At 30.2% G+C, this 72,089-nt stretch overlaps 1 protein-coding gene across 1 annotated transcript; it reads right to left on the bottom strand.

The window, feature by feature from the left end:
• Positions 1 to 29,529: 29,529 nt before the first annotated feature.
• On the bottom strand, positions 29,530 to 69,980 carry B-H2 (homeobox protein BarH2). The gene is made up of 5 exons (XM_065507548.1): positions 69,142 to 69,980; positions 37,552 to 37,774; positions 29,936 to 30,701; positions 29,741 to 29,868; positions 29,530 to 29,664 (listed from the first exon to the last, which is right to left on the bottom strand). Exons 1-3 carry the CDS (start codon positions 69,890 to 69,892, stop codon positions 30,098 to 30,100), a joined length of 1,578 nt encoding a protein of 525 aa, XP_065363620.1. The 5' UTR covers positions 69,893 to 69,980; the 3' UTR covers positions 29,530 to 29,664; positions 29,741 to 29,868; positions 29,936 to 30,097.
• Positions 69,981 to 72,089: the final 2,109 nt, after the last annotated feature.

Below are 72,089 nucleotides of genomic sequence, written 5' to 3'. Positions count from 1 at the left end.
CCAGCCAACCAGCCAGCCAGACGGACGGACATCGTTTAATCCACTCAGAAAGTGATTCTAAGTCGATCGGCATACTTTAAGGTGGGTGTTAGACCAATATTTTTGGGCGTTACACACATCTGCACAAACGCATTATACCCTCCCCACTATGGTGGTGTAGGGTATAAAAACCATGACAACCTAGATTTTGACCTATTTTTGGTCTATATATGGATTACTAAGTTATTAATGTAGGCAATATGGATATCCAGTAATAGATATTTAAAGACATACCTACAAATGGTCAAAATCTGAAAAAATATTTTTAAACCCGTATAGTGCCATCCCTGTAAGAATATGTAATTACTCCTTTTGATATGTAAGCACGCCTGATAAGTATAAGATGAAAAGAAAGAAGTAAGATAATAAAGAATAATCATGCAGTTGTTGATTCTGTATGTGAACGGCAAAGATAAAACAAGTATAGTGTTTTAATTAAGTGTTTTATTTAAATGTGCTAGAAAGCACAATACCCGAATTTTTTTCACCAAAAAATTTAAAAATTTTTAATTTTTAAAGAATAATTTAGTGAAGGGTGTATAAGATTCGGTACAGCCGAATATAGTTCTGTTACTTCTTATGACTGTAAATGATTCCATAATTCTAATATGTTTAATGAAGCTATGCAAACTTAGGTTATCATAAGAAGCTCAACTCAAATTGGGCATAAATTACAGACGAAGGTATATACGGGACTAGAAAGGATTGAGGATTGCTCTATCCTGTCTGGATGGAAATTACTGAGGTATCCTTCAAATCGGCAATTAAATACTTTTATACAAGATTGTCTCCGGTTTGAAAAGGTTATAACATAATGGCAAAGCTAATTTGGATTATTTCGTTACAGTGAAATTTCCAAAGGCTTAAAACGCTTAAAATCGGACATGTGCTGGTATACCTTGCCTGTGTTCTTTAATTCTTTTTTACATGCCGAAGTTCTTACCTTATACGCCTTCAACCCTGCATTAGCTTTGGCTCGGCAAATAAACGAATCAGAGAAGGCTTTTCTGGAGAGAAAACAGATTCGTGATAGCAACCGAATTTGTTGCCAATCGAATGATTCGGTTGCACATATCGAATTTTTCAGTTCTATCAACATAAAGTCGGTTGATAAAGAAGAATTTCGGTTGAAGCAACCAAACTTTTATTACCCTTTCCAAAATTCTGTAGACACAACTATAAAATTCGATCACTAAGGTAGAATCATTCGATTGGCAACAAATTCGGTTGCCAATCGAATTTATTAATACATTTTTAATGTTATTAAGGTTTTATTTAACAAAATGTCCATACAAAATTTGTTTTTTAAACAGAGCTTTGAATTTATTAGTTGAATTTGAGCTTAATTCACTACATTAAAAAATGTCTGCATTCATTCCACAAAACCATTCCTAACATATAATACTTTAGCTTCATTCGAAGGCTTTTATATAAATAGAATTCATTCATCGCTGAACTAATTCATAATGAAATTATTTCATAACAGAATTCATTCAATATTTGAATGATTAAATTTTTGTTAATTCAAATCTAATACAAATTGAATTAAAATATTTTTTTCATCATTCAGTTTTGTTTTTGTTTTACTTTTAATCATTTACAAACTTAATTGAAGAAAAATTCCACCATTAATTTGTAAATCTATTTTGTAATGGATTTCAATTAAAAAATATTTTAATGATTCAATAAAGAACAAATTCTCAAACGTACGAATTTAATACATTTGAAATACTAATGAATTAAGCCTATGATTTAATTCGTAATAAACCATTTTTAATTTTCGAGTTTTATTTGCAAAAAAGCAAATTTGTCATACAACAAAATTCATAACATATTTCCATATCCTAATGAGAAATTAAAAATGTATTTATCATTAGCTAGTAATCAAATCTGACATAAAACGTTGACAATAAAATCACACCAGGGAATTAATTTTACAGAAATGTTTTACACTATGAATGTATTAAGGTTGTTCCATCATCAAAAACACAGCATTTGAATACTCAATAAGACTTAAATTATCAAATTTCCACTTGGTTTACCACCACAGCAACACCCAATGCTAATTGTTAGTAAATTAACGCATTACCAACGTCACAGCACCCATACTCTTCCTACCTAAATTCTATTTATGTAGCCATACGAAACTCAAACTCAAAGCCAAACCCATGCCAGACTTCCAACCATCCCATACAAATTGTACGAGTACTTAAAAAAAAACGTTAAGAATACAAAAGAATTACAGATCTTAACAACTGACAGATTCCAAATGTCAAAAAGGTATGACAGAAAAAAATAAAAAGAATTGACAAATTGACAAAAACTACAACTGGCTGTTGTAACTACATTAATTCAAATCATATTCAAATAATTCAACCCCCACCGTGTTAAAAATGTTTTGAACTACATGTTGAAATTCCAGTTTTAATAGAGTAAATAATAGAAAAGGACACTCTCCCTCACTCGCTCTCTTTTGGTACTACATATTTGGCTTTCTCAGATTTTTGTACAAATTGTTGTTAGAAGTGCATATTTTTCGTATTATTGTTGTATTTCATGATTGTTATTGTATTAAGGTTTTAAAATAACTCAATGTTAAACAGGATTATATTGGTAATTGGATATGGCAACTGTTTCATTTTATTTCATTTTTATACATAAATTCTTTTAGCTTATTGCTGTTGTTGTTATTGCCATTCTTTAGCAATTCCTTAATAATTTTCTGTTTTATTTGTTCTTTCTGTCTAATGGCAACATTTGTTTGATTAGAAATGTATGAATAACAACAACAGAAAACATAAACAGCATGATACTTTTATTGAATTAACAATGCAATGCTACATTTGTATATTCGTGCATAAGGAGAATGAATGACAGAAATGAATCACAGATTGTCAGAGCTGTAAAGGATGTTTTCATATGTTTAGAAAAATATTTTGTATTCGCAAACGAATAATAGCAAATAAATAAAGAAGTCCATTTTCAATTCAATTTCCGACATATTTATGTATGCTCCATTTTGATTACACTGGCCAATAAATAGTTTTCTAAAGGCTTGAGTAGCCTTTTTCTCCATATTCGAGAATATATCGAGCCCTTAACGCCAAATTATCGTAAGCGACAAAACACAAATTTTACAGGAGAAGGTTTTTTTTTGATTATTTTGAAATTTATACATAGAATTAAAAATGTTATGATGCGATATAACATAATTTCGTTCAAGCTATTTGTCTATTTTTCAAAAATATTTATAACTTTTGACAATTAAAAATTCATGGAATACTTTATAGAAAAATATTTCAAAAAATGTTTTTTATTGAATTTTTGCATAAATACAAATTTTTGGAATTGAAATTGAATTTTTATTTATAAATAGTTTTTAATGAAATTTCACAGTTATGTAGATTTTTCTATTTAAAATGCAAAAACAAAAACAAATTTTTAAATTTATTATCAGCAATCCCGCAATTTTCAAAAAAGTGTTGAAAAATTCCAAAAATGGCAATTTTTAGTTTTTTGACTATAATATCCATACCAGGGTTGGGGTTATCGGGACCCTTTACAAAATAATTAGAAACATATTGAGCCACCTATAATCGGTTACTATATTTTGATATCGGATACGCGATTTGAGAATTTTTGCCCTAAAGTTTTATTTTACATAAAAAATAGCGAAAAATCGTTTTTTTAAAGTTTTTAAATTGAAATGCATATAACTTTATACTTAGGCATTATTTGTAAACAGTTCTTTTTCCATTTGACAAATACATGTGTTTTTAGTCCAATAAAGGAAAACTGGAGAAAATCGGGAAATATTTGGATACACTGTTATCAAAAAACTGGAGTAGGGTGGATAAAAATGTTGAAAATTTAATTTTCAAATGCGAATATCTCCTAAGCTATAATAGATAATTGATAGCTACGGCGAGGTTTTTTGTAGTGCTCGATGAGAAGATTCTACATGTATAATGTTTTTGAAATCCGAACTCAAACCAAGAAATAATATCGTTTTAAAAATGTAACATACCCGAGGTGTCTTACGTTGAGGGCCCTTGGTCGCGCTCCTGATGGGCCCATTAGGTCCACGTTCTAAACTTAAACTCGACAATACTTCTACTTTGCGCATGTGAAATTTCATTCAAACCAATCTAACCGTTTAGAAGTTACAGATTTATTTCCCTTTTTTTATATACCACTGTGTGACGCGTACGATAAAATTTGTTTACTGTAAAATATAAACATTGACTTACGATAAAATCTTACCCCCTATATTTTTGATGTAATTAACAATTTTGATATTCTAAGAACGCTAAAACATCAGTCGGTCCATAAAAATTTAATTTTTGCAATAAAACAAAAATTTTAAAAATGTCGCTTACTATAATTCGGCGCTAAGGGGTCGATATAACATCGAGAATTCACATTTATTTATAAAATTTGTTATTTCATCTGAAAGTTCTACCAATTTCCTTCAAAATAAAAGCTTTACCTCTTTTATATTGGGTGTATGATTTAAAAATGTTTCGCTTTTGTTGTTCAAATATTTTCAAATTTATTCAACGCTATGACTTTTTCCCATCTTTCTGACAACATATGGATTCCGAGCCAAAAGAACTGCTCATCTTTCGAGCCAAGCCAATATCGGATACTCTGTTCCAAAGTAAAGCGCATCCCAGAGAGAGCGTTCTGCATTGATCGAAACAAATAGTTGTCTCACGGGGCACGGTCTGGAGTATAAAACGGGTGAGGCAAAACTTCCCAAGCACTTCATTCTAAAAACTTTTTTAACCGGCAACATGTGGCCGGTATTATCTTGATGGAATATTAATGTTTCATGTGTATCCGCATATTCTAGATTTTTTCGACCAATGCTCGCTTTAAACGAATTGGGTGCATTCGGTATAGGTTCCCTGTGATTTCAGCTGCTCACAATAGATAGGACACTTTTGCTCCCACCAAATACAAAGAATTACCTTAAATCCACGGATATTTGGCTTTGGTGTCGATTCGGCTGGTTTGCCGGGCTTCCTTTATAGCGTTTAAGCTTCATTTCGTACATGCAAAATCGTCTTTCAAGGTATCACGGCTTCAATTCGTATGGTACCCAATTTTCATGACTTTGGATGAATACTGCTGCCCGCCATCGTTTCAAAATTGCAGCTTGAGTGGGTCCCAATGATTTTGCAAGATCTTTTTGAGTTTGACAACAATCTTCAGGGAATAACTCCTCCAATTCTTGGTCTTCGAACTTTGGCTAGCCTGGGCGATCTTTGTCTTCCATGTCAAAATCACCACTTCTGAACCGAACAAAACATCTTACTGAACATTATAGTGTAAACAACCAAGTTTTTTTTACATCGAAAATATCAAATTTTGTACCAACGAATAGTAATATGCGTGAAGTTTTGCTTTACTTTTTTAATTTGAAAAAAGTTCCATTGAAGTACACCAATTGCTCACCAAAGCTTATGGTGAATGTGTTCCAGCGGTTTCAACATGCGGTGCGGTTCAGAAGTGGTGATTTTGATACGGAAGACAAATATCGCCCAGGCCAGCCAAAAAAGATTGAACACCAAGAATTGGAAGTATTAATCTATGAAGACTGTTGTAAAACTCAACAAGAGCTTACAAAATTATTGGGAGCTACTCAAGCTGAAATTTCAAAATGTTTGCGAGGAGCAAAATTCATCCAAAAGCAGGGAAATTGGGTACAATACGAATTGAAGCTAAGAGACCTTGAAAGATGATTTTGCATGTCCGAAATGATGTTTGAACACTATAAAGGAAAATCATTTTTGAACCGAATCATTATTTTCGATGAAAAATGGATACATTACAATAACACGAAGCGTAAGAGATCGTATATTAAGCCCGGCTAACCAGCCGTACCGATACCAAAGACAAATATCCATGGCGTTAAGGTTATGCTCTCTATTTGGTTGGACCAAAAGGGTCATATCTATTATAAGCTGCTGAAATCTGACCAGACCATCACAGGAAACCTGTACCGAACGCAACTAATTCGTTTGAGCATTGGCCGAAAAACTCACAAAATTTGCGGCCAGACATGAAATCGTAATATGCCTTCATGACAACGATCAGACCAAAAAATATTTAGAATAAATTTGTTGGGAAGTTTTGCTCCAATCGCCTTGTCGTCCAGAGCTTGCCCCGAATACTATTTCTTTCGATCGGTGCAGAAGGCTTTCTCTGGGATACGCTTCACTTTGGAACAGAGTATCCGATATTGGCTTGATTCGTTCTTGGCCTCAAAAGCTGAGAAGTTCTTTTGGCTCGAAATCTATATGTTGCCAGAAAGATGGCAAAAGGTTATCGCTAACAATGGCCAATACCTTGAATAAATGTGTATTGTACAAATGTTTCAAAATAAAAGTTAAAAATTTAAAAAAAAATCCCGCATTTTTAAGTCATACACCAAATAATATGAAATATGTGGACTCGAATTTATCAATTATAGCCTATGAAACGATTATTACGATAGAATATTATGTTGCGACCAGCGAAAAAGAATTTCTAGGTTGTGAACATCATCATGATCATACACTGTAGACCTCCTCGAATTTACGATGAAAAAACCCAAAACCGATTTTCAATCTCGAAAAGGACTCAGTGTTCATAATGGGTGAATTCCAAAATGTATGTATGCAATGCAATCATATCTTTATCAAGACAAAGCATACAAACGCGTAGTTAAAATTTAAAAAAAAACTTATCGTAGTGCCTGTTTTTACTTTTTCATACATTTTGCGATATGAAACATTATCAAAGTTTACACGGTTGCGTTAAGAATAGCTCGACTTTTTAAGGTTGCATTGCATACATACATTTTGGAATTCACCCAATCTTTTATCCAGATTGCGTACAGTAGTCCTTAGAAGGTTCATATGTTTCCCATTTGACCAAATAATAGGTTAGGTTTTAAGAGGACCAAACTAAGTCCTCAGAGAGATGTTGGCCGGTGTAGTAAGCCACTATTTAAGTGCTGATTCTTTATCTCCTAGACTGCTGCAGGTTCTGCAAGTATTCCAGCTTAAGATGCAACATATATTATTTAAACGCAATCAGCATCCTTAGGGATAATTTATTTAGTTTCAGAATAGTATCCATTTTACCTCTGATATAAGTTCAAAAGAACTAAAAATTCAAGCACTTGAAAGTATTGCCACAACTTGAACTAATATATGCAAATTTTAAACATTTTCAAACAATAAATATTTGAATTGAATTTAAATTTCCATTTTACTGGAGAATGCTATTAATATAAAGTATAATAAAACTATAATTCAATTGCTTGACACTCGACTCAAGGCCTGCTTTCAGCTTGAATTCCACCAAAAGTGCTTATTGATTACGCTTCTCTTTGAACTCTTGGAAGGATTAATTGTTAGGTTGACGTTATCTAGTGAAGAAAACATTTGAGACAATTATTCCATCTTCTGTAGCTTGAAACAAGTCCTAGTGTTTAATTTATTTATGAATTCAGTCCCTTAAAACTCTGTTCAAACAAACAACCAAAATTATGTATGAATTCAAACATTCTTTGTATGTAAGTATATTTTTGTTTGATTTGATTTCAACTTCAACGCCTTCATTAAAGTAATTTAATGTTGTTATTGCCTGGTATTAAAGTCCTCTAATTATTCCAGTAACTTCAATAAATGAACAAATGGTGAACGAAACTACATTTAATACTTAGAGCCCAAAAAAAAAAAAGAAAAGCCTCAAGCCAAACGAACGAAATTTAGTTCCACTTGAACTAATCGCTTTGTGTGGACATGAATTACGGTGAGAGCGAAATAAATATGTACTATGGAACATTGCCTGCCATCTATGTTTGACTAGTGTGGCCTCAGGCTGAAAATGCTTTTGATTTAGTCAATAGTACCCTGACTGCAATTTGTACAATCTATTGTTCTCCAACTCTAGCTACACACTTTTTCTAAACACGTGACTGTTTTTATGATCGTCTGTCTGTCTGTCCGTCCGTTTGTCTTTCTGTTTGTTTTGTTCTTAATCAAAACAAAAGTTACACATTTGTCAACATTGTACTCGTTACAATATTTGCCAGTGTTTTTATATAGATTTCAGCACTGTTGTTTGACATTGTGTGCGTGTGTTTGGCTTTGTTAGCTGCAAAGGACATTTTTTTTGTAGGGGTAATTGCAGACTCGTTTACAATTTAACATTGTTGCGCTTGTCATGTAAGACGGACTACTGGGCCACGTGTCTTAAAGTGTGTTTTGTTTGTTCACTTCATGTGATTCACTCAAGTATTTGTTTGCCTTTACAATTTGTTTTGGTAAATGAACACTTTTATGCTCAAAACATTGTAAATTAAGATTAAGAAAGAAAAAAAAACACACAAAACAAGTCAAGTTGTTTGTGTTTTTTTTGTTGTTGTGGGAAAGTTTTGAAAATTTTGTAGCTAATTTGAGGTTACCTTTTTAAATATTATCCCAATAAGCACCAAAAATGCAAGCACTTGAACATTTTGTTGGAATTTGACTTGAATGCAAATGTAAGTATGTTTTAAACTTGAGAAATATTTGAAAAAATTAAATATTTTTCTAACAAAAACCATATGGCTTGAATTTCCTTTCCTTTTTACTGGAGAATACTATTGAAATAAAGTGCTTGACTATAATTCAAGGCTTGAATTACACTTGCTTTCATCTTGTATTCCAGTAAAAATGCTTATTGGTACTAGTTTTGTTCTAAAACTTAAGCTTTGTGAATTTTAGAAATTAATTCAAAGCATCCATCAATTACTCTATTATACTGTTTTTTCAAAAAGAAACTTTCCATTATTCCAATTTGGGTATTTATCTATTGTTTAGGCCTTAAACCAATTTATTAAAATCATTAGTAATGCAAATAAAAGTTTAATCTTTAATGACATTTTCCATGATTAAAAAAAACCAAACTTAAAATCTATTATGGTTGTTTTCAAAACAATAAGAATACTACAAAATTATTCGTATCCATTTCAAATAAAACGTTAATGGCCTGAACTGATAAGGAAAATTAATAGTGATTGCATATTTGGGTTCATAGTTTATTACGATTTGATTTTATATCGAAAATTATCAAACAAAATGCAACAAATTAAACAAACAAAAAAGCAACAAAGTGATAAAGCAACACTCTACATACTTACAACAAATTCCTTAATTAACTCTCACAATAAAAAAAAATAATACAAAAAAAAGCTGCGTCTTAAAAGCGGCCAAAAACTAAAAGGACAGACATACACAATGGCTGTATGTTTGATCCGCCGTTTGGCTATAATTTCAAGTCAAGTCAATATAATACATGTATACTAACAAGATTTTTATGATGATCGGTGGACAATATACTTGTTTTTAATAATGGCCACAGCAACAACAAACTACGACAACAATAAAATACAACAAAATCGGAAAATAAACTGATTAAATCAAAATAAATTTAAAAGCCATTACATTAAACGACTGTAAAATAAAAACAGACAGACGGATGGACGGGCTTATGATTGAGCCGAGGGACAGTTAATAGGACGGACATTTGATTGTAAAGACAGCCGAACAAGGTGAGAAATTAAAACAAAAAGAGGTGTATGGTTAAACAAAAAACCTTTTAGTTTTTGTGTAACATTAACAACAAAAAAAAATACAAAATAATGAAATGGAAAAAAATTAATATAAATAAGAAAATTTTGAGAGATGTTAGTAGACCAATATGATGCCCTATATTCCCATTATGTTTTTTTTTTAAATATGGTGAAAGGCCTTCCAGGTTCCATTACTAACATTCGAACCGTCACACAGAGGGATTTTTGTTTCAAAAACCCTATTTTTCGACCACTCAATTTCAAAAATCAAATGATGCAGTTTTGTAGAGAAATGCTTAAAGATGAAATGTGCATTTACAGTTTTTAGAAAAATTGTATTTATTTTTAAAAAATTTAAGTAAAGTCCATGCAAGGGTGTTAAGCAAAAATTTACTTATATTTTCAGTCAGTGGTTTATTTATGTATAATTTTCCTGATAATACAATTTATCTTTAACATATTTGAAAAATATAGCATTTCTCCACAAATACAAACAAAAAATTATGGTGATATCATAAACCGCTAAGAAGATATGGCCATAACTATAAGCCTCTAAAAATTAGTTTATTTTTGATTTTCCATGGAAAAAAAAATAATGTAGCCCCACTTTCCCCCAAGCTGTTGTTTTAATAAAATAAAAGGTGGGAGTGTCTTGTTTCCATTAAAAAAAAATTATTTCTCGGAAGTTTTAGGAACAGGATGAAAACTTAAAATTTTTTGTCGAATAATAAACGAAATATCCAAAAAATTCTTATCTATGTATGGGTTTCGTGGGCGGTGGGCGTGACCGATTTTATTGACACAGCATGTGTTCTTTTTTGTTTCAAAAAATGTATGTACTAAATTTCTAGACTTTTGCTTGGATATCAACAATTGTATGTGAAAAAATCGATTTGGATTGTATGGACAGTGGGCGTGAACGATTTCGAAAAGTTTAATTTTTTTCTTAATTTAGTTCATATAACTCTCGGAGCCAAATTTCAATACTCTACGACCACTCCTTATAATTTTTGCACAAAAATGACGCGTCGCACAGTGGTATATTTTGAATTTGGACAGCATGGGCCCACCAATGGTGCGGCCAGGGATCCGCAAAGTAGGACACGTCGGGTATGTTAAATTTTTAAAACGATCCTTCTCCGTTCTCAAAAAATTACATATATAGAATCTCTTCATCGAGCAGTATAAAAAACTTCGCCTTAGCTATCAATTATATCTAATTTGAAAATTAAATTTTCAACATTTTTACCCACGCTACTCCAGTTTTTTTATAATAGTGGGTTCAAATATTTTCCTATTTTCTCCACTTTTCTTCTTTTTTTTTGGACTAACAACAAATGTATATGTCAAACAAAAAAAATAATTGTTTAAATATCGCTAAATTCATTTGAATTTAAAAATTAAAAATAGGCGATTTTTCGCTAGTTTTTTTATTTTTATGCTATCTAAAAATATCTAACTACATGTATTAAGAATTTATACTTTTTGAAAATATAATTTTACAAAAAATACTGTAAATAAAAATAAATTTGAAAATTGTTGATACCGAGGTAACAAAAAAAAACGCGTATTTGTTATGTAAAATTCAATTCGGCAAAAATTCTCAAATCGCATAGTCGATATCAAAATATAGTAAACCCTTATAGATGGCCAAATATGTTGTTAATTATTTAGTAAAGGGTTCCGATAACCCCGAACCTAGAATGGATATTATAGCCAAAAAAACTAAAAAATCCCATTTTTGGGATTATTCAAAAAATTTTAGGGAATTGCGGGATTCCTGATTATAAATTTGAAATTTTTTTTTTGATTTTTCCATTACCAATAGATAAATCTATATAACTGTAAAATTTTATTAAAAAATATTTATAAATAAAAATTTAATTTCAATTTGAAAAATGTGTATCTTTGCAAAAACTCAATAAAAATCATTTTTTGTCATATTTTTCAAAAAAGTATTCCATGAATTTTTTAGTTATCAAATGTTTTATATATTTTTTAAAAGTAGACAAAATGCACTATCCATTGATATATAACTATCCATAAATATATATGTCTACCTAATGTTTTTACGTGACAATTAAATAGGAAAACACGCAGAGAACTTACCCATTTAAAATCGGATCACAAACGAAGATCGTTTTAAAAGTTGAACATGACCGAGGTGTCCTACTTTAGGGACCCCTGGCAGCACAACTTAAACTCGACAACACTTCTTCTTTGCTGAAGGTTTAGAAGTTACTGATTTATTTCCCTCTTTTTTTGTCCACTGTGCGTCAGAGTATAAGTATGAGTGTTCGCATGCTCTTAACATGTTAACCTTTTGCAGCATTATCGATGTGATGTTGTCTCTCTATAGCCTTGTCTTCCAATAATTTTTTTTTGGATAAAAGCGATTCCTAACTTAAAAAGAGAATACTGTTAAATTTTAATCCTTGTTTTCAATTAAATTAAAGTCTTCGAGTGCACTGTGGTTCCAAATCAAAAATCGGTATCTTCAGAATTTGAAAAAACGAAGTTTTTTCGGAAGCTGACAATCTGCTCTCCTACAATACAAATAGGTTTTCCAACTGGGCATTTCGTTTTCTCGACAGAAGCGCCAGAAGTTCAAAAAATTTTGAATCATATTTTCGTTAACTAAATTATATATTCGCGTGACTAAATTATATATATCTCAATTAGGGTTTTTTCCCGGGAATTTTGCCAATTTTTCACTACCCGATTCCCGGGATTTTTAGTCGGGAAAACAAGTTAGAACTCTGTTTTTTTATATCTTTGCTTATATCTTGGCAATAATAGACCGCTTATTATTATTATTTATCTGGGGTTTTTCGTATGAAAATTTTTAAATGTGAATTCATTATTTATAGAATTTATTTCTTATTGAATCATTCCAATTTCTTTAAATTTCTTCTTCAAATCCATAACAAAATAGCTTCAAAAATTTATTAAATGATTAAATTTTTCTTCAATTAAAATCTAGTACAAAAAGGTTTAACAATTTTCTCAATTAATTTTGAAAATGATTTGATTTAACAAAAATTTAATCATTCAAAGTTTGAATAAATTCTGTTATTAATTAACTTTTAAATTAATTCAGTTTAAACAAAGGCTTTGGAATGAATCTAAAAAATTAAATATAAGGAAGGGATAAAAGGCTGACATTTTTTAATTACGGATTAAGATTTTAGTGAATTAAGCTCAAAATTTATTAATTAATTCTAAGATCTGATATTTAATAATTAAAACACTAAGTTTTTATATGAAATTTGACTATAATATTCCTAATTTACAGTATCATTATATATTTCGGGAATAGCCGGGTACCCGGGAATGTAGAAAAAAATTTCCCGATTCCCGGGAATCAAAAAAGGTCGAGAAATTAAAAACCCTAATCTCAATTGTTTTACCATATAGAAATTCACACTTCAAAATGTTGATATAGGCTTTCATTAAATGTATAAGTGTATATCTTATATTTATGGCCCTCTCCATTTTCCTGTTATAGTCCATTAAACTTGGGTCTCAAATATACTGATATTTTTTTTCTAAGAATATTATACATATATAGCATGCCAAAAAAAGACCAGTCCAATGACTATATACATCATTTAAAGAAACTTCTGGGGAATGTCATCGTAAAAAAATTGTAGCCGCCAGCCCCCGCCGAAATCCTTGTTTTTAATTTTTACGGAATGGAATTTTTAGAAATATTTTTTTTTTATTATTGACTTTTATATATCTAGACTCTTCTTTAAGTTGAAGTATAGTAAATACAGATCTTCTTAAAAATTTAGTTTCAGAAGAACATGATAACATATTTTTTTTAATTTTTTTATTAATGATTTTAATATATCTAGACCCTACTGTATTGATCATTTAAATTTTTTTTTTTTGGAATCGGAGACACCAATTCTGTATTAAAAGAGCGCCAAATAATTTTGTCCACCTAGATTTTGATTTGGAACCACAGTGGAGTGTTGAAAATACTTCAGAAACTGTGTTCAGCAAATGCTTAGGTTCTGAAGTATAATGTGAGTTTCTCACGATGTTAATATAAATGACAATGATCCACCAATATTAATCTAGTTTAATTTTTTTTACTTATTCTGAAACAAATTTTATCTCACCAACATCGTCACTACTAATTGATGGCAATTCTATATCCCCATAAAATGTAGGGTGTTAAAACTTATCTTTTTTCAAAATGTTAAGTCATAAACTAAAACAAAAGCAAACCGACCAAAAATTAAAACAAGATCAAAACACTTACACAAACACTCACATACATAGCAAACAGACAATTACAAACTTTCAGATACGAGCAGAGGAACAACACAGACATAACAACCAAAACACCCGTATAAAAGAGGATCACATTACACAAGAGTTTTGTGCCGATTAATGTAACCTTAAGGTATACGGTAAAAATAAGGTAACGATGCTACACTAAGGCAAAAAACAAAAAAAAACAAAACAAACCCTTTCACACTCCACTCTCTGCTTTGCCATAAAAGTACATACTTTGAAGGTGTTGATGTTTAAATTTTACAGATACGAGCACTAAACCAACTAAATAGTAAACGACTGAATACTCTGGGGTCGTACATATAAGAATATTTTCATTGCTGCGATCCAGTGTTTGTTTTTAGATGTTTTTCTTATCGGTTTTTTTTAAACAAAAATACAACATTTGGATAAAAAGATTTTTATTACTCTAAAAAAGAAATAGGGTAAAAACCAGACCAAAAAAATATAACTTTGTAAAATGCTGTATGTATCATTATATAGAGTTACCTTCGTCTTTATAAAGTTGTTAAAGAAAACAATTTTTGTGGTGAAAACCTTTAAAGACTAAAATAAAACATTAAAATAATAAAAGCATTTTTGATTGCAGCTAAATGGGAAAACTTTGTTCAGATTTGGGCCATAAAAAGACAGCATTTAAAAATTTCAAATAGAAGGTGTAGAAATTGTCATTAAAATTAGTTTTATTAAAATCAAATTGTCGTAAAAAAATTGTTGACCAATAAATGCTATAAAATTAATTGAATATTTATGAAATATAAAAAAATTGAATGAAAGGAAATTAGGAAAATAATGGAATTAAGCTTTATATTATTATGATATTAAAATCCCATTTTATTAAATACAATTAAAGTGATTTTTAAAAGCAAGACTTGTATACTTAAAGTCACTGTATGGTGCGCTATTTGTGTAGGAGGCATCATCGGGCCTTATTTTTTGGAGGACTCTGTAGGTGAAACGATTTCTATGACAATCAACCAGTTTTTATTTCTGCAAACTAATGAACTAGGTGTGGAGGCCAGATGATTTAAATAGTATGAAGCAAATTCTAACTCAGCGACATTGGAAATTTGGAGTATTCCTTTCCGGAATACTTGTTTTCATTATTTTCAATGTTGCCAAAATGTCATTGCTTTGCATTTTAGAAATCAGGTATCAAATTTTAGAAACCATATCAAATGATCATCAACAATGCGGGCAACCACTTGACCGATATCTCTTCATATACTAAGACATTGAATAGTCGAAAATTGTTATTGTATAAATTTGTTTAATTGTAATAAGCAGGGAAACCGGAAATATGATCTAAAAAAAGCGTTTTAAGCGCTTTAAATATGCAGTAAAAACTTTAAAATATGCTCTTAAAATTTTAAAAATATGCTCTTAAAAAACAAACTTTTACATAATTTTTAACCAAAAAAAATTTATACAATTTTAAAAAAATCAATACAATTAATTTCTAAAAAGGTAAATTAACATAAAATAAACAAAAATAATATGAACCAAAACAGGTATAACAAAAAATAAATACAACATAAAAACTATAGGAACTTAAGCTATGAAAAGGCCTCGAGAGGTATTTTTTGATGATATTTTATATAAATATAAAGTCACTTCTTCAATTAAGGTTATTATTGCAATAAATTACAAAATATTGACTTAAATTTTCAAATAAAAATCGTTGTCTATTGGATCTGAAAACATTTTTATACATAGAAAATGTTCTTTCGACTTCAACTGATGTTATAGGAGCAAATTAAAAAGACAATATTTCTTTAACTCTTATGGGTTAAGTTTTAATTAGAACTAAAATTTGATATTTAGATGGCGCTATTATTAAAATAGTGCTTATTTTATATTAAAAAGAAAGCCATCTATTTTTCAATTTTGAATTTTAAACAATGTAAGTAAAAACCTGTAACACAACAGCGAAAAATAAGTGAGACAAAATTTGTTTTTGATAAAGTCAAAATATGCTATTAAACAGTAAAATATGCTCTAAAACCCAAAAATATGAAATAAATATGCTCTTAAAACAAATATATGCAAAAATATGCATTTAAGGGTAAAATATGCAAAAATATGCACTAACAAATCGATGCCAAAATTCTTAAATAGTTCGGAAACGTGTAAATATCTTATCCATGTGCTCATTAGACTCACCAGAAAAAACATGCATTTGCATATTTTGGTTTCCCTGGTAATAAGACTGTTTAAGTCTGTTTTCAAAAAACTAAAAACTTACTGGCCAAGTTAGTAACGAATTTAGATATTTTGAGTTTTTATATAAATATCGATTTTTTGTTCAGAAATATGAGTGATCACAGGTCAAGCTCCTTTTCTTGATTAAACGCTTATTGGGCAAGTTATTAGCAAATTTAGATATTTTGAGTTTTTATATAAAAAAATCGATTTTTTGTCAGAAGTATGGATGATCACAGATCGAGCTCCTTTTCTTGATTAAACGCTTACTGGCCAAATTATTAGCGAATTGAGATATTTTGAGTTTTTATATAAAAAATCGATTTTTGGTCAGAAATATGAATGATCGAGCTCCTTTTCTTGATTAATCACTTTTGGTCAAGCTATTAGCGAATTTAGATATTTTGATTTTTGTCACAACTTGAAAGACATACTAAAACCATTTTCAAAGATTTTGAAATTGTTGAGTGTCTCTACTCAACATATCCTAAACCAGATCTATCTAACGGAATATTTTTGCCTGCATTACTCAGTAATGTTGCAAGTTCTACTCCAGTTGGCCTACATTGACATAAAAATTAAATGACACTCTTCTCGGCTCTCAGTAAAGACTGTATTAGGTCACTTTCCTAATGTAACAGCCAGCTAGAAAGTAATAAAATAAATTTGTATTTCAAGTTAAACTTTTTTGTGAACAGCTAAATCCAATAGTGCGAAACAAATAAGTACCCTTTGAAAATCCCATCTATTCCAATAACTACTTACCCCTATCGCTAAAGAAAACATCATCAGATTCCAGTAATTACCATAATTTAGCCACTAAATATTTATGAATACAACCTTTTTTGTTGCAAACATTCTCACATTACTACAGATGAACTTTTTTATGCTACATAAACAATTTGTCACAGGATATTAAGGACACGCGTTTGCATAAAAAATATAAAATCAAACAAAAATAAACGACGAATTATTTATTAGCAATTGTTAGATCTATAAACTCAATAAATGATGTTACGCTATTACTTTTTTAGCAAACAAATTATAATACAAACCATTTATTTGGAACAAAAGAACAACGTTCAACAAAAATTCACAGAAATTTATACAGAAATAGTTACAGCAAATGTGATTCATTCAGTTAAACTTAAAATGTCTTTTTTTCATATATCCGTTAACCATAAATACTTGTCGTATAAAAGAAAAAACTGCATACATTGACAAACAATGTTTCTAACTAATACAAATCTAAATACAATTGATTCAATCTATTGTCAAATTATGGATAATTTCTTTTAATGTTTTTTGCTGCCAAAAAAAAAACATTTTTTGTTGTTGTTGATTTTTATTGTAGTTAAACTCCCTCAACTAACAACATACATGTTTATTTTATTGTTGTTATTTGATCCTTTTTATCTAATGAGTGTGTGTAACAAACATGTTTACTTTTTTATGATCCTTAATAAAAAATTGTTTATTTGCCAACAACAACAAAAACGATAAAGGACAACCTATTCGATTTTTTGGGGTTAAAGGCAGAAAACAAGAGAAATGAAATCATTTTAAGCTTAGAGATTTTGTTGGATTTTTTTCTTTAGCAATTTAAGGGGGTCATGTTGTTGTTGTCATTGTGATATATTATGCTGTTACATGTTTTAGCCATTTTATTATTTTGTGTGTTAACATGTGTATGTAAGTTTTGCCTTTGTATTGGTTTCAGCTTCTTTTGTATGTGTGTAAAAAGGTTAAGGTTAAATCAATATCCTTAAAACATGTCTGTGTTTGTATGGTCCCATTTAACAACAGCTTAGTTTTACATTATAGGATTTGTGGAGAGATTTTAGCTTAAAAGGTCTCATTTTTTTCTTTTTTAAATATAGACATTATTAAAAGGATATAAAGCTGTAAAATTTATTTAGCAAAAATATTGGGGAGGTTCTTTAGCAAAATGAATGAGCTTGAGCTATTACTGGAACAAATTTTACATACGGGGATTTCATATCGTCGTACGTGACATTAGTACGCCTATATATTGGAATATATTTTGCAAAAATAGGAGTATCTGAAAAATAATTTGGTCTTTATGTTCCATGTTAAGAGGGTACTATATTTAAAAATAATAATAAGTAAATTCGAAACATTGTTGTCCAAAATATCGAGCGAAATAAGGGTATAGCGTACGTGACATAAAACGGAAGTGATTTTGAGGTACATGTAAAAATATGCGAAAATCTGAAGGCCTTTTGTTTTTCAGTCGTGGTTGACAGCAAAACACGAGGCACTAATTCCAAGGATATTCCTTCAATATCGGGATATAACATAATATGTTCATAATCCCTCTAAACATGTTGAGTTACATCTTTTTCGTAGCATTATATCACACATCATGAAATAAAATATTCCTCAAAAACCTGAAATAGTCTTGACCATTTTGTTACGGAATTATTCGTCATTGATTCAGGCGAAATTATATCTGGGGCATTGTTAATGCAAATAACATAACAGCTGCATTTTTGGTGATGGTGTCATCGGGTCATATTTTTCGCGAACACAGGTAATACGTTTACTGTGACTATTGAACGATAATCATCTATAGAACGGAGCAACTATAATAAAAGCAATCGCAACTGTGGAAACTTTGTATATGTCAAAATGCCACAGAAATTGAAAATGTGTTTAAAACAGACCAAATAGTCATCAACAATGGCGAAGTCCACAGAAACTAAAAGCTCTTAATGAGAATAATCGATATTGACAGAAGGGTTCCGCAGAACGATTGAAAATGTGTTTAAAACAGACCAAATAGTCATCAACAATGGTGGAGTCTAACTTACCAATATCATCAATATCACCAAGTATCATAAAAAGTAATGAAAGTGAACTTCTGTCGGTAAATACGGCTACAATTTTAACACCAATGGCTTCCAGCTTTTATTATTTACTAACATAAGAACGCTTCTTTGGGCATTACAAATATCTAGGATGTTCATCTGACTGCGAGCTCTTCTACGAAAACTCCTTTATAGAATATTGAGCATCCTGACATGCATAGCCATGATACATTAACCCATGATCACCGCTACTAAGCTAAGGCGTTATACATGCATGATGATTACAAAGATCATGATGGGCATGATCGGTTGGTTTTATTGAATATATCTAATTGTTAATCTCACATTCTATAAGCCGAGTTTTCTATACAGCAAGAACCGAAATAAATCTCAGACAATCCATTTCTTTTACAGTTTGAATGTAATAGGTCGAATTTATATCAGATATAAACCCGTAGATTATTGAGTTTGAAGTAAAAACACAAGGCCTTATTTGTTTATCCGGAATCATCACAAAGTACCAGCAACATTGCGAAAGGAAATGTCCTTGAATTACTGTGGTATTAAGCCGAGTTATTTACTTTGGCATAATATCAACTTGTATTGTGTGAATCATATGATAATGTGTCATAGATAACTATGATTCAAAGTGTGTCCATAATCAGCAGAGCAATAAGGATTATGATTTTCTTAAAATACATATAAATTCACCAGAAAAGTTCCGCCTCCATAAATTAGTTCTAGGTTCTGTAATCATGTTCTATCGAATTTTCTGCTGGTGGAAAGAAAATTATTGGCACTACCATTAGAGGAGTTAGTTCATTGAATAAATATTTCAATGTCATTCTCACATTTACAAGCTTTTACTATTAGACTTGAACACTATTTGTTGGTAAGCAGTTGAATTTTCATGTAATGACAGTAGCTTACTGTGACTTTCATCGTAACTGCTTGAGAGGACGACGAATCTCTCCAGTCTAAAGGCGAGAAGGTAGTCCTGAGGTGAGATGTGCTGAGATACGTTTTATAATTGCTTTCCATATTCTGATTCATTACACAGAAAAAATTATATTTCAATTCAAACATTTATCCCATATTGAACTGGTTTCAATTATTTCATAATTGAATCAGGTTTTCATTTGCAAAAAACAAAAAATTATTGAATAGATAATTTTCGTAATTGAAACACAAAAAATAACAAAAATGTGTTCAATTACGAAAATTATCTATTCAATAATTTTTGTATTTGAAATTCAACCAATAACGAAAATTGTATATTCAATTGTCAAAATAATCAAATTCAAATCTCAAAATTCAATAGAAAATATCAAGAAATTTTGTTTTTGAGCAAATGAATACTTGATTTAATTATGAAATAATTGAAACCAGTTCAATATGTGACAAATATTTGAATTGAAACGGTTTAAGAAATAGTTTTACTGTGTACTTGGACATTCCAATGTTGTATGGGCGTAAATTCATTCGATAAAAAAATACTACGAACCGACTCCTGTCTCTGGAGAGAAACAGCTAGCGACCAGAAACGAATCACCCAATTTCGGATAAGTGAAGCGTATCCCAGAGAAAGCGTTCTGCATCGATCGAAACAAATTGTAGTCGGACGGGGCAATGTCTGGACTATAAAGAGAGTGAGGCAGAACTTCCCAACCACTTCTTTCTAAATAGTTTTTAACAGGTATTGCAACATGTGGCCGAAAATTGTAAGGAAAATTCAAATGAATCAGTTGCGTTCGGAACAGGTTCCCTGTAATGGTCTGGTCAGATTTCAGCATCTCATAACATATATGACTCTTTGGCCAAATGCAGACCATTACCTTAGCGTCATAGATATTTGGCTTTGGTGTCGATTCCCATACGCTTCGGGTTATCGTAATGGATCCATTTTTCATAGGAAGTAAAAAATCTGGACAAAAATTATTTTTTCTAGTGTTAAAGCTGCATTTCGGACATGCAAAATCGTCTTTAAATGTCTCTTGGCTTCAATTCGTGTGGTACCCAATTTCCCTGCTTTTGGATAAAAATCTTGCTGCTCGCAAACATTTTTGAAATTGCTGCTTGTGTAGCTACCAATGATTTTGCAATCACTTGTTGAGTTTGACAACAGTCTTCATAGAGTAATTCTTGCTCTTTCATGTTAAAATCACCACTTCTTAATCAAACAAACCATCTCTCGGACATTGAAACCGATGGAAGACAATTCAAAAGCATCGGTGAGCAATCGGTGTTATTAAGTGGCACTTTTTTCCAAATTAATTAAAGCAAAACTTTCCTCATATTACGCTTTGTTTTACACCAATTTTACGTTCCAGTGTGATGGAGTTGCTTGATATTGCAACTGATCATCTTGCTGATAAATGTTCCTTTTGTTTATTTAAGTGAAATTCTATGAATACCCCTAATAAACCCAAAAACATATAACAAATTCAATAAAACCTCTTAATTTGCAAAAATTTCATGATTTGCTTCATAGCATTGGCATAATTTCTGTTCTATATGAATTTATTTATTTAGTTTCGCAAAACAACTGAAAGAAAGAATGAAATAAAAAACCATAAATGTATGTAAATAACCATAAATCAATTTTTTTTTAAATAAACAAACAACAACATGTATAGAAAATTTACACATTTCACAAACATGCCGTAACCCATAATTTTCGCTTAATAGACTTTTAAGTGGCCATCAAATCAACAGCGTCATCATCATCTTCATCAGCTACATCATCACCACTCGTAGTTGTGTAGAACAACAAAAAAAGAACAACATCATGTGAGTTTATATTTTTAGCTCTTGCGTAACTCATATGAAATCCTTTCTTCACACATCAGTTTAACAACCACCCTTCAAAAGAACCTTTTTCTGTTTTTTTTGCGAAAATTTTAATAGTCCTTAAAATCAACCCTGTAAAAGTGTGTGATTTTTTTTTACTCCTCTATTGTGCCAAGAAAACTTTACTTTTAAGTACTTTGGCTTTATGATATTTTCTTTGTTGAATAATGACAGGAGCATATCCTTTTTTAGGTTAAATGTGTAACTTTGAGGGATTTTTTTTATGAAATCATAGTGAGAAATAGAAATTTTCGGACATTATTATTAAAAAATCTTTACATTTGCAGATTTTTTTTCTGCTATCAATAAGAAATATTCAAAATCTTTAAAATTGTAACAAAATAATTTCTATACTAAAGTGTACGTTTACTTTTTCTCTCGACTGCTTGTAACCCTTCAATATTATAGTTGTTAATTTGTAACTTATAATCACAAATAAAGTACTCGTAATAATATTATATGAGTACTTGTGTAATAAAATGTTAATACTGAAAAAATCGTCATACTTTTCTTCATATTTTCGTGTATTGAATTTTAAAATTATTGAAATATATTTTAGGTTTTATAAAAAAAACATTATTTCCTCAACTTCTTGAAATATGTTCGCTATAGTTGGAAGAACATTTAGGTTGAAACCTCAAAATTATTATATTGACAAACAATATAAAAGTATTTAAATACAGTATAGACTTATTCGGACGACTGTTGAGGACAAAGTAACAGTTTTTCTTCGCTATGGGGATATTTGGGCGATTATTAAATTCGTTTGAATATTTTATCATAACATACATTTTTGCTGATTTTTGCTTATTAATAATCAAATTTCAAAAATCATTTTAACATATAATAAAATTTACTACTATCAACACACAATATTAAATTGTGGGTGAATATAACTGTATCTACTTTAAAATTTTTAATTTTTTCTCCAAAAAATTAATTAAAATTTCAAACAAAAAAACCAACACAATCTAAAAATCCACACAATATAAATTATCTTTTAATTTAATTTTATATTTTATGATACTTTTTAAAGTATTACTTTTGTTATTTCTGTTTTTCAACAACCCGCATTTAACGGGTTATTTGCATATGAATTGATAAATCTTATACTCTAAATCATTTAATGTCAAACTGTCTTTACACAACTTAAAAGCATTTTAGAAATTATTAACATTTTATTGAATTTATTTTAATTTCCTATTTTTTTCACGTTAGTTTTCAAACAAAATATAAAACAATCATTAATTTATTTTCTTAACACTATGAATTTTATTTAAACAAAAAACTAAAACAAGTAAGAAATAGGCCTTTTAAGAAAAGAAAGAGAAAAAATTTAAATAAATCTGAAATAAGAAATTTAAATAAAGCCATTAATGAAACATCAAAATAAACAATATCCAATACAAAATACCAAAAAGGTTTGAAATGTCAAAAACTCTCCACTACAACGCACATACGTTAACAAACAGCCTCAAGACAATAATAAATGTTTTCACGCTTTAAATGTGTTAAGAAAAGCATTTAAACGCGTTTTATCTTTGTTTTTTTGTTTTTTTTTTTCGTTTCGATACTTAATGAAATATTTATTTAGTTTTTGAATTTTTGAGTTTCGATCATTTTGCCAAAGCAACTTTTGTTACAAGAAACTATCAAAAAAAATATATATACAAAAAACCCCGAAAAAGTCATAAAATCCAAGATTTCACTTAAGATGCGTTTGTTGACTGGAGACAGATTGTAGAAACTGTTTAAATACTCAAATTGCTGTGTTGTTGCTCAAAAACAAAAGATGAACCAGAATAACAAAAAAAAAACATAATTTCGGGAACTTTTGTTTTATTTTTAAGTGGAAATTGAAAGAACTAGAACTGAACTAGAACTGAACTAGAACTGAACTAGAACTGAACTAGAACTGAACTAGAACTGAACTAGAACTGAACTAGAACTGAACTAGAACTGAACTAGAACTGAACTAGAACTGAACTAGAACTGAACTAGAACTGAACTAGAACTGAACTAGAACTGAACTAGAACTGAACTAGAACTGAACTAGAACTGAACTAGAACTGAACTAGAACTGAACTAGAACTGAACTAGAACTGAACTAGAACTGAACTAGAACTGAACTAGAACTGAACTAGAACTGAACTAGAACTGAACTAGAACTGAACTAGAACTGAACTAGAACTGAACTAGAACTGAACTAGAACTGAACTAGAACTGAACTAGAACTGAACTAGAACTGAACTAGAACTGAACTAGAACTGAACTAGAACTGAACTAGAACTGAACTAGAACTGAACTAGAACTGAACTAGAACTGAACTAGAACTGAACTAGAACTGAACTAGAACTGAACTAGAACTGAACTAGAACTGAACTAGAACTGAACTAGAACTGAACTAGAACTGAACTAGAACTGAACTAGAACTGAACTAGAACTGAACTAGAACTGAACTAGAACTGAACTAGAACTGAACTAGAACTGAACTAGAACTGAACTAGAACTGAACTAGAACTGAACTAGAACTGAACTAGAACTGAACTAGAACTGAACTAGAACTGAACTAGAACTGAACTAGAACTGAACTAGAACTGAACTAGAACTGAACTAGAACTGAACTAGAACTGAACTAGAACTGAACTAGAACTGAACTAGAACTGAACTAGAACTGAACTAGAACTGAACTAGAACTGAACTAGAACTGAACTAGAACTGAACTAGAACTGAACTAGAACTGAACTAGAACTGAACTAGAACTGAACTAGAACTGAACTAGAACTGAACTAGAACTGAACTAGAACGATTCAGAATTGAGCTAGATTTTAGCTCTAAGAACATCATTAAAGATTCAACTATTTTAATGAACTCATTTTAAGCATATAATCAAACGATTCGGCCAGCCTGTTGGGGATAAGCTATACAAACCAACAACTACAAAAAACGTTTAAAATCAATTTTAAAGTCATTTATAAAATTAAGAAAATTTCAATACAACAACTACAAAAGAAACATAATAAAAATTCCAAAAATGATCTTTACGATTAGTAGAACAAATTAAAGCAAACAGCAACAACAACAACAATATAAGAACAGCATCAAAAACATTGTATTGATATATGAAGACACGTGTCTTAAAAGGTCTCCTAAATACAAACGACTACAAGTGACTGCGATTAAAATTTAACGTTAATACATTTACACTGATATTAATACACACACATATACGTGTTAACACATACAAACAGTGGGTAAATTAAGAAAACAGTTTGATATTTAAGATGACCCAAGACCGAAATTTAACAGAAAACAATAACAAAATACAAAAAAAAAAACGTTTAAAGATGCTTAAGTGGTTTTAACACTTTTTACACTTTATTCGTTTTTATTTTCTTTGTTAATTTTAATGGCGTTAAAACATTTTAAATAGTTTGACTGTTTTTTTTCCAGACATACACACATCTCAACATACAAGTGTGTAAAAATGAATATAGTTCAGCATATACATAGGTAAGTTTATTTGTATCTGATTTATACAATTTTTATTCGACACACTCTCGTTTTAATTTAAATTGCTTTTTAATAAGATACCATTTTATAGTTTCTGTATACTCTACTTTCTGAGTTTATGGCAATTCCCATTTTATCTTTAAATTAAAAAAAAAGTAATAATGAAATTTATACTGTCATTTTTATGATTATTCTTCGGAGAAGACTAATTTGTATATTATAAGGTTAGATTATCAAGGTGCAAAGTCTCTTATAGTTTGGAAAAAGCACATTTTTGAAGTTTTAAGAAGCATTAAAATTGGCTGGTTCTTTTACAAGACCAACTTTAACTACTATCTTGGTTGTTTTACAAGACCAACTTTTCCATTAATCGTGGTTCTTTTACAAGACTAACTTTTCAATTAAACGTGGTTCTTTTACAAGAGCAACTTTAACGACTATCTTGGTTCTTTTACAAGACCAACTTTTCCATTAATCGTGGTTCTTTTACAAGACCAACTTTTACCACTCTCGTGGTTCTTTAATCAGACCAACATTTACCACTATCTTGGTTCCTTAACCAGACCAACGTTTACCTATATCATGGTTCTTAAACAGGTCCAACCTTTACAATAGTCTTGCTAACTTAAGAAAGGTGTTTCAAATTCGTTTAAACCCCACAAAACTTCCCTACACATAAATGTTTTTTTGATTAATATTGTGTTAAAAAAGTAATTTTGAAATTAATTTTAAACATTTTATTGTTTTTTCCCCCCTTAATGAAACAAAAAGACAAATATTTTGTTAAGTCTGAGTCTTATATTCTGTTATTTTATTTTAAAACAAGCTCATAAAATACATGATATTTTTGGAACATATTCAAAAACACTTTGGTGGACCATAAAAAAAAACACCAAAAATAATGTCACCCAAAACAATTAACTAATTAAGGGTACAATGTATGAAATTGATTGAAATGATATTTTAATCACACCAAAAACAAAAATTAATTATAAAAACCGCGTCATGTTAACTTTTCAATTCATTTAAACAATTAAATTAACAATTTTATTGCTCACATCCAAGTAATCAAAGTAATATTAAGTTATTAATTATGGTAGACGTTTTATTAAATATTCAATTATTAAATCAAATATTTTAGATGGCACTGCAGCTCATCAATATAAATTATTTATATTGATGATATAATGTCGAATATATTAAATATTTAAATGATTTTATTTGTATTTTGAGCATTAACAGTAGACATTTTGGTAAATTTATTATCGCGATTTTTGGTGCAATAAATTTTCATTATTATTTGAAATTGATTATTATCGTAAGTCTTTATTATATTTTAATTAATTAAACAAGTTGAGTAAAAAATATTGAATGACGACTGCAGTTGAATTATTAGAATCGGTGATAATATCCTCATATTTTTTTTTTAAATTTATTCCCAAAAAAATTAAAAAAAAAAAATCAATAATGGGAATTTCAAAATTTGAGGTTATTAAAATTATGTTTGGTCCTAGACTGTTTAAAGGCTAACATGGCATATTCAAAACATTTCAGAGTATATAAATATATATAATAGAGGTGCCTATTAAAAGCTTGAATACAATTTTAATGTCGGAATAATCTCTGTTATTACATAATTAAAAAAACAAATTTTCTACACTTGAAAACAATTTCTATTGTTGTAGGGCCTAAGGTTTGCAAGTGGGGTTTTGACTTAAATTCGTTAAAAAAAAATTCAACTTTAAAGTCAACTTTTTTTAGATTTTTTTTCTTTTGTTTGAGAAGCCCATTTTCTAAAAAAACTTAAAATTTAGACATACAATGTGAAATTGATTTCTACATGAAAAATCTAAAATCTGTCATAGATCCTTAATCAGAGGTTCTAGACGCAAAAGGACAATAATCAGTGATCACTCATATTTCCCACCAAATATCGATTTTTATATGAAAAATCTAAAATCTGTCATTGATCCTTAATAAGAGCTTCTAGACCGAAAAGGTCAATAATCTTTGATCACTCATATTTCCCACTGAATATCAATTTTTATATGAAAAATCTAAAATCTGTAATAGAACCTTATTAAGAGGTCCTATAAGCAACAGGACAATAATCAGTGATCACTCATATTTTCCACCAAATACCGATTTTTATATGAAAAATAGAATATCTGTCATAGATCCTTAATAAGAGGTCCTAGACGCAAAAGGACAAGAATCTGTGATCACTCATATATCCCACAAAATATTGATTTTTATATGAAAAATCTAAAATCTGTCATAGATCCTTAATAAGAGGTCATATAAGCAACAGGACAATAATCAGTGATCACTCATATTTTCCACCAAATATCGATTTCTAGATGAAACATCTAAAATCTGCCATAGATCCTTAATATGAGGACCTAGACGCAAAAGGACAATAATCTGTGATCACTCATATTTCCCACCAAATATCAATTTTTATATGAAAAATCTAAAATCTGTCATAGATCCTTAATAAGGGGTCCTATAAGCAACAGGACAATATTCAGTGATCATTCATATTTCTCACCAAACATCGATTTTTATATGAAAAATCTAAAATCTGTCATAGATCACTAAAAAGAGGTCCTAGAAGCAAAAGGATAATAATCTGTGATCACTCATATTTTCCACCAAATATCCATTTTTATATGAAAAATCTAAAATCTGCCATAGATCCTTAATATGAGGTCCTAGACGCAAAAGGACAAGAATCTGTGATCACTCATATTTCCCACTAAATATCGATTTTTATATGAAAAATCTAAAATCTGTCATAGATCCTTAATAAGAGGTCCTAGAAGCAACAGGACAATAATCAGTGATCACTCATATTTCCCATCAAATATCGATTTTAATATGAAAAATCTAAAATCTGTCATAGATCCTTAATAAGAGGTCCTAGACGCAAAAGGACAAGAATCTGTGATCACTCATATTTCCCACTAAATATCGATTTCTAGATGAAAAATTTAAAATCTACATAGATGCTTAATATGAGGTCCTAGACGCAAAAGGACAATAATCTGTGATCACTCATATTTCCCACCAAATATCGATTAAAAATCTAAAATATGTCATAGATCCTTAATAAGAGGTCCTAGAGCAACAGGACAATAATCAGTGACCACTCATATTTCCCACCAAATATCGATTTCTATATGAAAAATCTAATATCTGTCATAGAACCCTAATAAGAGGTCCTAGACGCAAAAGGACAATAATCTGTGATCACTCGTATTTCCCACTAAATATCGATTTTTATATGAAAAATGTAAAATCTGCCATAGATCCTTAATAAGAGGTCCTAGAAGCAAAAGGACAATAATCTGTGATCACTCATATTTCCCACCAAATATCGATTTCTATATGAAAAATCTATCATAGACGCTAAAGGACAATATTTGTCGCAAAAGTACAATAATCTTGTTCGTTAACATATCTCGTAAATGTCAGTGAATAAAAAAAATAATTTTTATATTCCCAAAAATAGCTTTTGATGATATCTCAATGAAATTTGTTACGTATATGCACTTTTTAGATATAAAAAATATTTTATTTTGGAACATCAAACTCCACAATTCTCAAAAACATAAATATTCAATAAAGGGTATGTTCGTTAACATCGCTTTTTCTAGATTGTATGTTATTTTTATAATCAATACTCATGGGTGGGATACAACTAATATGTAGTGCAAAATAAAGTTATGAGAAGTAGTTAAGAAGGAGTAGTATTTGTTAATATTTTACTTGAACTGATAAATATTTGGTCAATTCACAAGGTATCTTATCAGTCATATTGTCATAATGTCCTAATATATCACGACTTGGCGGCTCGGCTTAACCGACTCTTAGACAATCGGCGCAGGTCTCTGATGGCTGGTGACGATACCACAATAAACATAGCATACATTTTTTGCTTGAAAAGCAATAAAAACCATTGTGAAATATTAGGGCATTATGACAATATGACATGATAAGAGACCTTGTGAATTGAGCAATTATATTCCGCCGAGAAAACGTTTCCTTATAATATGTCGTGATGCCAATACTCAAATTTACAGCAAATGGCTGCGATATACGTGATAGTCGTGTGTTCCAAATGAAAATTTACCTTGTTTCACTTAACAAATAAACCAATAATTAAATAAAACATTCTTCTATTCCATTATTTACTTCTTTTTTTTAATTTTTATTTAAAATTAACACTGATTTCAATATATTTACAAATTTTATATTAAGTATTTAAAACAATAATGAGATCCATAGCCACTGGAACAAAACCAAAATCTGTAAATTGAAAGAAAAAGCAACAGAAATTAGCCACATACAATTAATTAAACTAAAAAAAATAAAGAATAATTACCTTTAAAACAATTTTGGTATCTTTGGTTAAAACTTTGAAGTTTGCCCTTTTTCTACACAACAACTCTGCCAATTTTACACACAACAAGGCACTGAGAGCAATCATTAACAGCTTAAAAGCTGTTGGTTCTAAAAGAAACAGAAACAATATTATAAATATAAAAAATCTATAAGTATTTTTGTATTAATATCTTACCTTAACTAAGGCAATTGCCCGAGACCGTTTATCATCATAAAAATATTTTATGGCACTCGGCTTCTTCAATAAATTGTGTTCTTTAAATGCTGGTTCATCTTCTTCGTCATCTTTATCATCATCGTCGTGTGGGTATTTTTCGGTATTTTTGTCAGGCTCATCTCAAACTTCTATAGCATCATCTTCATCATCGGCCTCGTTGTCGCTGTGCTCTATTGCTGTTACCCCTGCTGTGGCAGTTTTACTCTCTAAACGTTCTGGCGGACTTCCGGGATTTAATTGTGGACTAGATGAACGATCTATAATTTCAACACTTTTACGATTCTCCTCAATATCATTGTCCTCACTACGCGTGGGACTTTTATTGTGTAGACTAGAGTTGGTGGAGGGTGAATTGGTGGAACCGAACGATTGTGTGGCCGTTTGATAATAGTTTGATAGCGAAGACAACGAATTGGAAGCTGTTAGATGTGACATGGGCGTGGGTGCTACTGGCATGCCGGATAATCCAGTGGCTGCCATGGGCGGTATGGAGGGATACATGCGGTAGGACAGAGGTTTTTGTAGTACAGCCGCAGCGGCTGCTTGTCGGTAGTAGAGGTCTATGGGTGAACTGGGCGATATGTGTGGTGAGGCCTGGGGGTGACCATAGGGCCAGGAGGTTAGATAGGGAGAACCTCCACCATATAAACGTTGGAAGGCAGCATAATTGCCAGCTTCGGCCAGGAGTTCTAAGCCCACCGCTGTCTGGCGTTTCCATTTAGTTCTGAAAGAGAAAAAAGTGATAATTTATGTTAAATTAGCGGTCTAAAACAAGTAAATTTTAAAAGTTTTCTATATAAATTAATGATGGTTTTTAATGGTTAATGGTTTTTTTAAATTTTTATGAATACAATCTCGATTTAATTTAAATTGTTTTTTAATAAGATTCCATGTTATAGTTTCTGTATACTCTATTTTCCCAATTTATAGCAATTCCCATTTTATCTCTAAATTGAAAAAAGTTACTATTAAAATTTGTGTTGTAATTTTTATGAATATTCTTCTTAGGAGACTCAATATGTTTGGATTATGAAGACGTAAAGTCCCTTATAGTTTGGAAAAAGCACAGTTGTTGAGTTAAAATAGCTTGAATATTTAAAATAAGCCCAGCCTGTGACACTTACACTAATCCCTGTTCTTTAACAAGTCCAACTTTTCCATTAATCTTGGTTCTTTTAAAAGACCAATTTTTCCATTATTCGTGGATCTTTTACAATACAAACATTTCCTTAAATCATGGATCTTTTACAAGAACAGCTTTTCCTTAAATCGTGGTTATTTTACAAGACCAACATTTCCTTAAATCGTGGTTCTTTTACAAAAACAACTTTTTCTTAAATCGTGGTTCTTTTACAAGACCAACTTTTCCTTAAATGGTGGTTCTTTTACAAGACAAACCTTTCCTTAAATCGTGGTTCTTTTACAAGTCCAACTTTTCCTTAAATCGTGGTTATTTTACAAGACCAAGTTTTCCTGAGATCGTGGTTCTTTTACAAGACCCACTTTTCCTTAGATCGTGGTTCTTTTACAAGACCAACTTTTCCTTAAATCGTGGTTCTTTTAAAATACCAACTTTTCCTTAAATCGTGGTTCTTTTACAAGACCAACTTTCCTTAAATCGTGGTTCTTTTACAATACCTGCTTTTCCTTAAATCGTGGTTCTTTTACAAGACCTACTTTTCCTTAAATCGTGGTTCTTTTACAAGACCTACCTTTCCTTAAATCGTGGTTCTTTTACAAGACCACATTCGCCTTAAATCGTGGTTCTTTTACAAGACCACATTCGCCTTAAATCGTGGTTCTTTTACAAGACCAACTTTTCCTTAAACCGTGGTTCTTTTAAAAGACCAACTTTTCCATTAATCATGGTTATTTTACAAGAAGAACTTTTCCTTAAATCGTGGTTCTTTTACAAGAACAACTTTTCCTTAAATCGTGGTTCTTTTACAAGACCTACTTTTCCTTAAATCGTGGTTATTTTACAAGAAGAACTATTCCTTAAATCGTGGTTCTTTTACAAGAACAACTTTTCCTTAAATCGTGGTACTTTTACAAGACCAACTATTCCTTAAATCGTGGTGCTTTTACAAGACCAACTATTCCTTAAATCGTGGTTCTTTTACAAGACCAACTATTCCTTAAATCGTGGTGCTTTTACAAGACCAACTATTCCTTAAATCGTGGTGCTTTTACAAGACCAACTATTCCTTAAATCGTGGTACTTTTACAAGACCAACTATTCCTTAAATCGTGGTTCTTTTACAAGACGCGACAACTTATTTTTGGTCCATAGAAGCAACTTTTATTTTAATAAATTTACTAAAGTTAAAAATTTACATATTTTTATTACATAAACACACTTTGGTCACTTTAAATAGCCCAACACCCACTCATTTAATTGAATATTAAACATATCTGTTTTCAAAAGTCTTAAAACGTTTCAATTTCTTAAACCAGACAAGATTTATTACGTCTTTATTTGTTCAACATAAAAAAATTAAACAAGTTTTTTGTTTCTAAAGATAGAAATTTGTTTTTGTTTTAATTTAAATTGATTTTGTTTATTTTTGATTAATTAAAAATCCATTTTAACAACATAACACATGATGTTAAAGAATAAAGAAATTTTAATTATTTTTATTTAAAATATTGAAACATTTCCAAACAAATGTAATTAAAACACTTAGACTGGTTAAAGCAAAAATCTTTTTGTTTAGACAAACAAAAAAACCAAACAGTCGCCTGGTTAATGAAATCTAGGCGCCTTTAAATTCCAAGTAAATTAACTAAAATCAGCAAGAGTTAGAAATTTGCTTATAACAAATTTTGGAGATTATCATTAACCCTAAACTAAGACTAAAATTGGTTTATTATTTTACACAAATACTGTGTTTGTTTTTCTTTCTTGTTTTTGCCAACAAGTTAATAGGATTAACTAGAGACTTGCAAATTGGATTAAAAATTTGTGTTCCTCAAGAAAGTAACAAAAAAAAGCAAAACAATTATGTTGTAAAAACCATAAGAAAGAAGCTGTAAAATTGAAGACCGAAAAATAAACTCACAAAGTAGCAGCAGGACATTTGTTGAACATACAAATAACAGCAACTACAGGCACAGCCACAGTGTGGCAGCAGTGTGTAGCAACAGTGAACAGCAATAAACAATGCAACAGCATTTAGAGACAATAAAATGCCAGTAGGCGTTTAACAAAACAATTAACTGAGAAATAAAATAAAAACACTCTGCCAATACATACTTCCCTAAAACTAAAACCTCATTTTCAATGAATGACTTTACAAGTTTTATTTATAATAAAATTTACCTGGATCAGCAAAATTGAAGCAAACGACTATGTTTTTAAAAAAATATATGCGGCGGGTTTCTCTTTTTAATGATTAATGATTAAAGAATTACTGCATTGACATGTGCATTAGCTTGAATTCAAATAAATGCTGAAATGATGCTTTAACAGCCAAAAAACACAATTCCGTTTTTGTATTTGCCACAGTGGCCAAAACTGTTTAAGCAGCCCCTGTCTCTCTTCTATTTAATGATGTAAATTATATTGTTTTTAAAAAAAAATTCTTTTGAATATAAAAAAATCCCATAACGAATTTCTTTATATGAAATTATAACTAAAAAACGTTACATTCAAACCAAAACGAATTTGAAAGTGTGCATGAGTGCTTAAGTTTATTAAACTGATACCGCGTTCTCTGGTAATTGTCACTATTTTGAATGGTGGTAGCCATGGTGGTAGTTCTCAATGACTGTGCATCTTTATACAAATTTAATTTGCCACATTTATTCATAATCAATTTGAATAAGTTTTTGAATTCAACTACAATGTGGTGTAACAAATTTGTGTAGAAATTTATTTGTGAGTAATAAATACTACTGCTTTTTTGTTTAGAAATTAGGGAGAAGTTTTTAAAAAGAAACTTGAAGGTGGGAAAATTTTCAAAAAAAAGAACTTAATTTAAATATTCTCATTTAGTTAAATTTAAATTATGAATGATAGGTACATTAGACCGAATAATAGAAAAAAGTGATTTTTACCGCGCTCAAAATAAACCTTGGTTTGTTTTACGATATTTTCCAAAATATCTTGGGCCTAGTGATAACCGTTTTAAAAATGATTTTTTAGTTTTTTTTTAATCTTTGTGTTTTTATCCAACACATCACCATACTATATGAGTTTAAAAGTTCTTTTCGAGACAAATCTCGAAATTCAATATTGTGAAATTCCAACTTTTCCTTAAATCGTGGTTCTTTTACAAGACCAACTTTTCCTTAAATCGTGGTTCTTTTACAAGACCAACTTTTCCTTAAATCGTTGTTTTTATACAAGACCAACCTTTCCTTAAATCGTGGTTCTTTTGCAAGACCAACTTTTCCTTAAATCGTGGTTTTTTACAAGACCAAATTTTCTTAAATCGTGGTTCTTTTACGACCAACTTTTACTTAAATCGTGATTCTGTTACAAGACCAACTTTTCCATTAATCGTGGTTCTTTTACAAGACCAACTTTTTAATTAAATCGTAGTTCTTTTACAAGACCAACTGTCCATTAATATTGGTTCTTTTACAAGACCAACTTTTCCTTAAATCGTAGTTCTTTTACAAGACCAACTGTCCATTAATATTGGTTCTTTTACAAGACCAACTTTTCCTTAAATCGTGGTACTTTTACAAGAGCATTTTTACTCTTTAAAGGCTCTGAAGATTGTCTGGATACAATTGTGGACTACATAAACGATTTATGATTCCAACGCTTTTACGGTTTTTCCTTAAATCGTGGTTCATTTACAAGACCAACTATTCCTTAAATCGTGGTTCTTTTACAAGACCAACTTTTCCTTAAATCGTTTTTTTATACAAGACCAACTTTTCCTTAAATCGTGGTTCATTTGCTAGACCAACTTTTCCTTAAATCGTGGTTTTTTACAAGACCAAATTTTCTTAAATCGTGGTTCTGTTACAAGACCAACTTTTCCATTAATCGTGGTTCTTTTACAAGACCAACTTCTCCATTAATCTTATTTCTTTCACAACACCAACTTTTCCATTAATCTTGGTTTTACATTACATTAATCTTGGTTTTTCCTTAAATCGTGGTTCATTTACAAGACCAACTTTTCCTTAAATCGTGGTTCTTTTACAAGACCAACTTTTCCATTAATCTTGGTTTTTCCTTAAATCGTGGTTCTTTTGCAAGACCAACTTTTCCTTAAATCGTGCTTCTTTTACAAGACCAACTTTTCCTTAAATCATGGTTCTTTTACAAGACCAACTTTTCCTTAAATCGTGGTTCTTTTACAAGACCAACTTTTCCATTAATCTTGGTTCTTTTACAAGACCAACTTTTCCTTAAATCGTGGTTCATTTACAAGACCAACTTTTCCATTAATCGTGGTTCTTTTACAAAGCCAACTTTTCCTTAAATCTTGGTTCTTTTACAAAGCCAACTTTTCCTTAAATCTTGGTTCTTTTACAAGACCAACTTTTCCTTAAATCGTGGTTCTTTTACAAAGCCAACTTTTCCTTAAATCTTGGTTCTTTTACAAGACCAACTTTTCCTTAAATCGTTGTTCTTTTACAAGACCAACTTTTCCTTAAATCATGGTTCTTTTACAAGACTAAATTTTCCTTAAATCATGTTTTTTTTGCAATACCAACATTTCCTTAAATCGGGGTTATTTTACAAGACCTACTTTTCCTTAAATCATGGTTCTTTTACAAGACCAACTTTTCCTTAAATCGAGGTTCTTTTACAAGACCAACTTTTCCTTAAATCGTGGTTCTTTTACAAGACCAACTTTTCCTTAAATCGTGGTTCTATTGCAAGACCAACTTTTCCTTAAATCGTGGTTTTTTACAAGACCAACTTTTCCTTAAATCGTGGTTCTTTTACAAGACCAACTTTTCCATTAATCTTGGCTCTTTTACAAGACCAACTTTTCCATTAATCTTGGCTCTTTTACAAGACCAACTTTTCCTTAAATCGTGGTTCTTTTACAGACCAACTTTTGCTTAAATCGTGGTTCTTTTGCAAGACCAACTTTTCCTTAAATAGTGGTTCTTTTAAAAGACCAACTTTTTAATTAAATCGTATTTCTTTTACAGGACCAACTGTCCATTAATCTTGGTTCTTTTACAAGACCAACTTTTCCATAAATCGTGGTACTTTTACAAGAGCATTTTTACTCTTTAAAGGTTCTGGAGATTGTCTGGATACAATTGTGGACTACATAAACGATTTATGATTCCAACGCTTTTACGATTCTCCCCAATATCGTTGTCCTCACTATGTGTGTGACTTTTATTTTTTATATTAAAGTTGGTGGAGGGAGAAATGGCGCAAACAAACGATTCTGTTGAAGTTTAATAATAAAGGCAAAGAATTGAAAACACTTAGATGGTATGTATATTTTGGTCCACTCGACTTTATCAACGTCTTTATAAGGAATAGCAATTGGCTACTCAGACACGGAAATCTTTGGGTGACCTAATATCCTACAAATGACTAACGTAAACTAATCTCCTTATTTTTCCTCATCTGACCTCTTGCTCTATATTTTTCCACACCTTTAAGCTATTTTTATTTCACTATTTTCAGGAAATACAAAGGGACATTATTTAGAATCTTACTACTTTGAAGCAAACTGCACCTTTTTGTTTATCGAAATGAAAAACATCTCCTCTGTCATAATTATTTCAACTCAAATATCTCCTGTAAATTTAGCCACTACCATTTCAAAGTGTATTATAATTTAAATTTTTATTTCCATATAATGTTTAATACATTTACTTTCACTAGCTGTGACATTTATGACAACTAGAACAATTAAAATGCTATAATTTTTCCTAAATGTTAATGTGCATTTAAAGATTCAGTAATAAAAAATTAGAAAAAGTTGCTACATAAAATTTGAACCAGTTTAAAATAAATATTTATAGATTTGTTTCGTCTCAATATTTAAAACAAAAAAAGGCAATTTTTATAAACATTTAAAAACTGGATCATAATGCAAATTAAATAACTTAATTAGCTTTTTGAATATTTTCAAAGAAACAAAAAGAGTTTAATGGGAAAAATTTAATGGGCAACATTTTTATGGCTACAAAAATTAATAAATTTTTATGAGTTTGAATACAAAAGATTTGAGACACAAACTTTTAAAGGAAAAATCTAATAAATATGAAGCATTTTTTTGAATTTATGTTAAAAATATGTGATAAAAATATATGACTCTTGCGAAGCCCATAATCATAATTTTAAAAATATGCTTAAATGTATGTTCTATTAAAATTTTAATTGAATTAAATAATTTATTTTTAATAAGTTTTCCAGTTTCTTACATTGTTGTTATATTTTAAGGAATGTAGTTTCTTATGGCAAATAAAATAAACAATTCAAGACCATGCTTAATGTTTCCATATTCTCTTTTAATCTTTATTGCCTTTCAACTAATTAAAACTGAAATGTTGTTACATTTCAACACTTCTTGTATGTTGTATGATTCTTAAGCCCCGTCTCCCCTTAACCACTTCTTAATGCTCTTCTTACATACCTTCGATTTTGATACCAAGTCTTGACTTGACAATCACTCAATTCCAATTTGTTGGCCAATTCCATGCGATCCTGTACACTCAAATATTTCTGACGTTCAAATGATTTTTCCAATGTCTGCAATTGATGATCGGTGAAGGCAGTGCGTGCCTTGCGTTGTTTCTTCGATAAACCCATTAGATTGTCACTACTCTTAATGCTGTGACCATCATCATCTTTGGCACCTGCAAATTTAACATGAAAAGAAAGACCAAATATAAATATATTGCTGTTAAAATAACACTTTTTTTAAGCGGATATTTTGTTGTGTGTTTGTTTAAAGGAAGAAACTAAAAAATTGCTTTTTTTTCTTTTCCATTGCTATTGGAGATTTCTGTCATGATCATTTATGGTTTGTTTGTGGTTTCATTATTCGCTTTTTTTCAATATTTTTCTTGTTGTTTCGCCTGGTATTATTAATTTTAAATCTTTAAATGTTTGCAAAGTTTTTCAAAGTAGACTTTGCTACAATCAACTACAAACAATTCACTAAAATTAACAACTGGCTTGTCCACATTTTAAAATTTTTTGTCTTGAGCATTTTTGTTTGTATTTTTTGTTCAGCGTAAAGTGAAATGATGCGTAAATTTTGTGTGTCATATTTATGTGCAATTAATTAAAATTATTTTGCATGCATATTCATGTTATTTTTAATACTCTTATATTGAATTAATAATTTAGAGATTTGCGTAAAAATTAGCAGAAATAAATTTATATTCGTGCAAGCCAGGTCGACTTTAAGGGGAACTAAATACATTTAAAATAATATGCTTAAATTTAACAAGGAAACATATACTCCAATTCATTGATTCAAGTGATCCTTAGGCCGAGATCTTTGAAAGATTAAGAGAAATAGAAAAACAAATCATTTATAAAAGAAAAGCTCTCGAAGGCTTAAACTGACACCTCTCCAATACAAAATTATCCTGTTTCTTAGAAAAAATCTAAAACTCTGGAAAACCTAAACTGAATCCACTTTTGTTCATATCATAATTTTTTATTTCAATTTACTTTCTTTAAAGTTTTATCCAAGAATTTTTAACTTCATTATTTTCTCATTTATTTCTCTTTTCAAATTTTCTAAAAATCTTCCTTAGCTGTAGTGCTAGATTTTTCTCATAGATTATAAATAATTTCCATTTGTATATAATAATGCTTGCGTAATTATCATTTAATAAAACATAAGCATTTAAAACAACCATAAAATTATTATATTACTTGTTTTATATTGGATTATCCATGACATTTTAATTCCAATTAACGAATTTATTAATTTAATTATGAAATTAAAAGCTTTAATAAGTAATAAATTGAAGTTATTAACTAGTTTATATGTAATAAAGCTAAAACAAGGAACTAATTGCTGTTTATGATTCCTCTTTGCTGGCTTTAAAAGCTAGTCAAATAAAAGAACTTAAATTATATATAATTTTCAATCCAAGTGAAATTATTTAGAAATAAAAGTTATTTATACAAAGTTATGAATACAAAATTTATTTTTAATAAGTTTTTAAGAAATTTAAACGATTTTAAATGATTTAACACGATCGTATATCGATCATTCTTTTAATTATTCATATCATGAAAAGTATACAGGCATGATCTTTAATAGCTTCTGGCACTTCCTTAATTTTGACAAGAGTAATCGTCATAAAAAAAATTATAATTTATTCTGGATTTCAATCACTTTGAAAAATTGATTTGTTTAGTACTGGTTTTCTAGCACATATTCACAATTTTTCTTGAAATTTTCCTTGAACATTTTGCATAAATGATGATAAAATATGAAGCTTTGAATTTCATATTTCAATGCATGAGTGGTTGTGGGCTTGTTACCATAGATCTTTGACTTGAAATAACCCCATAAAAAGAAATTAAACACGATCAAGGTGCCAATTCTGATCAACGAAACGAGCGAGTAGACGATCAGGAAATATCTCATGCTATAATTGAATTGGTTCACCAACTTCACATCACATATAACATATCTTTCACATCAATATCATCCAACATCGGCAAAAAGAACTGTGTTATCATGCCTCGACATCGATCATCAGTAAAAGTTACTGTTTGATCAGCCACATTTTAGGAGAACTATGGTAAAATCATACCTCAAGCCTGAAATCCGCACAAAACAGTGACACGTTGGGGATGAATTTAACCCTAAATTAGGGAATTTTTAGGATAGCAAAGTCATCAAAGTGAAAATTTTCTGCAATAGGATGTGATTTTAGTCATCACCAAAAACCAATCCTAAAGAGAGGGAGAATTTCGTGTCTACTGGACTTTTAAGCCTACTAATCCTAGAAAAATGGCTGATTCAATAATTAAAAATATAAAATGAATTTCGATCATATCATACGATATATCTTTTGATCATTCCCTTGCAATGTTTAATTACACTGAATATCGATTTATGTACGACTAGCAAACATTTTTAAAAGAAAAGTTAAAGTAGCATTATTTAAAATTAATCTTCAGCTCGTTCCATGACTTTACAGATTTAGTAGATGCGACATCTAGCTGTAGCCGCTAAGTATGGCTAGGGCAGCCTCTTCTTTGGCTACATTGAGAGTTCCAGTTGGGAGAGAGTTTGATCTACCAGATTTGAATTATATATTATGGGCGTTATAAATTAGGCGCTTGTCTTTGAATTGACCGTAGTAAGAAAGTTTGTAGAGTGAACAGAATTTGCCAACCACTTTAATATTAATATATCAAATTCGACTGCTACAAATTGGTACACTCATTTTCTTTTCGGAACTCGTAGTTTAAGTTCCGATGAATATATTGCACCAGCGACGTCGGTCGAATGTTGAAGGGACTTCGGTCGTCTGTTCAATACAGAGGCTTTGGCCAGCTGTTCAATACAGATATTTCGATAGTCTGCTCAGTACTGGGGCTACGGCTGACTGTTCAAGACAGAGGCTTCGACCAGCTGTTCAATACAGATACTTCGGTATAGGGGCTTCGGGTGACTGTTCAAGACAGAGGCCTCGGGCAAATATTCAAGACTGGGGCTTCGGCCAACTGTTCAATAAAGAGACTTTGGTCATCTGTTAAAGACAGAGACTTCGGTCGTCTGTTCTGCACCGACGCTTCGTCCTTTTGTGGATCCAAAAGTCTACCATGGACTGGACTCAGCCGACGACAAAACCACGTTACAAGTTCTGGAGAGTTGTTGTTTAATCATGGACAATGAATGGAATGAAATTGTAAAATAAGTTTTAAGTTATTTTGAATGTGGATACAATAAATCATCCCACACCATATGAAGGAAGTAGGTGAAGGTTGTATAAATTCAGTTCATATTGTAATATTTGAAGACAGTGATGTATTGATGCCTAATCGTTAAACTTCAAAAATATATTTTTTTCATTTCGTCCAGCATTTTTAAAATTTAAAAAATGTTTGTGTAGAATTGAAACATTCCTGTGATTTTGATGACGTGTATAGGACAAGAAAAACTTCTAATCTTAAATTAATAAAGGAGCAGATCCAACATTTTTCAACATTTTTCTTTTTTTTCGTTTTTTACATTTAAAATTTTCGGTTTTGGGGGGAATTTTTTTTATTTCAACCCCTGGATCCTCACTTATCGTTATATTGTTCTTTTCAGAAGATCAAAATTAACAAAAAGTTAGTCTTTATATTAAATTTTCCTATTAGAATACAATTTCGGCTCTAGTTCCCTTTTAGAAAGAATTTATCAAGGTTTGCCAAAAATCTTGAAATTTTGAACTTGTTAAAACATTTTTTTATTATAAAATTATAATATTCTAAAACAAATCTAATTAAACACAATTAAACAAAAAAAAATTCAATTAATTTTCAAAAACCCCATATAAAAACAAAAGATTTAAGCAACAAACATTTTATTTATATGATCATTTCACATTTAACAAAAAAAAATAAGAAAATTTTATAATTATTAAAACAATTAGTAACTAACAAATGACTGTAAACTAATACAAAACTAACTTACTTAATGCAACAAAAACAACAACACCAACACAGACAGTATTTTAATTTATAGTTTAGTTCAGTTAAATGTAAAACACTTAATAAGGAAATTGAAGATTTGATTTATTTTCCGCTAAACAACAACGCCACACATTACTAAACTATAAACATTCAGACATACTCATAGAAATAAATAAGTATGTATAAGGAGTGTGTTAGTTAGTTAACTTAGCCCAGAAACTTAAAATAAATGTTTAATGAAAATTAAAACGATATTTAAAATGAGAGAGTAGCAAAAAAGAAAAAAAAAACTAAACTGTAAAACATTTCCGCAAAATGTGGTTAAATGTTTTCTTTAAGACATTAAACCGGCACGCTAAGAAAACAAAATTAAGTAAATAGATACATTCATACAAGTTAAACTATACAATATATAGTGGTGGAGTAGAGTGAAATATAAAACAACAAACTCATTGAATAAATGAATGAATCAACGAACAAATAAACTGACTGACTGACTAACTGACTAACTGACTAAATGAATGAATGAATGAGTGAGTTAAGGATGGTTGGTTGTTGGTTTGTGTGTTTGCTTGAGGTTCGTTTGGTGTTTAGAAAATCTACCACAAAAACTTTTTAAACTTTAAAAGAAAATGTAATCAAAGTGTAAATGATTTAGTTCATATTAAATGCTTTGGTAATCATGAAGTATGCCAATTCTTTTGTGATGTAGAAGAAAATATTCTTTTCGGAGGCACAGTGGTTTTAAAGGCAGTAAAAGGAATTTAAAAACCAGGTTATTATCATAACGATCTTTATGTATTAGTTTCCAGAAGAACATATTTCCAAAATTCATTATATAGCTAACTACTAGCACAATTAAACTCTGCCTAACATTAAAACGCTTAGAATTTTGTTTCATTGCTAAACTCTCACAAAATTATCTCAAACAAAGCAAAATGTAGATCATAATATAGATTTTCAATAGAAACAATTAGTTTTTTCTCTAAAAATATTGATCACCAGAAATTTTGTTCTCATTTCTTCATTTATAAAAGGTTGAGGTTCTCAACATTTTGTCAACATTTTAAAAAAAGATCTTAGAAACTTGTTCACTCTTGTTTTCTACAATTTTCACACCCTGAAGCTCATCTTGTATTCCATAAACTGTTGTTGTCAGAGTGCAAACTAACATACTCAAACCTATTGCTCCATTGTGATTCCAAGCATAATTCTCTCTACTAAACCAATCTAAACATAAAGTTCATAATACACTCCTATTCAATGATGTTAGATCAAATACTTCATCGAAGACAACATATCCTATTAAGATCAATCTTTTCCTCAACATCATGTCTTAGTAGCTAAATAGTTATTTAAAAATTATTATATCAACCATCTAATTGCCGAAAATCCAGGAGATCCCATGAAGATCAATCCTTTCCTCAATTACACGTACTAGTGGCAAAGGAAGTGTTTCAAAATCATTGCATCAAAAATCCAGTTGCTGAAAATTTCACCCACTGAGACTGTTTTCAGCTGTACAAAGCAGAAGCACATTCAATTTGTTTATATCCAAATGTGGGCCACAGTTTTCTATCTTGCGATCATTTCTGATATCATATCTCATATTAGACATAAAGTAGTATCCTCTTGAATCCCTGAACTCAAATAATTCCAAACTGCTCTGAAATTTAGCTAAGAGATCAACGGCAGTCAAGTGCTGTGTTCAATCTCTGGAATGAGGATTCAAGGTCGAAGCAATAACGGCATTTGGGAGACGGTACTGTTCATAAATTCTTTATTGTTGAGACGATGTTATGGCAATCAGTTCCTTGGAGTCTATTTCGGAACTCTAACGATAGAGCAACTTGAAGTCTGCAGTATAAAAGTTAACAGTCTTCTTCTAACTGAAATGTCATTTCGCTAAGCATTGAATTTATGCATAATTTCAACGGAGATAGCGAAGTGATACTCTGTAACGAAGTGAAATGTAGATGACTTTCCGAATTCAGCTCTTTCTTCATTGTCTAAAATAGACGTTAAGCAGTTGTACAGACGACATTATAAGTATACCTTCCACAACTCGCTTAATTAAAAGAATCTCAGTCTGTAAATCGCTACAGTGACCCAGCAAACTTTCTGATATGCGACTGTGATCCCTGAAATATTTCGCCAACCAATGCTGGACAGTATCATCTTACTATGATCGCAAATATTCCCACACTATTTTCGAAATGTAACATAGAGGAATAGCCGAGTCCATCACCATCTCTTTCCTTCCAAGTGGCAGTAGATTTAGGAGTATATCCAGCACATTCAAGGATGTAGTGCGAAGAGAAGACCACTAAATAGTAGTCCTATATTTAAGAGATGTTTCCAATCTGCAACGAAGTACAACGTAGTCGACTTTCCGAGTTAATCGCTACCTTAACGGCAGATGTCCAGACAACATTATATACAAGTCAATTTGCAACATTCTCAATCGGAGTATCTCTGTCTGAAAAACACTACTGCAATCTATCAGACTTTCTGGTATGGCACAGAAATTCACGCAGATATCCCATCACTCACACGATTATGAAACTTGGAGCCATCAGGTAATAGCTATGCCTACTTCTACAAGGAGGCATATCCTTCGCCAAGCATTGAAGGCCATTATGCTCGTTATCTAGATAATTGGATGTATCTTTACAGAGGAGATATGATTGACTATCCATTTCAAATCTTCAGTAACCATAATCTTGATATGATAACATAGATAAATATCCGAGTGCATCGCCATTTCCTTCCCTACCAAATCAAGTGGCAGTACATTTATCAGTATATCTAGAAAATCCGATGATGTAGTCTGAAGAGCACTATTAATACATATTGGGAGTATTCTCTGTATATTTAGCAACTTTTCCACATAATTACCAATATGAAACGATGAGTTAAAAGTCATATATCTTCTAGTTTCAGTCAGAGCTAACGACATGTAAAGCAGTCTCCCTCAGTCTCTCTGATGGAATGAAATCCAATACAGATCTACTCCTTTACAGAGTTTGCAGAAGAAAATGTGTTAGACTTATTGGATTAATATCCGTCCGCTATTCTCCGTTTTCGGAAGCAATTATACCAAAATATTAGTAAGATTGATATCGATAATGAGTGAGAAGTCCCATTAAAGAAAACGAGTGAAGATCACATCACATTTTTTTTATATTGTACTTCCCCTTTAAAGCGAACTAGCAAAGAGCACATACTCATGCTTAGCAGTCTCTTTTAATCCCTTTCTCTCTGTCTGCCTATGGGTGCTGATGGAATGATAAGAGATATGCATCAATAGTTTATCGTGTCGAAAGCATGAAATCCTTAGAGGCAAATAAGCAATGAGATTTGAAGTGATCTGGATTCAGCTGACAGTAAGAGTAAACGCTTAATAGTCAAGGAGCTATGAGATCCAATGTTATCTATAATTTTGATGGTATAAATTCATCAGATGCCAAAGTCTACTGCATCAGCAACATATCAGACTCTGATCAGACCACAAAGTTACTTTGTCCGAAATACCCGGAAATAGACTGAATACAATATTAATTTTCATATATTTAACTAGAACTTTCTTATTAAAATTAATTATTTTTGCACTCAACCCCACTGTGAACCCCTTAACAACATGAATTTCCTCTAAACTTTATAACCCAACTGACTCACTGGCTTCTCTGACTCCGCTGGCTGTACATGTAACTAACAATAAATTATGTAAAATCATATTAGTAGTAAATGTTAAAGGAAAAACGAAGAAAACACTAAAGTTTAATAAAAGAAAAATACATAAAGATAAGATAAAATGAATTTATAACTACTTTATAAAATAAGTTTTTCAAACACAAACCAGCTCTTCAATGAAATGTTATGATTTCAGTATTTTTTTTCCCCCAACTAATGTGAAAATTAATGTTAATCTCAAGAATTCTTTTGTTTTGTTCCCTTAAAACAAAAACTGTCTAACTGACGGTCGGGTTGGACTGACTGAAACACCTTACAGGGGGGGGAATTTAGAGATAAAAGTGTTGGTTTGTTTTTTTTTGTAAGAAATTGTAACATCCTCTGTAGTTCATTGTTTGTTGTTTTGCATTAATGTATAATTAAGTGTTTTGTGGCTAAATTGCATTAAACATGGTTAAATGCGCAACTGTAAATTGTTGTAGCTTCTTTTTTTTCCTGATGTTTGATGATCTTTTTGTTGTTGTTTTGTAGTTTTTTTTATTTAGTTTAAAGTAAATTTACTGCTCTACTACACTTTTTCATTCCTTTTAACAATAAAACATTAAAAATGAAAATGAAGAAACCCCAGTCAGCCAGCCTGCTCGTAGAGGTTTTTTATTACATAAATGTGGTTTATATGCATTTTTTTTATTTATCTTTTTGCATTTCAATTAAGTTTGTGCTGCATTTTTTTCTCTCTCTGTATAGTTTAGCTAAGGAATTTTGCTTTATTTACACTATAAAATATTAGAGCTATTTCCTAGAGTTTAGAGCAAAATTGAGCTACATTAGGTTTGAGGGAATTGAGATCAAAGATATTTCAAATAATGGTAGTTAGAATTAATGAAAAATGTTAACAAACTTTCTCTATAATAATCATAGCAATCACTTATTTAAACAACAAACATAAAACATATCTTTACTTCTGAAATACTATAAAGAATTGTCGACCATTTTCAGCGATAAACTATCGATCATCCATATCACATAACAGAGAGAGATCAACCAAGAGTATGTGCTCTTTACTCCTTCCATCGTGATCAATCTTACTCACAGGGCCAAATATCTTGGTATAATTCTGGATATTAAATCGAGTTTCAAACTAAATATTGTGGAGGGGAATAAGAAGATGACAGTCAATATTAGATCGCGCAAAAGTGAAATAGGAAATAGTTGAGAATGTTTCTTGAATATCAATGAGAAATTTTCTCAATTTTTCAAAGATCATTAGTTAAAGATCAGTAGAGACAAATTTAAACTTCATTTGTTCCTAATTAACACTTTAAAAACTAAATTAATTCCCAACAATTAAATTTGTTTAATAAATCAGTATGATCTGCTTAAAAAATTATAAAATTTCTTCTATTTTAAATACTTTACTTAAGCCTTAATACTTGAAACTTAGCTGTAGAGTATTTTTCAAATCACTTACGATCACTGCTTAACTTCCTCTACTTGTTTTCTTCGTCTGAACAAAGAAAAACAATTTTGCGGTTTTATGGAAAATGTAGTCATGTATGTTGTTAAACGATTATCGTTATTTAATCTAAAACTTTTAAAAATGTTGCTGTTTTGCTCTGCACAAAAAAAAACAACTTTTCTAGATCATGTATTGCCACGATCGTAAAAGAACAACAAACTGATGGAAAAAAGGGTTATTATAACAGTAAAATTCTATTTGTTTAAAGCCAAGCCAAACAAAATCTAAAATCAACACAAAAATTAACATAAGTTTGCGTGCATTTGATCATAAAACAAAAACACACTAAATTAATCAAAAAATATGAAGAAAGAAAAAAAAACAGCAGCAGATAAACTGTAAGCAAACGAAAGACTTAAGCAACAAACTTGTATAAGTAATTTCAAAACAGTTTTATTTTAAAATCCAGAATAATTTATTAATAATTACAAAAATCTTCCAAGAAGAAAAAAAAAACATTTAATTATTATAATTACCAATGTGTTAATCATAAAATAAAATTAACTTTTAAATGCCAGCCAAGAACAAAAACTCAACAAATTAATTTTAAATTAAAAATTTTTGAAATGTGGCGAAAAAAAAACTGCTGTTGAAAAATTCCAGAAATATTTTTTCAACAACTCGTGTCACTTGAGACGCGTGCGATTATCATGTGATTACGTTTTTAATACTTTGAGAGAGAGACATTTTATTTAGTTTTTGACAGGAAAAATTTGGTATTAAAAACAAAGAAACCCACACAGAAATTGTTAAAAAAAAAACTGATTTTATTCATGTTAAATGTTTCAAACAAGTGATTGATACTTTGAAGTCGGTCATAATATTTGAAATTGATACTTAAATCACAAAAAAAGTAAAATGTTAAATAAGGAGAACAGAGACAAAAACACATATTTTTTTAATAACAAAGTAGAGTCAATGAATAACAATAAACATTCTAATATAAAAATACACTGAGAAAAAAAAATTTGATAGAAAATTCTTCAGTTTTAAAGAAAACGGTTCCAAATTTTTTTCCAGCTAATAACAGCTTCAAAATAATTGAAAATAAGGTGAAATAGTTGCAGTTCAAAATAGCTTCAGTAGCAATGAATTCATCAAAGGCACAGTTTCGAAAGGAAAGGTTAATCCTATTACGAATGTTGTCTTATACAAATTTATAATCATTGATGTTTCTTTTCCATTTGGACCCTTTAGTAAACTAAAGGGTCCAAATGGAAAAGACTCTAACAAAAATTAAGATGAAATAATCCAGTATATTTAGAGAGAAGAGATTTTACACCACGCCGAAGGATATTAATCCAATAAGTCCCCTTTCACACTAGGCAATTTAGTTGCGCAAGTCTCTTGTGTTTGTAGATGGCAGAGGTAATGTCGGGTTAAGGAGAAGAAAATTTTACATGCTGTTTTGTTGTTGGGCAATAGACTTGCGCAACTAAATTGCCTAGTGTGAAAGGGGTCTAACACAATCATATTTTCTTCTGAAAACACAATAAAGTATTATCAGCATTAATTTATTGATCATCCCATATAACAGAGAGAGAGGTAAACTGAGACTACTCTACATGAGTATGTGCTTTCACTCCTTCACTTTAAGGGGATCTACAAAATAATCGTTTTAAACTTCGTCGAGATAAATCTTGCCCACAACCCCAAAAATCTTGTTTTAATTAGGGATATTAAAATAGTTCAATTCTTAATGTCATGATTCGGCAAAAGTTCCATAGGAACTGCTTGTCCGATTCTTGTATATGGGGTTACAGCTTGATGATCTGCTCTGAAGATACAGGAGCTATCTGGGAATGTGTGAAATGTGCTCTTCATCCTCGGATGTGTTAGATATCTTCCGAAATCTTCGGCGACTATGTGTGGTGGGAAACGAGATGGCAATAAACTCGTTCATTTATCTGAGTTATATCTCGCTATGTTGTGAAAATACTTGGGATCATAGAAAGATTCTGAAAAATACTGAAAGCTCGCCATACCAGAAAGGCTGCTGCATCACTGTAGTGTTACTAAAGGCTCAAAAAGTATGTTGTACTTCGCTGCAGAGTAGAAAAATCTGCGACATCTATGATCAAATGAAGAAGAAGACAGTCGATATTACCTCCTGCAAAAGAGCCGTTATAAAGAATTAAAGCTGCTCGTTCGATTCTTGAATATGGAGTTACTGTTTGATGGCCTATTCTTTGCACTGTATCCACGAATGTGCTAGGAATATTCTTGAATCTTCTGCCACTTCATTTGGTAGGAAAAGAAATGGCGATGCCCATGGATATTCGTCTATGCTATATTTTGAAATGGTGGTCATGGGATATACTTCAGAAATCTCATTCCCATAATAAAAATGCTGCTGCATCACTGAAGTGTTTTCCATACAGAGATTCTAGCAAAATACTTATTGGCTGAATGTCTCCTCCACAACTGCCATAAAAATCTATTCTAATAGTTGAATTGCAATTTCAGTTTAAGACTAGGAAACAAGGTAATGATTAACTTGGGAAGTCTTCTAAGCTGTACTTCGCTACAGTGTAGAAACATCTGCAGCTATTGTAAGATTATGGCTACTCATACCACCTTTGGAGTGATCCATTAACGGTAGATATTTCTGGTAGAAGAAGGTACGTAAACTCTTATACTGATGGCTCCTAGTTTTTATCGTGTATTTCCCTTCCTCATTTTTATTGGTTTGTAATATCGCATCTATCTCAGTGTTTCTACTTCCCAGTATTACTCTACCTTAATGAAGTTAGACTCATTTCTGTGTCTTCCCCATAATTCTCTCAGTGCTAATTTATATTTTTTTTAATTTTAGCCCATAAATGTATTTTTTTTTCATCTTTTCAATCACAAATTGACCAGAATATTCATATTTATAGAACGTTTGTTCGCTAACTCGTTTAGTCTTATATTTTTTTTTTGTATGTCATACATTTTCAGCTAATAAATGACTGAATGAGAGAGTGAACGAGTGAGTGAATGACTAACTGGCTGGGTGACTGACTGCCTAAACTTGGGCTGTGGAAACATTTATGATGTTTTTTTTTTTTAGTGCTGCTCTATACTGAATGATGTTTGGACGAGAATACATACAGCAAACAAGTGATGAAGTGAAGTGTAAAGTGATCAAATTGTATGATCAAACTTGACGTACGATCACACTCTAATTTCAGCTTGATTAAACATTTAGAGAAGTAAAAAAAAAAACAAACAAATAATAAGAGAGTTTCTTTTAAATGGTATGCAGAGTGAAATTGATCTGTGGGATCTATAAGGAATTTAATAAATATAATTTTAAGGAATTTAAAAGGTTTCTTTTATAAAAGACTTTTACTTTAAATGAAATTTTTTAACAATGACATCATTGATCGTCATAATTATATAGCAATATAAGAAAACCAATGATGAGTAAAGGAAACCATTAAAATCACATAAAATATATAATTATTTAAATAAAAAAACAATTATTAATTTATTGAAAAGCAAAATATTTCTTTAAACTGACCCCTAAACTAAAATCATTAGTTTCCATAATTATTTATTTAAAACCGCGCCTTTATAACTAGACATTTAAATGTATTTGTTTCTGTATTTTTTTTGCCTAATATCAATCTTTTAAACAAATTTTATTTGTGGTTTCTCATATTTAACCAGCTATTTATTTTTTTTTAACTTATTAACTTGTCTATAAGTTTTTTCTTTAAATCGAATTGTATTTCTGCTTGTAGGTTTTTTGTATTCGTTTAAATACATTTATTTTATAAGTATTTATTTTTTGAGTAGGAGTTAATTTTTATTTTAAAACTTTTGTGTTAAAGTTGTTAACAGCGTTTTTGAACTCATTTTGTCTTAATGATTGCAGTGTTTTTTTTTGTTTGTGTTCTTTTTAAATCTTTATTAATTGTATTCATATAGAAACAAAAAACTATAAAAGAAACATGTTTATTTTAAATTCAATTTTTTATTATTTCTTTTTTTAATTTGTTTGTTTTTATTTCGAAAACATTTAGCAAATTAATACTAACAATCAAATCATTTTGTTTTTATATGACTTTTGTTCATGGTATGGCAACAAGATTTATGATTATTGAACTGATAACGATTGAATGGTCAAACATTTGGGAATTTATAAAATATTAATTTCTTAAATGTTGTGGAAACAAAAAAAATAATGTTAAAAAAAAAACAGCAGAAATGTTGTTTGCCAAATAATGGGTGTTAAGTAGAAATATAAATGTGGTAAGACAGACAACCTTGCTAGATTTGAGTGGTCTAACTATGATGAATTGATGTTTTGTTAAAATTGTTGGTATTTAATTTTTAGGCTTAAAAAAGGTGCCGCTAAGGCACACCGATTGCTCTCCAAAGCTTATGGTGAATGTGTTCCAGCGGTTTCAACATGCGAGAGTCGGTTTCTGAGGTTCAGAAATAGTGATTTTGAAACGAAAGACAAGAGGCCTGCCAAGAATTGGCCAGTTTGCAGACCAAGAATTGGAGGAATTACTCCATGAAGATTGTTGTCCAACTCAATATAGCCAAATATCCATGGTGAGAGCAAAGTGTATTATGGGCTGCAGAAATCTGGCCAGACCATCACAGGGAACCTGTACCGAACTGATGCTAATGTCTTGATTACTGAACTACTTCTTGGTAATGCAGAGGGTATTTAGCATTCATAACAAAATTTGTAATTAGTCAATGACAATAACAGACTTCTTTCTATAATAAACCTCTCTCATCACGATCATTTAAGAATTTTAAAAAATTGTTTATACCCTTCACCTTCGTGAGAAGGGTATATGTAAGTTTGTCATTCCGTTTGTAATTTCCACAATATAATTTCCAACCCTATAAAGTATATATATTCTGGATCCTTATAGATAGCGGAGTCGATTAAACTGTCTGTCCGCCTGTCTGTTGAAATCAATTTTCTGAAGACCCCAGATATCTTCGGGATCCAAATCTTCAATAATTTCGTCAGACATGCTTTCGGGAAGTTTCATATTTAAAATCATCAAAATCGGTCTACAAATGGCTGAGATATGATTAAAAAACCAGGGCAACCTCGATTTTTTACCTATTTTTGACATATATCTGGATACTAAGACATGAATATAGACAATATGGATATCTAATGATAAATATTTGGAAGACCTTTACAACGACGTATAAAGGACCATAGTAAGTTGGACCTACAATGGTTCAAAATTGGAAATATTTTTTAATCCGAATTTTTTTTAACCCAAAAAAAAATTTAAAAAACAAAAATTTTTTTTTTTAAAATTTAAAAATTTTTAAAATTTAAAAAATAAAATAACAATTCCAAATTTTTTTTTCCAAAAAATGAAAAAAACTACTTTGAAAAAAATACATTTTTTTTAACTAAAAATATTAAAAAATTTTATTTTGAAGTTTAATTTGGTGAAGGGTATATAAGATTCGGCACAGCTGAATATATCTCTCTTACTTATTCTTTAATAAAATTGCAATTAATACAAATTTCCTAAATTGTATTTAGATTTTTTCAAACATGCTACCAATACATCAATTAATTTATTAAAAAAAATTAACAATTCTAATATTAATTCAACACTTTCGTTTGAAACGAAAAATACAAATTAACAAAAGTAACGAAAATTCTATAAAATACATAGGAAATGTAATTTTTCAAAACACATTTGGTGAAAAAATAGTAATAATGTTGCCGGTATATGATTGTTGGTTTGTAATAATTATGAATTCCACAAAATACTTCATGTATTAAATTATGCATTAAGCACCTCATATATTTTGTTGTAGATTAACAAATACAAACACACAATTATTATAAAAAAAAAAAACTTTACACACGCACACCGTTTGTATTCTCTTACATTCGCACTGTATTACACTGAACAACAAAATTAAATGCACACAATTCGCAAGATAAACAAATAACTTCCGAGGAAGAGATCAAGAAGTAGAATTTCTCATAACGGATTCTAATGAAAATGTCAACTGTAGCAATAAATGGAGGCTAAACTTGTGCCATAATATTTTTTGAGAGCAAAATATTGACCTTTTTCTGCCTTTTTTGCAGAAAAAACCTTTTAAGTAATGTACTGGACATGCCTTTGAAATGTATTTAATTTGGTGCCATATTAATGGCTATATATATTCATTATAGTACCAAAAATGCGATTTTGTAAAAAGAAGGCAAAAAAAATGTTGCCTTTTTTAAGAAAAAATGTTGCCTTTATTTCTTACACCAACTGGGTTGCATACAAAACTGGATTACTACACGAATTGTAAGGAATAGCATTAACTATAGAAAGAAATTGAAATAATGTTTAGAACCAAACATTTTGCTGGAAGGTACTCTATTCAAAATTAATGTATTTGAAAATACCAAAGTATTTGGATTTAAATTGTACCATAAAAAGTACTTTGGTACCAAATTGATTAACTCTGCTGGCTTAGTGTTAAAATAAATGAATGAATTTGTGGTTTTTATTGTTTCAAACTTTTGAGGAACCAGAAATATGTATTTAAAACAAAATAAGCTTAAAAAAAATACCCATAACAAATGTTCATACAAGTTTAAAATGTATCTGCTATATATTGTGTATGTTAGCACAACAGCCACAACTAAAACCACAAACAATGTTTGTTATTTTGTTAACTTTAGTTTTTAAACTATTGAATGGATACATATTTAAAGCAATAAGTATCTGTGAGTATAGAAATGCATAAGTATTTGTAACATTGAACAAATGAGCAACTAAATAGTTACAATTTATGAACAAAAATTTTGTTATTAATAATGATGATGATAAAATGAAATCAAAATTCATACATAGTTGTTGTAAAAACAACAACAACAATAACACTTTAGTCTTACATACACCCTGATATAAAACGGAATTTGTTAATTTATTAAAACAATCAAAAAATTAACAGATCACAACAAAAATAACAATAATATAAAACGTATAGAAACAAATAGATTGATAAAAACAAATTTGAAAATTTTTAGGGTTTTTAAATTAACAACCAAATGAGATAGTGTTTTAGTTGGTTGGTTGGTGAATAAACTTTTCAAATTGTTTAAGAAAATACTGTTACTTTCCTATAAATGCAAAATAAATAAATTTACTTTTTCATCTAGGCCTAGCAAACCTAAAGGTATCGAGAATTAAGTGTATATATCCAACAAAATCTTGTTAATATTGTAGCATTTCTGATTAACTTACTTTGTAATGACTACTACATACTGCCTGAATTACCTCGAGGCAGTATGCTAATACCTGACTTATAACCTGATATGTATACACATATTTATTAGACATCAGCTAACAGTTATTGAAAGCTCTTAAATTCTCACATTACAAAGAAGAAATTTAATTATTAGTTAATTAAAAAGCTTTTAGGTTGTCTGCTTTCCATATGATGGCAAACTTTCAGATTGTGTCTTAATTGTGAACAAATTATTAAATACCAAAAATAGTATTTTTATCCTTTCCCATTTAAAACTTCGTAATGACTTGCAATTACTAAACAACTTACTTTTCAATTACTATGTATTTCATACAATCTGCATTACATAGAAGTAGTTTGGTAATGACATACATATAATATGATGTATAAGTACTATGGATGTCATCCGAATAATCGATGAAGAAAAATAATTTTTATTCGAATGACTAAAAAATTATTCGATTAATAATTTTCGAATAAATTTATTTACAAGCTAAAATTTAAAAAAAAATAGTTTATATTAATAGAACATGTATTGAAGAAAATCAGTAATTTCATTATTGGTTAACTAAAAATATTTTAGGTTGTCGCTCTTCCATGTGATGGCAAAATTGTGTCTTAATTGCAAACAATTGTTAATATTTAAAAAAGAGTATTTTTTTTTCTTTCCCAGCTAAAACTTGAAAATAACTTGCAATTAACAAAAAAATAATATTTATTCGAATGACTAAAAAATTATCCGATCAATAATTGTCGAATAATCTATTATTCGAATAAATTTATTTTCAAGGTAAAATTTAAAAATATTTTTTAACTTAAAAATGTGGGATTTTTTTTAAATTTTTAGCTCTTATTTTGAAACATTTGTACAATATAAATTTATTCGGAGTATTGGGCATTGTTAGCTATGGCATCTTCGCAACTTTTAGACAACATATGAATTCCGAATCAAAAGAGGCCAATTTCGGATACTCTATTCTGAAGTGAAGCGTATCCCAGAGAGCGTTCTGCATCGTCCAAAAATTAGTGGTCGGACGGGGCAAGGTCTGGACTATAAAGCATCCCAACCACTTCCTTCTAAATAGTTTTTAACAGGTATTTCAACATGTGACCTAGAGTTGCAATGATGGAATATTACGGTTCATGTCAGCCCGCTTCAAACGAATCAGTTGCGTTCGGTACAGGTTCCCTGTGATGGTCTGTCCAGATTTCAACAGATCATAATAAATAGGACTCTTTTGGTCCCTCCAAATACAGAGCATTACCTTAACGCCATGGATATTTGCCTTTGGTATCGATTCGGCTGGTTGACCCGGCATCACATATGATCTCTTAGGCTTCGGGATATCGGAATGGATACATTTTTCTTCGCAAGTAATGATTCGGTCCAAAAACATTTTCATTTCAATCATCTTTTCAGACTTCCAACAACAGTCTTTCAAAGTCTCTCAGCTTCATTTCGTATGGTACCCAATTTCATTCCTGCTGCTTGAAAACGTTTAGAAATTTCTGATTGAGTAGACAACAATCTTCATGGAGTAATGCCTCAAATTCTTGGTATTCAAACTTTTTCGGCTGGTCTGGGCGATCTTTGTGTTCCGTGTCAAAATCACCACTTCTGAATAGCGTAAATCATCTCTCACATATTGAAACCGATGAAATCCATTCATCATAAGCTTTGGTAAGCAATCTGTTTGCTTCAGCTGTACTTTTTTTCAAATTAAAGAAGTAAAGCAAAACATCCCACATATGACGCTTTGTTGGCACAAAATTCGACATTTTCGAATTAAAAAAAAAAACTTTGTAGTTTACACTATGTAAATCCCGCATTTGTAAGACATCCACCCAAAAATACACATTCTAGCGTATTTAAGCAGAAAATGTGGATTATCTCATTCGAACCTATCAATTTCACAATGAACTGGATTTCATGTGATTTGAAGTAGCATTTCAGACTTCCAAAATCGTCTTTCAAGGTCTCTCAGCTTCAATTCATAAGGTACCTACTCAATTTCGCTGCTTTTGATTGAAGCCGGCTGCTTAAACGGTTTGAAATTGCAGATTGAGTATCTCCCAATGATTTTACAAGCACTTGTTGAGTTTGACAACAATATTCATGGAGCAATGCCTCCAATTCTTGGTCCGCAAAATTTTTTGGCTGGCCTGGGCGATCTTTGTCTTCAGTGTCAAAATGTTTAGTGCTTTCTAGCGCATTTTGGCAGAAAAGATGAATTATCTCGTTTGATCCTATCAGTTTCACAATGAACTGGATGACATGTGATTTCAAAAATGCAACTGCATAAACAGTTTGCGCCACACTGAGTAAATATTACAGATTTTATGACAAGTTTAATGTCTTGTTTTGGCGATATTGAGTGGCCAACAAAATAATATGATTTTACAATTTCAGACTCCAGACTTTTTTTCTTGGGGTCTTCTGAAGTTTTTTGAAGATCCGTAAATTCAAAAAACCTCTAAGAAGGAAGTCTAGAGTGGTAAAATCGGATTATCTTGCCGGCCATTACAAAACACCAAAACGAGACAGTAGACATGTCCTAAACTCTACACGGAGAAAACAGATTCGTGATAGCAACCGAATTTGTTGCCAATCGAATGATTCGGTTGCACACATAGAATTTTTCGTTTCTATCAACAGAAAGTCAGTTGATAAAGAAGAATTTAGGTTGCAGCACCCAAACTTTTGTTACTACTTCCAAAATTTTGTAGCCACAACTGTAATATTCGGTCACTAAGGTAGAATCATTCGATTGGCAACAAATTCGGTTGCTATCACGAATCTATCTTCTCTGTGTATTCACAAAGAGAATATGCCAAAGAAGAGCGAAAACTTATCTCCAAAAGCTATCAAATGAACTATAGAAAATAAGCCTGCCTGTATTAGCATTTTAACACATTACTTGTGAATTAAAACTTTTAGCTGGGAAATTACTTTTCACCCTAACAATCTCTATATTTTATGCTAATCATTACTGTTCTTTAATTCATACTCTGGGTAATAAACTTTTAAATAAAATTAATACTCTTAATAAATAACAAAATCATGTAATAAACAAATCATAGCATTAATTAAACGTTGTGCGTATTTAACAAAAGAGTTTTTAACTGAACAAAAATAATATTAGAAAAGGAATAAGAAATAAACAAAAAAAATAAAAAAACACAATAAATTGCAATTAGAAATGTACTGCAATGTGCAGTAAAGCGCAAAATGCTACAAATATTTAATAATATTATTTATTATTTGTTGTTACAGTTGGTTACTACAGCAACAACAAATACAACAAACAGCCGCAAGTATTTTACAATTGTTGTTGCATTGCACAGTTGTGTTGTATTTGTAACAATTTAATAAAAAATTAAAAAAAAAACTAAACTAAACATTAGAAGTATTTTAACGTGTTATTAAGAGTTTAATCGAAACGTTTTTTTCTCATTATTATTAATAATCTTTTTTTGTTATTAAATATTAGTTGTTGTGGTTGTTTAATAGTTACTGCTGTTAGTATAAATTTTAAGCTTAAATGCACAATATTCTAGTTTCAGTAATTGTCAGTTTTATAAACATTTTTTTTATTTTTTTTTTCATTTTTTTGATATTTCAGTTTGCAATTGTACAATTTTTCTAGTTGCGAATTCAAATTGTTTAGTCGTAACTTTATTTGTATGCGAAATCATTTGTTGGTTTGTTTATGTTATGTTAGTTATTTTTTTAGAATTTTATTTAATGTACGTATTTATTATTTGCTATTTTTTTAATATTTAGTTAGTTTTGTTTTTCTTTCTTTTTTTTATGTATTTGCAGTTGGTTAGAATTGACCAGTTTTTATTGCAATTTGTTTGATTATTTTTTCCATTTGAAACTAGTTAAATGGAAAAAATTCATACTACACACATAGTAATTTGTCGTTTTATGACATGCACAATTTCAAGTTTTAATTTGATCTTTTTTAAAACTCTTTTTTTTAATATTTATTTATTATTATTATTTTTTTTAGTTTTTGGTAGTTGTTGTTGTGCCATTGTATTATTTGTAAATAAATATTTAGTTTAATATCGTTTATAAACAATTTCCTGGCTATTTAAATAGATTATAGAAAAAAATAATATTATAAACAAATAAATGTGTGTATTTACAAACAAGAAATGTTTTTTTTATTAATTACCAGTACAAATATTTGTTTTAATATTCGAAAGATTAAATGATATTTTAGCAGGGATTTTCCATAATTTGTCATGATTGCGATAACTTAGTAAAAAAAATAAAAAATTTAATCATTTTGTGAATGATTAATATATACATAAAGGAATGGAACTAAGCTTTCTTTTGATCAAAAAAAAAAATTTAAAAAGAGCCCATTTTGGAAAAAAGTTACATTTTGCAAAAAAAGTAGGAAAGTATGGTCGGTCAATACCCTACACTAAGTAAAAGATCAAAAACATTTTTCTTTTAAAATTTCAATAATTTATATTTTTGAGTGATTTTCGGAAGTGGGCCTATGGGGGCTATGACCAATTATGGACCGATCACCATTAAATTCGGTCGCGTGATTTATGTCTATATGAAAGTTTACTATGTCGAATTTTTAAGCGATTTTTGCACATTAAAGTGATTTTCGGAAGCGGGTCTATATGGGAGCTATGACTAATTATGGACCGATCGTAACAAAATTTGGTGACATGAATTTTGTATATATAAAACTTATTTGGAGCGGAATTTGTGGAGATACATTTATAAATTAAACATTTATGACCGCTAAAGACCAATTTCGGAAGGACATTTGTATGGGGGCTAAGTGAAAGAATGGACGGATTTCAGCCAGTTTCAATAGACTTGGTCCTTGGGCCGAAAAAATAATATGTACCAAATTTGATAGAAATATCTTTAAAATTGCGCACAAGGTTTACATGCACAACCAGCCAGCCAACCAGACGGACGGACGGACATCGTTATAGTTAGACTAATATTTTTGGGCGTTACAAACATCCGCACAAACGCATAATACCCTCCGCACTATGGTGGTGTAGGGGATAAAAAGTCAAAAATTTTATTGGTCAACTCAAAAGGTCTCTTATGAGTCATATTGTCATAATGTCCTAATATATAAGGAATCGGCAGCTCAGGTTAACCGACTCTTAGGCATTCGGTGCAGGTCTCTGCTGGTTGGTTACGATAACACAATAAACGTAGCATTCAGAATAGTATTATTTTAGGTCATTTTTTTTTGCTTGAAAAGCAATAAAAACCATTATGAAATATTAGGACATTATGACAATATGACATGATAAGAGACCTTGTGAATTGACCATATGTATTGAGTTACAAAATATTTATTTTAATAAATATCCCACTCGTATTCCACTAAGCGAACAAAAAGGTCTTCAAGGAGAAGACCTAAAAGGGTCCATTTTGGAAAAAAAAATCAAAGTTTTTGATTTTGCAAAAAAAGTAAAAAATTTTATGTTAATCAACCAAATAGGTCTTCAAGGAAAATATCTAAGCTTTCTTTAAAAAAGGTCCATTTTGAAAATAGAAAAGTCAAAAAAGTTTTTGAAGGATTGAAGAAATAGCTATCTAAACTATTTGCGATATATTTTGCTAAGAACAATAGGCAATAAGTTACATGGATGAGAAAAATGGATGGCCAAAATGTAAAATTTTGACATCAGTTAACTCAGAGAGTTCTTGACCGATCTTGTTCAAAATTGTATCTGAATTACTATCTAATAGGTCTAGCCTTTGTGCATATTTCATATCAGAAGTCATTGATTTGAAAAGTTGGTTCACTTGACATGAAATCTCCGATATAAAACTCGGCACATCCGAATATAACTTTCTTAAAGGTTAAGATAAAAGTTTACCAGTTCAACAAAATTAAATTAAAATGACTTCAAAGTGAAAAGCGTTTTTGAGGCCAACCAGATTCTAAAACGAGCTCATACCAAGATATATAGCCCATTAGCCGCATAAACATTTTTGTTCCGACTCATCCTCCCCCTCATCTAAAGTATTTTCCAGCAGTCATTATAGGAAATACATACACGAAAATATTTATCTGAAGTCCAAGTGCCACAAGCGCCATAGTTCTACTATTTATAAGTGAGGTACAAAGGAATTTACCGAAGGCATCATTAAACCATATTTCTTCAAAATGAGGCTGATCAAACAAACTGTTAATGGTACTCCACATAGCGACATGATAATAGAGTTTTTATGATAAGAAAGGTTTCCGCAATACGGTGACACATGTCTTACAGCCGATCAAACAATAAAATTATTGCAAGAGATATTAACTCGTCGTGTATTCTCTCGTTTCGGTGATGAGGAAATTGGTCCCATATATCGTGTGATTTAAAACCATAGGATTTCTTTTTATGGGGTTATTTGAAAAATCTGTGCCAACAAGATCAATCTAAATTTATGAGAATTTTTAAAGATGTTCATATCAATTTTGAAGCTAAAACCAATATTCTTTGATTTAAACTCAATAATTCTTAAATTGTATTTTGGCTACCAAAATTTTGAAATTTGTAACGAAATAATTAATTATTTTTAACTAAACTGGCCAATATGTATTGGGAGTATGACTTCAAAATGCAGGATTTACAATAGTTGTCGTATCTTTTGCTTCAAAAATGTCGAATTTTGTGCCAACAAAGCTTTATGAGCGGGAAGTTTTGCTTTACTTCTTTAATTTGAAAATAAGTGCCGCTGAAGCACACCGAAGCTTATGATGAAAAAAAAGATCGCCCAGGCCAGCCAAAAAAGTTTGAAGACCAAGATTTGGAGGCATTACTCCATGAAGATTGTTGTTAAACTCAACAAGAGCTTGCAAAATCATTGGGTGCTACCCAAGCAGCAATTTCAAAACTTTTGCGAGCAGCAGAATTCATCTAATACGAATACGAATTGAAGCTAAGAGACCTTGAAAGATGTTTTGCATGTCCGAAATTATGATTGAACGCTATAAAAGCAAATCATTTTATCACCGAGTCGTTACTTGCGATGAAAAATAGATTCACTACAACAACCCGAAGCGTTAGAGATCGTATGTGAAGCCCGGTCAACCAAATATCCATGGTTCTAAGGTAATGATCTGTATTTGGTGGAAGCAAAAGGGTCCTATGTATTATGAGCTGCTGAAATCTGACCAGACCATCACAGGCAACCTGTATAGAACGCAACTGATTCGTTTGAATCGGGCATTGACCGAAAAACGCCCAGAATTTACGATCAAACATGAAACCGTAATATTCCATCAAGTGGTTGGGAAGTTGTATAGTCCGTATCGTGCCCCGTCCGACTACTATTTGTTTCGATCGATGCAGAACGCTCTCTGGGATACTTTTCACTATGGATGTTGGCTTGATTCGTGCTTGACCTCAAAAGATGAGCAGTTTATTTGGCTAGGAATCCATATGTTGCCAGAGACATGGGAAAAGGTCATAGCTAACAATGGCCAATACTTTAAATAAATTTATATTGTACAAATGTTTAAAAATAAAAGCTAAACAATTAATAAAAATCCCGCATTTTTAATTCTCACACCCAATACAATACTAAAATAGACTTTTATATATTTTAAATCTCATTATTTTATGCGCTAAAAAAACTTCTAAAAGCCCTGGCACATGACAGTAAATATTACTGTCATACCGCATTTCTTTCAGTGTACTAATGTACACGAAACAAAATTCCAACTAATTAATTTCTTACTACATACGACAAAATTAAATTGTAACTGATATTTTATTTCGATTGTGTTTAACAAACTCAATAAAATTACAGAATTTCAAATAAAACACACTTGAAAGGAAGAGGGAAAATATACAAAACAAACAAACAGAGACTTACTCATTTACAAAAAGAATTTTGAAAAGCGAAAAATTAAATTCAATTAAAAGTAAACAAGGTGAGATGTTGATTTCGATGTCGATGACGTTGTTCTGTTACTTAAGCTGTTACATGTTCAAAATTTATGTTTGAGTGATTGTGTGTTTGAATGTATTTATTTATTTCTTTATTTATTTGTACATGTATGGTCTCTCTTTGATAGACATTTGTGACATTTTCTTAAGAGTCACTTTTTTGTTTTTGTTTTTCTTAGTTTTTACTTCTTCTTTAATCGTTTAAGCGGCTTAAAGAAACCAAAAATAAAAATCGAAAAACAACAACCAACATTTTTAAGTCAACTTCATTGAAGAATTGAAATCCCCGAAAAAAATTGTAACAAAATTATGGCATGAAATGTTAGTAAATTGTTGGAAATTTATATATTTTTTTTATTACAACAATAACACAAAAAGTATTGATATACAAACCAAGTTAAGTCTAAGGCTTTGCTAAGTAATTGTACAATAAATGCGTAAAAACTCTAAATAAATAAAGTAGCAGTCAGACAAACCGACGGACGGGGTTTTAATTTAGAAAATGTTTGTATGGTACGATTGTTTAAAGTCATTGTACTAATATTAATATCATAATGGAAATAAATGTAAAGCATTAATTACTTCCAATTTCGTTTAAAAAAATTGCTGATAATTTTTACAAGCAATGTTCTGAAACTAGTGCAGCCCAATTATGAATAAAAATTTCCGGGGAGTTTTTTTCCCTTTTCTTATTTTTTTTATATTTTTGTATTTGAATAGGAAAAAGATTTTTTTTTAATTTTTATGTAAAATTATAAATTTTGTTAGACGTTTTTCCACATAATTACTGATTACTCAAATACGGTTAGTCCAATATTATTAAAGTAAACTTAAGAAAATTGAAACTTACATAAACTTTAATCCGTTGATATATTGCCGATTGAAGCTCAGTAGTTTCGGAGTTATAATAACAAGATGAAAAAATATATTTTTTATTTAGATTTACTGCTTTATCGCAAAGCCACATATAATAGGAATAAAATGAGATATCGATCATAAAAATCGATGGATTCTTTTCGAATTTATTCACAATTTAATGAATTCGCTCATTTTCACAAAATTTTAGTTTTTTGTTAGATATACATAAAATTAAGTAGTTAATGTTCTTCTTTTGATTGATTGAACTTTGAAAACATTTTCCCCATGCTATGTACAAATTTTCAAATATATATTGCGTTTCAATCGGCTCAGTAGTTTCGGAGTTATAATAACAAATTGAAGCAAAAAATTTATTTTTTACGTGAAAATAGCAAAATTTTTTGTTTTAAAAAAATCATGAAAAATCGAAATCGGCAGAAATTATTTAGATTTATTACTTTATCGCAAATCCACATGTAGTAGGAACAAAATGAGATATCGATCATAAAAATCGCTGGATTCTTTTCGAATTTATTCACAATTAAGTGAATTCGCTCATTTTCACAAAATTTTAGTTTTTATTTGATATACATAAAATTCAGTAGTTAATGTTCTTCTTTTGATTGATTGAATTTGGAAAACATTTTCCCCATGTCATTTACAAATTTTCACATGTATATTGCATTTTAGTGGGCTCAGTAGTTTCGGAGTTATAATAACAAGATGAAGCAAAAAATTTATTTTTTTATGTAAAAATAGCTAATTTTTTTAATTTAAAAAAATCATGAAAAATCGAAATCGGCAGAAATTGTTTAGATTTGTTGCTTTATCGCAAAGCCACATGTAATAGGAACAAAATGAGATATCGTTCATAAAAATCGAAGGATTCTCTTTAAAATTTATTCACAATTAAGTGAATTCGCTCATTTTCACAAAATTGTAGTTTTTTGATTGATTTACATACAATTGAGTAGTTAATGTTCTTCTTTCGATTGATTGAATTTTGAAAACATTTTCCCCATGTCATTTACAAATTTTCACATATATATTGCATTTCAATGGGCTCAGTAGTTTCGGAGTTATAATAACAAATTGAAGCAAAAAAAATTTTTTTTACGTGAAAATAGCAAATTTTTTTAATTTAAAAAAATCATGATAAATCGAAAACGGCAGAAATTGTTTAGATTTATTGCTTTATCGCAAAGCCACATGTAATAGGAACAAAATTAGATATCGATCATAAAAATCGATGGATTCTTTTCAAATTTATTCACAATTAAGTGAATTCGCTCATTTTCACAAAATTGTAGTTTTTTGTAAACTTGAGTAGTTAATGTTATTCTTTGGCAATATGTACTGCAATCAGAATAGGTGGAATTATTGAGAGAAGAGGCATACTATGATAAGTTGATTACTGTATTCCAAATCCGTATTCATGAGAGAATTTTGTTCCTTTATTTTGGAAGGATATATAGAGCTCCCATAATGGAATAGAAAAAGCATGTCTCTTCACTGATAGTTCCAAATTAGGAAGGAAAGTTGGTGGTGACATATTTATTGAAGAGTTTGCCATTAAATTCCTGCTAGCTCGGGCGTCTCTAAATGAGACAGAGATACATTTGACAATATCACTTCTATGGGTGAGAGGATCCGGGATTCTTGAGGGCAATTATGTTGAGGACGCAATAGCGAGAGAATCCCTGCTAGTTCGGGAATGGCGAGAGTCTATAAAGGAGATGGAGAGACATTTAACAATATCACTTATATGGGTGAGAGGACCCGGGGATCTCGAGAGCAATAATGTTGAGAACGCAATAGTGAGGGAAGGTTCTATGCTACATGGATCTGATATTGATCACTTCTGAGGTATCATCAGAGCTCACTTCTTGGACATCGCTCAATTAGATATGATTAGATACGGTGCACATATTTTGCGATTACATCGTAAACAGTTTATTGGCCTAGTAACGATTATCACCAGGCATTGTAGGATTGGGGTACAAACCAAACGCATCGGACTTCCTTACAATGATTTCTGAAGAAGCTGTCATAATGAGGGGGGGGACTCTATAACTAATATTTTATACGTATCTTGCAGTCGGAACAAAACGTGTGTGTACTTTAAGTCAATCGTTATTCTATAATCTCTCGGATCTGTTTATGACACAGAATTATGACTACTTTGTCTCTTCATCTACCTTATCCTATTAGCCGTTTACCTCTTCTTCAAACTACTCTATTTCCTATATTATATACTTATTTCGTATACTGATTTTATTTAGTGGGATTCGATTAGTTATAAATTATTAAAACTCATAAAGTATAAATGTAAGAAAATTTTAAAATTTTTGGAGATTTTGATATTCTGAACCAAAAACATTGCACAACCTTCAACACAACTCATTTGAGACAGTGTAAAATAAAAAAAAAACAATGACAATGTATTATAAAATCTTATGAATGAAAAGTTACAATTACTCACCAGAAATGTGTATGAGTATCAGTGAACTTGGGATTTCGATTTATTTTTAACCTAATCATTCAGGGTTTTTTTTCAAACAATAATGACTTTTATTTTATTTTCTTAAAAACAAAACATATATTGAAAGTAAATGTAATATTTCCAATCTTTTTATTTTTTTGTTTCTTAAAAATTGTTTGTAACAGTTTAAGTTGAGTTTAACTACTGGTTTCCATTTGAACAATTTTCTCTAAACATTATTTGAAAGTACGGTTTTCATTTATTTCTACAAAAGTGTTTTATTTTCAACTCTTTTATTTCTATTTTTTTCGTTTTTTTCTTCTATATAACGGTCATGTGTTAATGTGTTATCGACTGACGACTGTTGATTGCATGGTTGGTTATATTTCCATTAAGATGACAGGTGAAGTGTGTTGAATTTTACCCCCCTCTAATAATTGCTGTTGTGGTGTTAGTTGAAGTTTCAAATAAATATAATTTTTTTTATATTTTTTTTAACGGAAATTGGATTTTGTTTTATTATGGCTTAGAAAATGAGAGTCGTTTTTTGTGTGTGTGTGTGCGTTTAATTAATAAATACCAGAAAAAATTGGGGTTTTAATTTAAATTATGTTTTCGATTATACAACTTATAATTTGTTTAAGTTTAATTTAATCCTATTAGTTGTCAATATTGATTTGTTTAAGTTCTAATACTTGGAAATACATACATATATCGATGAAAGAAATATTAGGAAATTTATGTTAAGCGTTGTGTTATTGACAGCAGGCTAATTTAGAAAATTTTACACACTTTAACTTAAAAAAATAATTATAAAATTTAAGCGTTTAACTCGAAAAAAACTAACTTACACCAAAATTTTGGAAAAAATTGAATTCAACTCATATTCTAGTAATGTAAGATTATATGTCTGCGGAAAAACGCTGACGCCCGAAATAAAAAATTAACAAAATTGGTGTAGTATCAAAAATTAGGAATCAAAATTACACACTTTTTGATTAAGAACTATTAAATTAGGGCTTGTAATTATAAATCATCACTGAAATCATATTTAAAATATATTAAAAACCAACTTTCGTTTAAAAACATGAATTTTAAGATTTTGTCTACGCCCACTTTCAAAACTTGTCAAAGTGGGCGTGGAAAAAATATGATATTTTTTTTAAGCTTGATCTAAATGAATAGCATCATAATAATTACATGATTTTGTAAATATTAAATGAAATTAAAAAAAATTAAGAAAAACATACCTATTACCTACACTTTCACAAATGCCGAGTAATTTTCGCTATAAAAATAATAAAAATGTACAGATTTTAATTTTTTTCAAGAATATTCCAAGAATTTTATTACTTATTTGTACAAAATTATATGCCAAAAAAAAATAAATATTGTAGTAATTTTATGTGTTTTTGTTAAAAACTTCAGAAACACAATCAGAAAAATCGTTTAAGAATTAATTTTCTACTTTGGAAAGCAGGGAGGAAATCAAAATTTTACAAAATTTTTTATAAGTTCGGGACTAGTAGAGATATTTGGGAACTTAAATAAATTATAAATGTTAAAACAAATTTTCTAAAAATAGCACATAGTCCTATTTGCAAGCAATACAATGATTTGAGGCTATCAGTGCAAAAGTGGTGTAACCCCAAACTATTTATTTAGTGGTATATTCAACTTACACCACTTTATCCACAATACTTTCTTATTTTATGCTCCGTGCAAAAACGATTTTTTCAGCTCCATCTTCTTTTTAATACCAAAATACCCCACTTTTGTATTGACATTGGTAATTTAAGACTGTGGGTTACATCACTTTTGCGCTGATGGCCTCATTTATAAGATTTGACCTAGCCAGTTTACAATATGCAAAGAATACGACTGAATAGTAAAGACATCGACTTTGTACCAGAAACAAATAGTCGACAGCACAATTCTGGGCAATAAGCGGAATTGCAACAGAGGAAAAAGTAACACAAATTAGTAAAAACAATCCATATGATTGGGGCAAGGTTTGACCGATAAAACAATATTAGACAATTATAAATGCAAAATTAAAGAAACAGGAAGAACAGTAGGAGTTCAGAAACAAATGGAATTTTACAGCCGAAATAAGTAAATGAAAGTCTCGTGTAAACACTAATGTCATGAATTCGAGAAATAATTAGATTTTTATATATCAATCATCATTTGATTAAATTTTGAACCTTTTTATAGTTACTATAATTCTAGAACACGATTGACTAGATTGTATAGAACTTAAATCTGTAATAAATCCAGCCATAACTTACAATTAGTGAACAGTTTACTTTTCAATGACTACTTCATACCAACAACATTCATTAGAAGTAGTATGGTAATGACAGACATATAATCTGACATATAAGTACATGTTTACAAAATTCAGAATTAATTCATAATAAAATGATTGCAACAATTGACTGAGATTACAGACCTGTTTCACGATCTCGAAAGAAAAATGATTAGAACAAATTTGTATGAAAACTATTAGAAAGAATTTTAACAACGGGGCGTTTTTCATAAAATTTTTTTCGACTCATTTTTCTTTTGACATCGTGGAACAGGCTTTTTTGTTTTTTTAATCTCTGAGGAAATAAATAAAGATTAATTTGTAATAGATTTACGAGTAATTACTTTTTGAAGTGTCATTTGTAAGCAAACGTTGTAACGACTTCTTTAACTCCCTATTTGCCTCCAATGACATTCACCGTCTTAAAATAATGAGTTAAATTGCCAATGTCTAAGATGTGAGGAGTAATTATATTAGCTTTTTAACACATTACTTTGTAATATAAGTATTTACTGGGAACTAATAGCAGTTTAGAAGAAGTGCGTTGGCGACTTATAAGTCCTATTTTGGGACTCAGCTCATTTTTTTTGTGACTTAGAACTTTTTAACTCTGTTATTTGATTTAAAGTAAATATTGTCACTACAGTTGCTTTTAAAAGTAGTCGAGATGATAATAAATTTCAAAGTATCCAATATTTTTTTTAACAATTTATGATTTAAATTTTTTGGTCATGCTTAATTAACTGTGACAATCATTTTGCAATTTTGTCAAAAAAAAGATGGACGAGAAAAACGAAGTAATTGTAAACGTTATTTACACAGAGTCATTTTACTACGTTTTATATTAAAATCTCAATTTTTATAAAAAGTGAACTTAGCACGTTTGGACACTAAGCTAACAGTATGGATAAATTAACTTATTTTGGAACGTTTTGAACGAACTATTTATTCCCAGGCATTTTTTTAAATAAATTCAAAATTTATTTGTGGGGGAGCTAGTTATTGTGTTATAAATTTTAACTTTAATGAAATTTATATTCCTCTAAATGATTTTTTAGCAGTTTCGTAACTGAAAAACTAAGAATTTATTTTAAATAATCACCATTTTCAACCGAAATGGCAATTAAAGTACTCGTACAAATCAATTAGTTAAGCATAATTTGGGTGTTTTAGCTAATTGAAACAAATTTGTTGGACATTTCCTGAAAATGTTGAAAAATTTTAATTCTGACTGATACAAAAGTTATTTGCAAAAACTGAAATAAAATCAATGGCAAAAAAGAACATTTTTAAGTTTAACCTTGAACTATAAACGATTTTAGCTCAATTCATCAAACAAATCGGTTCCCATATAAAATTAACTTTAAGCGGCAGACTAATTACAATTCAAATTTTTCTAAAAGTCTATATCCTCTGGAATTATTTCTATATTTATTTTGTCCGTCCAACAAATTACTATATCATTACAATGTGATCATCACTAAGGCGCTCAAATCAATGAAATTAAACATAAAACACTTACCACAATCACTGTCACTATCCTCTATTGTACTGGCCTGATCACCACTTATACTACTACCGCCGCCACCACCACCGCCGCCGACGGCATTACCACTTGCCATACCCTGGCCATTTAAATCTCTAGAGTCACGCGTATACATGGAGGCAGGCGGCGACCGCGAACGATCATCATGATCAAGTTCATGTGATACTTGATTACGATACGAATGATGATTTTCCATTTCACGCAAACGTTCACGTTCGTCGCGTTGCAGGGCCGCATAATGAGCAGCGGCTGCAGCATTGAAACCATTGTGAGCGGAAGGAAATCCCATTAAGGCCGTTGGTGGTAAATGAGCCAAAGGATGATGAGGCGGCAGATGGGGATGTGCTGGGGCAGCAGCGGCGGCCGGTGGTGGAGGGGGCAAATGTGGCGGATGTTGTTGTGGTGTTGCAAGCTGGGGCGGAGAGGCTGGTGGTGAAGCGGCCGCTGAGGCAGCCGCTACGGCAGCATGTTGCTGGTGACGTTGTTGCAGTAAATGCTGTTGTTGTGCTATGTAATGCTGCAAAGCGGCATGTTGTTGCTGTTGATTTAGATGCGTTTGAGGTTGTTGTGCATGATTTGATTGATGGGCCGCCAAAATATCCGTAATCATGAAGCGAGAACGCGATACTTGTAAAGCAGATAAAGAATCGCTTGTTACTCTCGAGTTGGGTAAAGCTACAGAAGGATTTGTAGCCGAGGTGGACATTTCTGGAGGCATAGTTGTCATTGGGTAAACAGATTTTTTTTTAATAAAAACTTATTTTAAAATTTTAAAAGATTTTATAAGTAAAAAAATATTGCGTAATCTTTAAGATTTTTTTTTTTTTGGTAATAATATTTGACACTATTTAATTTTAAATCCAGGTTTTTGTATGAAACCACAACACTTGGCACTTGTTTTTTTTTTGTCGGTATTATTTTTTTTTTTATTTTGTGTGTTTATACCGCCGCTGACTTGATAAATCACGTCAATTTGTTTTGTTTATTTTTTAATTTTTTTCTTCATTCACTAATAATTTTGGCGTTTTGTTTTTGTTTCAACTTATTCGTTTATTCATTCATGCGTTTTGTAACATACAGGTAGAAAAATCATAAAATTCACGTCTTGGCTTAAATGCTGTTCGAACGATACTGACTACCAGGTGCTTTAGCCAACTCAAACAAACAATCCAAATGCCTCTTTGCTGAACTAGTGGAAGTTGAAAAAACCAGTAATTTGTGGCGCCAGTTACTTTTATCATTTATATTTCCACATTCATATAAAAACACGCTCACACTGCTACAGATATGGATACACTCAAGTATATATGGATATTTACTGCTAGATTATCTTCCTTCCCTCTCACTCTCTCGTTTAGGGGTTTATAACTGTTATTTAAACTCCCCTTTTTACGTGTAACCAAACACAAACACCAAGTAGTCACTCTCTTCTTGTATTTATAATCTGCTATCTTTTTCGTATTGACTCTTTAACAATAAAAGCAACAAAAACAACATTCATATAAAATTGTTAATGCAAACAAGTGGCCTTTAGGTGTTAATGTAGTGGTGTTTATTTTTGTATTTCTTGCTCTTTGTCTCTTTTTGTATTTAAGTGAGTGTTGTGTTGTTGTTGTTATTGTTAAAGTGTGTTCAATATCTCTTTATGTTTGATTGTTTTGTGTGGGCATTTATTGGTCGTAATTGTTTTCAATTGACATTCATTAGTCTGCAATGAAAACATCATGCCTTCCTTGACTTGCCAAAAATATACAAAACAAAATAAATAAGTAGTCACACTCACTTGTAAATATTTACTCTCTTATAAGAATTTTGTTGTTGTTTTTACACATTCTTACAATGGCTGTCTATTACTTTTATTACAGTTTTTATTTTTTGTTGTAATCACTCTTGAGGGGAATTTGTGCGTGTTGTTTTGTCTGTAGAGTGGTGAATTTGTTCTCATTGTATGGGTGCGTGTGTAGACGCTTTAAAATGGATTTTTAAATAGTGGGAAACGGATGTTTGTTATTTTTCCATTTGTAATAAATCTTTATTGTTGATTCATTTAATAGATTAAAGAAATCGATTGTTTAAAGAAAAGAGAAATGATTTTTTTATTGTATTAAGTAAAAATTAAACTATGTATCTTATAAAGGTTTTTGGTAATGAAAATTTTATATTTTTAAGCTTTAGAACCTAAAATGTGTGTAAATAATATTAATGCAAAATCAAATCAAAAACATAGTGTTTGTAAGATTTCATTTATTTGGAATTTAAAATTGAGCAGTTCGGAATATTGTAGCACAGGGTCAAAACTTTACGTTCGCGCATATAGGTAAAAGTTCAAAATTAAGCCGGACGTACGAACGGACATATTTAGATCATATTTGTAAATGATTAAAAGCAAAACAAGAACAAAACAGAATGATGAAAAAATAGTTTAAATCAATTTGTATTAGATTTGAATTAACAGAAATTTAATCATTCAAAGGCTTCTATTTGAATAGAATGAAGCTAAAGAATTTGTTTAGTTGGGAATGGTTTTATGAAATGAATTGCCGCAATTTGTAATTAATTTTTTAGATTTTTGATAATTTAAGCTTAAATTGAAATAATTAATTCGCAGCTCTGTTGACACTGGAAACTTTTTTTTGAAAACTACATATATTTCATAATCTCGGGTTTTAAAAACATGTCCCTTTACCAAATACGAAGGGTGTTTTTTATAGAGACGGATAACTTTAAATTGTAATAAAACAGAGAAATAAAACAGGCTTTATTAATTACATAATTTTATGGCATTAATGTTTAAATAGGATAATAAACAGAATTATCGCATTTGGAGCAATGATAGTCCTCAAGGCGTTTTCTACACAGAAAAAACTATATTTCAATTTAAACATTTATCACATATTGAACTGGTTTCAATTATTTCATAATTG

Source organism: Calliphora vicina, chromosome 4 (assembly GCF_958450345.1).
Source record: "Calliphora vicina chromosome 4, idCalVici1.1, whole genome shotgun sequence".
In the NCBI taxonomy this organism is placed as follows: Eukaryota; Metazoa; Arthropoda; class Insecta; order Diptera; family Calliphoridae; genus Calliphora; species Calliphora vicina.
This window is presented reverse-complemented; position numbering and strand designations above follow the sequence as displayed.

What these genes read in the sequence shown, in the direction of transcription:
- B-H2 (XM_065507548.1), bottom strand. Translation starts at nt 69,892, where the DNA reads ATGACAACTATGCCTCCAGAAATGTCCACCTCGGCTACAAATCCTTCT. An exon ending in GGATAGTGACAGTGATTGTG is followed by an intron (nt 37,775 to 69,141) that starts GTAAGTGTTTTA and finishes TTAAATTTGCAG; the next exon opens with GTGCCAAAGATGATGATGGT. An exon ending in ACTTGGTATCAAAATCGAAG is followed by an intron (nt 30,702 to 37,551) that starts GTATGTAAGAAG and finishes TTTCTCTTTCAG; the next exon opens with AACTAAATGGAAACGCCAGA.